This window comes from Anopheles ziemanni, chromosome 2, assembly GCF_943734765.1.
Source record: "Anopheles ziemanni chromosome 2, idAnoZiCoDA_A2_x.2, whole genome shotgun sequence".
Lineage (NCBI taxonomy): Eukaryota > Metazoa > Arthropoda > Insecta > Diptera > Culicidae > Anopheles > Anopheles ziemanni.
The window spans coordinates 304285-375409 of record NC_080705.1 but is presented as its reverse complement, the minus strand read 5'-3'; the positions used below and the strand labels follow the sequence as shown (position 1 = coordinate 375409).

General features: G+C 46.9%; 5 protein-coding genes across 5 annotated transcripts in view; 2 read left to right on the top strand and 3 right to left on the bottom strand.

The window, feature by feature from the left end:
* Positions 1–38121: 38121 nt before the first annotated feature.
* On the bottom strand, positions 38122–39807 carry LOC131282874 (uncharacterized). The gene is made up of 6 exons (XM_058312417.1): positions 39699–39807; positions 39128–39336; positions 38914–39049; positions 38576–38838; positions 38342–38474; positions 38122–38228 (listed from the first exon to the last, which is right to left on the bottom strand). Exons 1-6 carry the CDS (start codon positions 39805–39807, stop codon positions 38122–38124), a joined length of 957 nt encoding a protein of 318 aa, XP_058168400.1.
* A 7981-nt stretch (positions 39808–47788) lies between these two features.
* Positions 47789–51271, top strand: LOC131282871 (uncharacterized). The gene is made up of 7 exons (XM_058312415.1): positions 47789–47813; positions 49831–50156; positions 50237–50372; positions 50437–50702; positions 50777–50912; positions 50988–51090; positions 51193–51271. The coding sequence occupies exons 1-7, from the start codon at positions 47789–47791 to the stop codon at positions 51269–51271; spliced, it is 1071 nt and encodes a 356-aa protein (XP_058168398.1).
* Positions 51272–52657: 1386 nt separating this feature from the next.
* On the top strand, positions 52658–53559 carry LOC131282869 (uncharacterized). The gene is made up of 4 exons (XM_058312413.1): positions 52658–52777; positions 52841–52976; positions 53042–53304; positions 53398–53559. The coding sequence occupies exons 1-4, from the start codon at positions 52658–52660 to the stop codon at positions 53557–53559; spliced, it is 681 nt and encodes a 226-aa protein (XP_058168396.1).
* Positions 53560–54030: 471 nt separating this feature from the next.
* Positions 54031–57002, bottom strand: LOC131282866 (transmembrane protein 87A). Its single transcript, XM_058312410.1, has 9 exons — positions 56901–57002; positions 56687–56747; positions 56524–56621; positions 56299–56469; positions 56024–56224; positions 55680–55963; positions 55389–55607; positions 55057–55328; positions 54031–54986 (listed from the first exon to the last, which is right to left on the bottom strand). The coding sequence occupies exons 1-9, from the start codon at positions 57000–57002 to the stop codon at positions 54766–54768; spliced, it is 1629 nt and encodes a 542-aa protein (XP_058168393.1). The 3' UTR covers positions 54031–54765.
* Positions 57003–60121: 3119 nt separating this feature from the next.
* LOC131282385 (dachshund homolog 2) overlaps positions 60122–71125 on the bottom strand; it is a 15774-nt gene continuing 4770 nt past the window's right edge. Inside the window, exons 2-12 of the mRNA XM_058311833.1 lie at positions 70261–70287; positions 68470–68639; positions 66389–66602; positions 66257–66328; positions 65887–65963; positions 65544–65786; positions 65203–65466; positions 63985–64068; positions 63384–63530; positions 62821–63252; positions 60122–60326 (exon numbers count right to left, since the gene is read on the bottom strand). Of these exons, the coding sequence (XP_058167816.1) occupies positions 60196–60326; positions 62821–63252; positions 63384–63530; positions 63985–64068; positions 65203–65466; positions 65544–65786; positions 65887–65963; positions 66257–66328; positions 66389–66602; positions 68470–68639; positions 70261–70287 (1861 nt within the window). The 3' untranslated portion in view covers positions 60122–60195. The remainder of the gene's footprint in view (positions 60327–62820; positions 63253–63383; positions 63531–63984; positions 64069–65202; positions 65467–65543; positions 65787–65886; positions 65964–66256; positions 66329–66388; positions 66603–68469; positions 68640–70260; positions 70288–71125) is intronic.

Here is a 71125-nt window from a genome sequence, read left to right as displayed (position 1 = left end):
TTCGTCCGAAGGTTGGAAATGAAATAAATGCGGAGAAGCATCGGCATGGCACATAGCATCCATAATGCTTTATCGTGTATCGGATGGTTATGATTTCTTATTGAAATTTACGACCCCGCTCAAATCGCAGCCTCGCTCAACCAACCGATCAAGATGGTGGGTAAAACAAACAATGAAAAACTGCTGCAGTATGTTTGTGGATGGTTTACAAATTTACTCATAAAACGTTACAATGAACAGCAAACATCAAAGGCGAGTTATTCCGGGTTTGCGTCGTGCTCGTTGTTCTAATGCTGTGCAAGCAAGCGCAGCCCTTCGTTGTAATGCTAGCACCATTTTCAAGAGGTCGGGCTTCGAGATCCTTTCGCTGGGTAGGAAAAATAAATAAATAAATCGACAGTCCTACCCAACATTGGTCCGTAACAGAAAAACAACTTCTCTCGGAGGCATCGCCGGGAAAACCGACTCGTCGATTCAAAGCGATGCCAACCCTTGTGTCCCCGTAGATTGCTTCTTGCTTGCGAAAGGAAATTGATATTCCGGCAGAATTCGACAGGAGCCGGCGTAGGCAAAAACACCCTCCGCCCTTTTTGTTTTTCGCTCTTTTTTTTTTCTTTCGTTCGGCGCTCCTGTTTCAATTTGCTGCGTTCGTTTCCATTGGCGAACAATACTTGACAGCACACACAAAAGCACACATACACATGCACATCGACATTGGCAACAGTGTACTCTTTAGTACCCTCGCATTGAGCCATCTCGGTGCCGTTTATCCTTGCTTCTCACGGTGGTCGTTGTCGTCGTCGTCGTCGTCGCCGCCGCCGTCGTCACGCAAATCGAGTCGGAATTCGAGAACCGAGAGGAAAACCATCCGCTGCTTGGGGAATCGATGTCGTACGAATGAGGAAACGGAAATTGGAAGAACGCTCCGCTCGAGGGTTGCGAGAGACGCTGCGTTGAAAGAACGGTGTCCTAGCGTCACCCGCATCCGCGCCGGATTCGAAATGGGGGCCAGATGATTCTGCACTTCCCGCCCGATGCTGCGGTTGTATCAGCGTGTAAAGTAGCAATTTATTTTAATCAGCTTTCACCGAATCGAGAAATTTGTTTTCGCCCTTAATTGAGGGGAAGTTTTGCAAATAAATTTCGCTCCTATCCTGTTCAACTGTGCTCCCCTACGCATTCAACACAATCGATGGAGTTGATTGTGTTGTTTGGGAGCATCATTGCTTCGTAGGGACGCTTAAGAGATATGTACGAGATTGAGTCAAGAGAAGAATTGAACACTTTTCGATCTACTACCAACACCAAAGTTCTTAGCAGTTAGTTCCTTCATATTCAAGCTCCGTCTTTATAATATCGTTCACCCCTTTGTATGACCAATTAAGTTTGATGTCACCGACATACCACCAATTGCAAGCAAGCATGATTTCAAACATTAATTTTCCATTATTTGTTAGTGTGTGTGCGTTTCTGTATATGTGCGAAAGGTCTCGAAAATAAATGATATGCATTTGATTCTCTTCAACGTACACACACATCCTCTGTCCTCATTTCCAACGCTTTTGAAGCGAGAAAAAGGGTTTGCATTTCCTACACTCATTCATTCGCCCATTCACTCGTAAAACCGGATAAGTGTGCATATGTAGTTCGATTTTCAGCAATATCATGGCTCATCAATCACAGATCGTGCATGAAATATTCGATTTAGCGATCTATTGTGCGGCGGACACAAGGAAGACGGTAATGGAACTACATCCATCGCAATTCCATCGGTTCTCATTCCGTGCAGAGCCATGTACATTATGTTGCCGTTTTGCGGAACTCGACCCTTACGGTGGGATTACATTTCATTTACATCCATCTTCAGCCTTTGAAAGCCTCGGGGAAAGGAGCAAGGTGAGGAGGAGAAGGCAGTGCGAAAAGCTTGCCATTCGCGCGTTCCCGTTTTTCCAGCCATACATTCGTGTCGATGCTGCGAGTACCTGTTTTCGATAACTCTTCCACTACGGTTCCACGGGATAGCGGTACATGGAAAAAGAACACGCCATCCAGTTTATGGGAAAACGATTTATTTCATACCAGTTGAAACCCACACAGTGTTTGCTAATGAGTTCTCTTTTCCCCAAATTGGGATCCCGGAAAATTATGTATTTACTTTGAACTTGGAAAAAGTGTTCACCCCAGGTACACTTCCAATAAGCATACTGCCAAAAGCTTTGCGAGAATTTGCAATTCCGATCTCACGTTTCGATTTTGTAAAGTTGTAGCAGTTCAGCAATTACTTATAATTCAGATTGTGCCAAATTCCATTCAAATCGCGCCTAACTTTCTACACCCAAACCCGATTATATTAAGGCGGTTAATGAACGAGTGATTTGAATAATGGTTTGCGTTCGATTGCTAAGCCAACATGATGTATTTTGGTTACTACAGATAAACCTTCCACCCAACGAAACCGCGGCTGATCGTCGCTTGTCGTCAATGGTGGCAATTGTAACGGCATCATTATCAGCTACAGTTCCTACCCGTGGTAAATGTATAAACTCTCCTAAACCTACCTCAATCATCGTACGCTGAAACACACTAAGAAGGAATGAGAACGTTCGTTTCGAAACGCGGAGGGAAAAAGAATTCTTCACCCCGTGACAACCTCGATCCAGTCGGGTTTTCCAGTTTATTCTGTTTTTCCTGCTCTAGTGAGGCGCAAACCGGACCAAACTTACTCGAAGCGAACGAAGCGCACGGAGGTGAAGCGGATTCACACCCCTCAGCAGCACCCTCTTTGCACCTGACCCAGTCGTCATGGCCGATGTTCGCCAGACAGATATGGCGAAAAAACAATCTTCATAAAACAAAGTCACAGGACGCGGTGGTTGCGATGAGGCGATGGCGGTGGCGTCGCCGGCGGGACAACTCGGGGCGACAGGACGGCAAGGAAAATCCATTTTCGTTTGCTATCTTAAGCAAGTGGTTATAAGCCCGACAAGCGAGCGAGTCTCCGGGTAAACTCAGCAGAAAGTGAATTGCAAAATAAATTTGATTGATCCTCTCTCTGCAGTGCTGTGTTGCTGCCGTTGCTGCACTGATTGAAATCGGGATTGGATACCGGGCGGAACATGGCACTGCCGTCGCTGTAGTCGTAATCGCAGCCGACCCAAGCTTCGAGACAAAGCTTCCCGGGCGTCTTCGTAAGAACGCTACCCTTCACAGGCAACTCGTTCGGTTTCGAATTGGTTTTCAAAATTGAATTGATTCTATTCGATACACGACCAGCAGCTCCATCCTCGTATCGTTTGCGACAAACCGCGCACTTGGCGAAACGATCATTAGCTGCCAAGACGCTCTTGTAAAACAACGACCATGGTCGCGCTCCGAGACGCCCCGGGTCTTGATCCCGGGCGACGCCTTTCGTCCCCGTTCGCCAAAGAGGAATTAATTAATTCAAATATTGATAAATTAACGTTTGCCCGACGGTCGGGCGCTTGCAAACCATTGCCATCATTCAGTCCAGAAATCCCTCAGTTTAGTTCGCCGCATACTAATCCTTCTCCGGGCGTAACGCACGTCCTGGCCGACGGCCGACGTTGTGGAAACTGCCGGAGATTATAAACATGGAGGACTCCGGCCAAGGCGCTATGCCGGGAGAGGGCGCGTAGATGGAAAACATTTACCGCCTGATTCGGATGGCACTGGCAATTAATGGTCTTATTTCTTTGATTGACATAATTTCTCATTGAGATGACAAATAAATACCAACGCTTCGTGACGTTGTTTATCCAACATGATGAAAGACAAATATCCTCCACCGAAAACGCACACCACCGCACGCCGAGGCCCGATGCCTATCGTGGCGAGAAAAGTGGCCATTTCTTCACTCCGGCGCAGTTGGATGTGTTGTGCCGAGTCATTTGTCTCGGGCGTATAAATTACTTTCCGTGGCTGGCCAACTCTTCGCTGGTCTGTGCTCGCACCAGAAGCGCCCGTGTGCGCAAAGATTCGCACTGGTGGTAATTAATTAAGCCTCAACTAAAGTTACAAACACAATCCATTCGTGATTGTTTCCATCGGGGCTGACTGAACCGTTTTCCTAAAAAGTCGTCCGACGCTTTCCCGAGACTTGAAAGGTTTAATTGCTGTTTTTAAATAAAATCATCTTAATTTTACATTCGAAACACAGTTTTACTAATATTTTACTTTAAATCCTTCGCTCCTGATACAAACATTGACATTTTCAGCTCCCTAAATCGGCCCAAAATTGACATTTCTGGTCGAAAAATTGATCAAAAATATGATTGTATTTTTTTCTCTGGCCATTTTTTAAATCGTCAAGTATAGTGTTCCATCTTGTTTGCATAGGTTTTCAGAAGGATGTTTTCACTTTTTCACTACCATTCGTTAATTTCATTGATTTTCCTGGAGTGCGTTGGACTGTAATAATACTTGCTTTCTTCTGTTTTCATTTACAGCAACTTTGATTCACGATTAATCAACTATACTCCACTTTATGAAGGCAGAAACAAAAATGGCGTTGTTTGTGTGGAACAATTCGAAAGGGAAGCTGTGTTTGGGAAGGGGATAGAAACCAGGCAGCTTGTAATTTATATATTTGTGATAACAATACTGGAGTTTTTTTTAAAACCCGAACCAACCGTACTCGCAAAGAATCAAAATATTTGGTCACACATAAATTAAATTAAAAAATGTCCATCCATTTTTACGGTCATGTGAACTATTTTTCCAAAACAGAATCGTTCTGGTTTGCATGATTTGGATTCTATCTCACGGGAGCATGTCTGATGTGGTTTCCTTTTGTTTTCCACAGCGATGGCGATCTGTCATCGGGAATGTCATTATTGATGCTTTGCTTTCAACGCGTTTCCACGTGGTTTTCTCTTCCCCCCGCCAGGGGTTTATCATAATACGAAATGCTCGGAAGCGAAATCTGTCCATTTGTTGTACTAGCACTTGTGCCTGTGTCGATGGTCACCGATTCCGCAAACAAAAAGCGCTAATTTTTACAACATTTATCCCGTTGTTACCGTTTGCGATGGGCGGTACAAACGCTTTCCACCGCCGTGGGAAAACAACCCTGCGCGGTAAAAGATGGCTCAGAGCGGGCGGAAGGAAGCGAAAGATAATACTCGCCTCGTCCTCCTCCTTCTCCTCCTCCTCTTCTTACACCCACAACGAGCTTTCGCACCGCAGCAACCCCTTCCAGCATGTCGGTTTGCCGTTCAAATATTAGTTTTGTTCTTCACAGTTCGATGGCTGCATTCGTGCCACGGGCGGACGTGTGTGCATTCTCGGCGTGTGTAAAGTGCACTTCGCCGTCGATGGGAATCGTAGCCAAGAGGAACAGCTGTCGGTTTCAGACCAGTTACATTACTCATCCATTCGCCCCCGCTTTAACCCCGCCGGACCTGCTCCGTCCGTCAGAGCTCAACTCGCTGCACGAGATCTTCTGGAGAAAACCCTCACACAAACCCATCTTCGGACGCCGTTGGGCGGAAATCGTTCAGCTATCGATGACTTCTGATAAATATATTTCATCCGTCGACGTTGTCTTGCATCGCCAGTGCAGCTCAAGACGCTCGTTAATCGAACACGCCTCGTGAAGCGGTGGTTTTCGCTTTGCAGCGCAACTCAACAGTAACCACAACTCGACGATGATGGTGACGACGGCGACAGCGATATAGCATCCGCTGAAGAAGGGCACCAAATTCCTTAGCTCATTCCGAGACATTAATTTACAAACCACATTGTTAATTAACAGAATTTATGCAAATTAGTCCACACCATAAATATTCCATTTTCACTCTTTCAATCCGTTCCGGAGGGCGGCCGGCGTCGGTATGTTGGCGCTAAACAATGACATAATCTGCGCCAGTGCCTTTGCTTCCGCTTCCGCAGAACGCCGGTGTTCCGCTTCCGTTTGCCGGATTCTCCGGTTCGCCTCCGCGGTCGTTCCATCCGTCCCACCCTCTCCGGCGAGGTATTTATTTTCCACATCAGCATCAAAGTTTGCACATAATCATAACTCTCATCGCTTTTCACGACACTTGGCGCATAAACTCATTCCCCCGCACTCCACCCACACACACACACGCGACTTGTGGGACACATAAGGAAACCTTATGCTTCCGCCTTTTCGTCGAGGAAAGCGCGTACGCAGCATGTGGGTCTGTAGAAAGCGAGACGATTGCACACGAAGCGCGTCTCCGGTGGAATTGTGCAGAAGACGGACTTTTTGTCCGAAACTTCTTCGAGTGCAGTATAGAGCGTGAGTGTACGTGGGCAATTTTTTTTTCCATCTCCATTCTCTCGCTTTTCCATTCATCGTTGCTGGCAAAGCCAACACCATCCTGACAGCTTGCGTTGATCGAAACGATCTCCCATTTGCGCACACAAACGAGTGGCTGCTTAAACTTTAACAATGATTTATGCTTGCCTCTTGCTTTGCTGTTTGCCGAAAAACGGGAAAGCATCAACACGGGCTCGCACGGGCGTACATGGCGGAATTGTAAACGGGCCGTGCGCTTCCGGGCCAAAGTTGATCGATGGAACTCATTCGGGCACCTTTTCCCGCAATCCAACCACGTGCGATGCGAACCACTGCTGCTGCCGATGCCTAGATAGAGAAAGTTTTTCTATCACCACCACCCGAAAGCCCGTTTGAATTTTATCCGTCCATTGACTCCTGACACTAACCACATTGTCGAGATTAGGTCTGGCGGTGCATTAAAAGATTAGGCCAACTTTATCCGAACGAGCACGTCCGGTTGGCGCATCGGGAAATGGGGCCTCGTGTCGATTTACATCTAGTCGGTTGCTAACGTTGGCGGACGAAAGGGAAGGCACGCCCTCTAATCTCATTTGGCCGCCGGCAACTCGCAACTGATAAAAATAAAATGTATCAGTTGCAGCCTTAATCCGACGCTGCTGCCCTCACTCGGTTTCGGATTCGGAGTCGGTACCCCGTTTCGCGACCGCCATATTTTATTTCCATTCAAAAGAACACACCGCGAGTGTTGTGATGTTTACCAGTACCGGCGAAAGGAAAACTCGGTCCTGGAGCGGGCGCGCTTTTGCCTTTGCGGCAAGCTGGCAGCATGTGAATAAATTGGCGAAAAGCCTCCGCGATAAGACACACTCGATGCAATCGAATATCCCCCGGGAGGCCCCGATGACGTGGGGATATCGTGTTCCTCCGGTTCGCATGCCGCCCATTATCTTCCGCTCGGAGGGAAATGGAAAATGGGAAATGGCTGTGGCGAAATGGTCCCATAATTGGCTTCAGCGAACGGCTCCGCTGTGGATTTGGAGTCGTTTGATCTCGCGTTTAATGTGGTCTATTTGTTTTTCGCCATGCTTTTACTTTTTTAATAAGTTATATCGAAACACGAAAGGCTCCGGGCTTCGATACTTGTGACATTTTTCGCCATTATCGTTTTTCGCCATCCTTCCCGGGGAGAGCGTACCACACACGGTGGAAAAATCGACCGATCCACCCTCCGGCGGAAGATGAGGACGTTGCACATCGATGTTCGAAGTCCCCATCAACCATCGGGTATTGGACCCTTATAAGAAACCAGTTTCTCCCTTCCGGGCTCTCTCCTGTTGCGCTAGAAATCTAAAAGCAATGTTGCAAAACCTACGGATGAAACATTCGACCGAAACAATAAGGATGCTGTTGCCAAATTACACCGCGTCGTTTTTCCTACCGGGTGATGTTTTTCCGAATGCTAATTGTGAGCAAATAATAAACAATTATAAAGGTAATGGATCCGGAGCCATAATAAGGACGGTTCGTCAGAGTAAAGACGCTCGGTTGCTCCGGCGGCCAGTACGACTTCATGATGGCGATGATGGCAATGTTGATGATGATGGTCCGGTTGCCAGCGGCATCCGCCCGTGCTCTCGTAAAAACGGGAAGCCAGGAGCCACATAAAAATATTTGAGGCATTAGACCGGAATGCAAACATGGCAGAGGCTGCTCGTTACCTTTTCATTGAATTTTGACGTTTTATTACTGCAAGAGGGTTAGTCATTTTATTTTGTGGCCCACCGCTACGTACTCACGCCTCGCGTTGCCTCCGCCCTCGTTGCTCTTTCCCTTTGCGACTCACTTTCTCTCCCCCCCATCCCCAGCAATGAAGTGTGGAACGAGAAAAGGTCGCCCATAAAAGCCGAACGAGGGTTCATTCGGTGCGCATTCTCTTGCAGTGTAATAACGAAATTCAGTTCTAATTTACGACCACACCTAAAAATATTGATAAAAGTGTGGCCACCGAACGCCGAAAGAAACAAATGTACTGCTCCTTCTGCATCATAAACCGCAGCTTGGTGAAAAAGAGCCTGGTACCGGCAAACGTAGAACCAACGCCGTCCGAAACACAACCAAACGTCGGCAGGGATGCATTTACATTCGCGGCCAAGCCTTTCGTCTGTGGCCCTTGGAAGGATTCAGGTTCCATCATCGTCAAGTCGGCGGGTTTTTAGTCCCACTCCAAGGAGCTCGAGTTGTTAGTACCGAAATGAACAAACGTTCGCATCCTTGCCACGACAAAAAGCGGGATCCTATTAACATAGTTTTCTTTTTGCCTTCCCCTGCCACTCCTTTTCGCTGCTGCCAAATTCTACTTTGACAACTTACAATCACGAGTGTACCCCCCCTACCCGCGCCGTTGTTTGATCCGGAATCCTGCCAGAATGCATTCTCCCTCAGCACAGAATATATGGCCACAGCCAGCGATCCAACGAGACAATACATCTGTAAATTGGAGTTAGTGGAGTAGGAAGGCGGGGTGACGAGGCGTAATGAAAGAGTTCCTCGCCTGCACGGTCCCTCGAAGAAGAAAGAAGAGCACCGAAACGAAAGTTAAACAAAACACCGCAAAACCTGGAATACATGTTATTCGCGTTCGTCGGTGTTTTACCTTCATTATGCGAAACTACAATGCTAATTTGTTGTTTTAATGCAGATGTATACAGCGGGCTCCTGGGACTGATGGCGCACCGAACGGATCCTCCAACACGGCTCCCACGTACCAACATTCCGCCTTCTCCGCCTCGCTCTCCCATTCCATGAGTGGCGGAAAAGACGAAAAGGCAGCTCGCTGTGCAAATGAGCCTTGTCCTTTTGGAAGCAGACACCGATAGATTGGCCGGGCCCGGGTGCACTCGCCGGGAATGCATTTTATCACCGCCGCTCCATCACGCCGTGGGAACCGGGCCGGCTGCAATAATAGTGCATAAAAACGTCTTTTCTATTTCACTGCTTCTGTTCGCTTCTGTTTGCCTCCAACGGGCGCAACCGAGTCCTTCGGGGCAAGAAAGTGCATAAGAAACTTACCACAAACAAATCGCCCCGCCACTAACTGCTGCCGCCCTCCCGCCCCTCCAAAAACAACCCTCATCCAAACAACCATCGACCGCTCGAGCTACGCGTCCTGGAATGCCCTCGCAACGGTGAGGAATTGCTGTAAATATGAGACAAATTTACCGACCGCTCACTCTAATCCATCACTAAACGACACCGCCGGTCGCTCCCGAGCACCGAAACCTCCGGCTCCTTAATTTGTCCTACACTTACTCGTACACACGCACACGCACGACCACTCCACCCCTCGCGGCCACCCATTCTCCGTCGCGCAACAGCCTCAGACGTACCATGATAATCAATCATCTCGTTTTACACTCCTTCTGGTCTTTGCGTCAAAGCCTCGTGGGGCGGAACGGGCGGGGGGAAGGGGGAGAGGATGGCATTGTTGCAAAGGATTCTTGACGCTTGGTGCGAACGATCGTGATGTATGAGACAACCCACCCACGACGCAACACATCAAGATTCTCAAGACCCGAGAAAAAGGTTGCCCGAGAATAAAATAAATATAAATCGAATGAAAATAAAGGAAGATAAATCGTTTTTCGCGCGGAAATGTGACTTTTTGCGCATACATCATCGCGGCGGCATTAATCGCGCATCCGTCGCTCTCAAGTTCCGCGTGGTGCGATGGATGCAAGGGCACGGGGAAACCGCCCATAATGAGAGTGATCACGATAAAATTAATCTACCGAGGATATATGATACAGCCGCCGTCTGCCGGGCGTCCTTTGGCGTACGCGCCCCAACATTCCCAGGTCCCATTCTTTACAACGCAACGTTTTGATGTATTAGACAGGATCGGACACCAATGGGGGAGGGGTGTGGGGGGCTGCTGGGGGTGTTGGTGGTAGGCACGCAGGTGGATTGATTACTGCCACATTCAACCAACCATCCAACATAGCATAACACAAACGGCAACATCAACCGTCGGAATACATTTGCACGAGAAAAGCGTCCGCAAACAACCAGACCAAAGGCAAACAAATGTCATACGAGTGCGCACACGTCTCCGCTTGCAAACGGAAATGCATAGACTCTCTGTGCGGGCTAAATAGTGCTCCGGCAAATGGAGGACTATCACCGAAATGACAGCACTCAGCTCCACTATAAGTGCATTATAAAAACACCCAAACATCCCCTCGCTCCGCTGGCAGCCTTTCCCTATTTGCTCCTTATTTAATTATTCCGTGTGCATGTACGTATGAGGCCAACCCCTTTCAAAGTGCCCGGAGATGCAGATCCGGAGATGCAATTTCACGAAAACCTGGCACTTACACCGGGTGCCTCCGTGTCGTATTGATTTCTCAAAGACACCACTGCCCGAGCTTGGAACAGACTCGCACTCCTTCGACAGCCGCACACCTTCGCAAGCGGGTCGTACCCGAAGACATGGTCTGAATGAAATGAATGCATTTATATTACCATATTATACTTTTGAATTGTTTCTTTGTTATCACTTGGCATTATCAAGCGTCTCCGTCTCGAGGCTGACGAGGACGACGATAAATACGGGTAGCTATTACTTGCGAAGAAAATAAACACCCTCGCACAGCTTCAGACCGCCGGAAGAGGGGAAGCCGATGGGAAGCCGAGAGGAAGAGTAGTTATGCAAAGACACTTTCAAATACTGCTTTATTTGCCAAACAGATCCCCATTCTATCGTCTCCATCGAACGGGGTGCTCGCTTCCTTCCGTCCAGCATCCTTCTTTCATCCTTCCTTTTCTTCCTCTCTCCGCTCTCCCTCTCTCTCTCTCTCCTGTTCCTCGATTGCGCGAAACGATGGTGGTTACGCTAGACGCACTGAACGACACGGACTAACAATATGCAATCAGGTTTCGTTTCTTTTTTCCTAGCGTGTGCTTTCTTACAAGCACAAGACATGTGCATTATTGGTAGTTTGGGGCTTATCACTTTCATTGGCTCTGGCAACACAGTTTAGGCAGGAAGCAGTGTTAGTTCTCATGTGGGTAGGAAAAACAACAGGCCCCAGTCATGCCCACCCCCTTTTCCCTCTGCAATAAAGATAAAAGAGTTTAGAAGCAAAGAAGTTTATCGTCGAAACTCACAACTGGGGTAAAGTGGTTTAAAAGACTGGTTGAGATAGAGAAAAGAAAAACTTACATTGAAATTTGCAAGCAGGGCTGGTTTTTGTTTAACTAATGCCGAGGGAAAAAGTATACATTTGAAATTTAAGCTCAACGTCAGGCTCAAATTAATCGATTTTGACACTTTTAACTGCTTTTCAGCACAACCTCTCTAAGCTTCCATTTCCCTTGTCGGACAAACAACTCCACGTTCAGCTAATTCGGGCTTAAACATAAATTCGCACAACGAATCTGCAAAACTTTTCTTCCACGCTCCAAACCGGGACCGTTTGAGATGATTTTCTTCACGTACCCGCAGCAGCTCAAATGCCTCAACTGTTGCATTAGTGGTCGGTTCGCTTGCTGCTGAAGAAAATTTCCCGGAAAATATCATTGCTGCTGGAGGCGGGCAGGGAAAAGTATTACCAGCAACTTTTGATGTAGAAATATGGCAAACTGGTCATTACTTTCGCCCGGTTGCGTCAGAGCTGTTGGATTCCCCGGGAACAACACTGGGACCGCATTTTCCGAGTGGAAAACGAATGAAAAGGAAAACAATTTCACCGGTGTTATAGTCCGGTGGTAAACCATCACTATGGGCTATAAATCATCCCATTCGGCTTCGCCAACACTTTTCAGTCGTCGGAGTTGATTGATTGTTAATGGAGTTCAGTTAACTTTATTCCGACGCACACCGAAACATACACACACATACACATACACACACACACACATTCAGGGCTCGTCCCTTACACTTTTCCCAACAGTTAAACGAGTGCGCATTCGGTCGCAATGTAGATCTGAGGCCCTCAAGCACTCAGTCCTTCCGGTTATAAGTATTCCTCGAAAAAAGAGATGTACCATGAACTTCGACTTGACCCACCGCTTTTGGCGCTCGTTCGAGGGGCCCGCATGCACACTCTTGCTTTTACTGCCACAGTGGAAGTTTTTAATCAATCTAAAGTTCTCGGTTTACCCACTCTCTCTCTTTCTATCTTTCTCTTTCTCTCTCTTTTCCTCTTGTTCCTTTTCATTCTGGCCCGTCCAAGAAATGTGAAAAGTTTTTCAATTGTGGGAATCTTTCACCGATACTCTGCAGGTAGCCTCGGTGAGCCAAGGATACGCACTCTCCGATCGCGAAAAACGATGGCGCAATGTCTTTTCTTTCTACCAAAAACTCCTCCTCCGTGCCTCCCACCGTTCAAATATCGTCGTCACACTGACGGGTGGCTGACGGGGCCCATTGGACCATTCATTGTCCTTGGTGACCTTCACGATCGGACGATTCACTTCCGGTGATCTTGTGCGCTTGTTAATGGGAGATTTCTCTCTTTTCCTTTTTGAAAATAATTAGTTCGAGCCATTGCAGCTCGTTTCTATTCTTCCATCAACGCAAACGTCAAGGTATGGGGGGCCGGGGGGGGGGGAGGAAGATTTGTTTTTTGTTCAATTTTACCATCCCTCCAAAACTAGACGTCTGTCTTACCAATACTCCTCCTACCTCCCCCCCCCCACTCTGGCAAGTTAGAAGAAGTTGAAAGAGAAAAAAGGCAATCTTTACCAACTATTTGGCCGTGGTTGGAGCATACACATAATGTTCCGTTGTTCCGCCGGTTTCTTTTCCAAAGAACACCACATTTATCTGTTCGCTGATAGACACCGCCGAACCCATCGAACCGCAACCCATCTTCTCCTCTCCCGCCCCGGCTTGGCCTCTTGGAAGCATTCGCAAACGCCATACGCAGCAGATACGTGTGTTTTTCCTCCCGCCCTGCATACTTTCTGCATAGCCGCGAAGATTCGACGTGGGTCTTTCAGCGCCCGAGCCCGAAAAACTGCGCGCCTTCGGCAGAAGTTTGTGCAGAAAGCAAGTGAATTCCATTTTCTCTCGTTTTAACGTCAATCAAAAAAGTTTTTCCGCCAACAGATGCGCAGTTCCGTATCGAAAACCTAGCCCCGAAAACCGAATGGAGAACCTACGCTCAATGATGAAAACTTTGTAGAATATTCACAGCTTTTCCCTTTCTTTTCACGTTATCTTTCCACCGCAGCCCCAACCATCCTCCCGGCCCTGGCCCATGCCGTCGTCACAGAGTAGTCGTTGGGTCCTTTACTGTCCATACCCTCCCTCTCGCTGACGTTGCCATCTGTTTGCACCGTCCCCCCTTTTCCGTCCTACTCCTCCGCACATCCCACCCCACGCACACAACGCGTGGACGTGATGTTATAAAAGAAAATGAAAACTTTGGAACAATGTCAGATATTGAATTTTTCATGCGCAGGCAATGGGAAAAGTTACCGGCGCTCACCCGCGGCCCGATGATATGCATGAGAAGAGGTTGTAGTACGTGAACTGATTTCGTTGTTGTAGAACAATCGTTATTTTCCACGCCAAATAATCGTACCTTCTCTCGGTGAACGATCCCATAATGAACCTACATCAAGCGAAGAACCGCAACAGGGGAGGGTGGGTGAATCGAAATCGAACCGAATTCCTCCTCGAGGTGCTCATTTTCCACTGACGGAGGAGGGAAGGTACGGGACGAGGATCAGGCTTGAACACTTGAGGCTTGCTTGCTTTGATCGTAAATAATCCCAAACTGGTGCCGCAGCAGTTTTACATCGCACGTCATAAAAGTGAATGAAGAAAACTTTGCCAAACAGCCGAGCCATCGACCGGCGTAGCATCAGGGTAATTCTTTCGGTTTCGTTCGTACGTGGGATTATTCGCCAGAAAGTGATAACGCAAGTTCTGTGGATGCCAAGCGGTCGATTGCGAATCGAGAGACAGTTTGAGCAATGAATCGAAATGTCAAGGTGAACAAAATGATTGGACGCCTGCTTGCCTTAGCCAAAGGTTAATCACCTCGAGCTGGATGGGGGAGGAACGAAGCTAGCAAACAAACACTAGGACACTCGCTAAAGAATCAAAGCCATTGGAAGACGGTTTGCTAAGACATCGAGTTCTCGCAAGAACAACAAGCGAGACACAATGTGGCTGCGTTTGTTGCTTCCTGGATGAAAAATTAATGCATCTCCGCCGCCATCGTGGCAACGGAATCGATGAAACCGGAACAGGAGCGGAATGAACCTTATCGGCGAACAGAGACCCTTGCAACGAGGACAACAAAGACGACGACATTGAAAAGATATTGAAACCACGAAAGCTAAGCAATATAGATTGCATCTAAACAGTGCACAAGCAACAACCGACGGGGCTGAGAAGGGGATGGAAACGAGGATGAATGAGTGAAAAAATAGAAATAGAGAAAGATAAATTGATTTCTGCCAGCTCACACGGCGACAGGTCACCTGGAGGCGCTGCAAGGAGTATGCAGGATGCATGCAAGGACCCAACGAGAAATAAAATATTTTATTAGAGCGCACAAAACAACCTGGAATGGAAAAAAGAGACAGACAAAAAGAGTGAGAGAGAGACGAAACTCCTGGAGCCTAATAGGGCCTAGGGCTGTCAGGGTGTCAGGTATCTTCGTCGTCGTCGTCGTCGTCATCGTCGCTGCCTTCACCCTCGTCTTCGTCGACTTCCGCACGGGGCGGCACAGGGTGTGCCAGAGTAATTTGTCATATTAACACGTTTCATTGTGTATCGTCTTCCCTGGAACGTGAAAAATAATCCAATTTGGATTGAGGATGGCTTCCCTTCCGGCGAAACTCGTTGAAATTACGCCGACGTATTCGGAAGGTAGCTAAATAAGCGCTCCGCATGCAAATAAGACAGCCCCACACGGCGTGCGGGCTGACAAATTCGGAGCAATAATTTACGGCAAATGAATAAATTACTAGAACAAGCTTTCCCGGGGCCTCCTCGTAACCTGATTTGGGCCACCACGGTGTGCGGCCAAAGAATAGATAATGATGATATTCGCTCACCTATGCACGTCGTCGATTCGCGATGAGTGCGCCTTCGCGCACGGATTTGTGACCATTTTGCGTGAAATCCTTTGAAGCATCCACCCGCGTGTGTAGTGTCCCGTCTTAATTATGCTACTGCCCCCGCTGCCCCGTAGTGTGGGTGTTTTTGTGTGCCTATCTTAAAGTAGATTAAGTATCCTTTCAAGACGTAACAGTCGCATTTATGCGATTACAGCGCCCCGGGAGGGAAGAAGATGAGAACGGGGGCAAATTTTATTTTTATCGCTCACCCCGGCCAGCCAGCCAGCAGGCCACGCCGCTGATCGATAAATTCAATTGCAAGAAATCAAATTTACCTCCTTCGACCAATAAATGGCTCCCTTTACGGGCCATTCTGGGACGATTCCGGTGCGATTTCAAATTCTATTTGATCAAATCAACTTTTATGTCGAACCGGAGCAAACCGGAGTCCGAAAAGCGTCAGCAGAGAACTACTACTACCGTCCGGGTACCGCCGGGTTGTCGCTGTGTACCAGCGCTGTCCATCATGGCCTTTCGGTTCGGACATTAATTCGATTTCAGCGATATCTACGAGCCCGAGCGCGCACCATTGGCGAGTGTGATCCGGGATCGAATCACTCGCTCGCTCCGTTCACCCGCTTTCGCCAATTCTTCCGCTTCCGTCCACCTGCTTCCCCGGGTCCTAGCAGTGCTTCCAGGTGGCCTTCCGTACATACGTACGTACGGACGGACGGACGGACGGACACCAACCGTTTGGAAATTCAAGGCAGCGCTCTGGACCACCAACAAAGTTATCCATTTTCAGAGCAGCTTTCCATTTGCGAGGCTGGGAAACTCGCGCCGGCTGACAAACAGCCATAAAAGTCGCATCGCATTTCTGCGGAGTAAATAATCTATTGAAATATGAAACTATTCCGGCCCGATTGCAGGCCGCAGCAGCATTCAGCCCGGTCCATTTCCGACCGATCCCTGGTGGCTTATTACACAGCGAGTCGCTGCTGCTGCTGCTGCTGCTGCTGCTGTTGCTGCCAATGGTGCTGCATTCGCTTATTCCTATTTATTAAGGTTCCCGGATCCGACCGACCGACCGACAGACCGACCGATCCGGACTATCGTGTTCACATTCACATTCGCTGCAGACATTGTTGCGTTGTTGGCCCCGAGGCCTGTCAAATTTATTTGATCCTTTTTTACTGGCCCTTTACGTCTTAATCTACCGCAGTGTCAAAATTGAGACCGCCTTCGCCATCGGCCAACGATAAGACGCCCGCCAGCGCAGCGAACGGGGATAGAGATGTCGCAGTGGGTTTGCGGAGCGGGAGCCGGCCCGAATGTCTCATTGGAAAACATTGATTGTTATGTATATGTTGCGGTACGGGCCGCTCGGAGGCGAAATGTCGTGTGTAATATTATCAGTCGACACGGAACGCACGCACTTAAGGGCGAGTGGTGAGTTAGCAAACCAATTCCAACGGGCTTTTCCAGAGCAGGCTACCGACGTGCGTGACCTCTACCGCGTGCGTTCCAAAGGTTGGTTGGGCAGAAGAAAACGGTCATCCTTTTTCGCCGAGATAAACCGCGAACGCTAACAATCAGACATGGCGCTAGACATCAATATTGATTATTCCTCAATCATCCTGGTTCCATGCTGCGAGTTCCGGTTTCTGCTCCAGCGTTCCGAACACTGTAATCTGTCAGTTACCATTATTCGTCTTGTTAAAAATCCATTAATCAGCATCAAATTCACTAGCGCTGTCAATCAACGAGCTCGTCGTCGAGTCCCTCTCCGGGGGCGGCTGCGGCGAAGTGTCTTTCGGTGTCCCCCTAATCACGGGCGAAATCCTTCGAGGAATTCGAGGTCCGACCCACAAAGCTTTCCCCGGGCGAGCGTAAGGTGCCGGCAGGCCATTTGCCTTGCAATCAAATGAGAACTTCTCAGTACACCTACACCTCCAATCCCACTCAAGTCCAACCCCCACTCGTGTTGTTGCAACCGAAAACAAAAACTCCCTCATACAACACCGGCAAAAAGGTGAAGCTAATTGAAAGTTTTCTCGTAAGCCGATTCTAGAATACTATAAAATCTCACTTCACGCCCGCCCTTGGAGTTCTCGAACGGAGGCGCAATTAATACATGCCGGGCCAAAAGGTGCAAAAAACTGCTTTTTCGGATTACTGCTCACCTTCTCCTGCCCCTCCTCAAACGGAAGGCCGCTGGTAGGTAACCAGATGTTCAGCTCTTGGGAGTATCTTTCATTCCTTTTTTGGTGGAAAACTTTCACTCAATTCCACACGGCCTCTTCACTGTTCCACCGGATTGACGGTTTTCGGTGCAGAGCGTGTTTTATGGCAAAACTTTCAATCATTCCGTCCGCAAAAAAGGCCCGTCTTAGCTTGGGTGGCACCTAAACTGCACACTTCCCTCCCCGCGCTTCGGTTAATCTAATATATAAAAGTCACCGATGCCTGTATGTCTTATATGTATGTATGTGATCGCATCACGCTAAATCTACCGGGCCGATTTCCACCAAACTTCACGGGCTTTTAAAAAACATGGTTTATTAATTTTGCGTTTTGTAACTATTTGTTCAGCTATTGGCTTGAAAATTATACAACAAATAGTTCCTAAAGTGTACTATACGGCAAAAATAATAACTCAGGTCATCTATTTGAATTGTTTATTTGTAATCTATTTGAATTGATTATTTAAATCGTCAACTTGATCTGCACCATTTCCAGAGCGATGCTTCTACCAATGAATCATTTTCGGATCGTTCGTTAATTTCGTTAATATTTCTACAGTACATAAATGGCTTGAGAGCGAACAGCTCCGCCTATTATCATATCATGTGTTTGGTTTTTTTGTTTTCTTCTAGTAGAGATAAAACTCAGAAATGAGGACTTGAACCAAACAAACCTCGAAAAGGCGCCCCCATGACCCACACGACGGTCCTTCGAGTTCGATGGTTGGTTTTGTCGGGTTCGGATTCCTCCCCTTGCAGTGCTATTAAAAATAAATCTGCTCCAATGTGCCGTGTGTCGTATCGCACTCGCTCCTGTCCACCGAGAGGCATCGTTATCAGTGTGCTGGATAGCTAATCTACCGGCTTCGTTCTAGCCAACGGGAGTGCCTTTCTAGACTGGGAACGGGATTTTTAACAATATAACAACCGCGTCGTGCTTTCCAGCCCGGAATAGATCCTGCTCCGACAAACAGTTCGTCTTGGTTTTCGAAATGAGCACTTTGACACTCGACTCGACCCGCTCGTTCCCGCTGCCCTGTTTCGGTTTCGGTCTCAACAAATCATACAAAAGCGAAAGAAAAACAGGAACCGAAGCGAACCGAACGAAAGAAAGTGAGAATGCGGGCGGCAGGATTTTGCTCCACTTTGGCGCACTTGTTCTTTTTGTTGCACCTTTTCCTAACCATACATCACCTTCAAACACAAGTCGAAACAAACTTTCTCTATTCTTCGGCACCAGTATGTTGCCTGGACAGGCTAGCAGCCCCCAGGTTGCCCTGCCCTACCACCGCCATCCTTCCAAGCCCACCACCACTGCATAAAAGTTTTCCATCAATCTCATCTTGCTAGTTTATTTTCTTGCCTTTTTCCCTGTCGAAAGAAAAGCGGCAATAGAGGAAGCAGCAGCAGTGGCGGTGGAGCTGGGAAAGTTTTTCAATTGCTGGGATTCGTTCGCTACACTCCAGGTGTACGCAAACGGAACCGCACCCTCCTCCCCACAACATACACACACACACACACACACACACACACATTCCTTCCGGTGAGAACTTTATCGTAACTTATACTTATTGCTCTGCGCCTTTGCAATTCAAGTGCCAGTAAAAGTTACACAAAAACGATATCACAACATACTTTTGCTGCTCGTAATGACATTGTTGAAAAATTCATGCCAACTGCCTGTCGGAACAGACATCCACCCCACCCCCTAACTGGTAGCTTAAGTGTGCTTCCTTTTTCTTCGCGCAGCCACTACTTTATGTTTATTGATCGAAACAATATTGACACTCGCAATAACACCCCACGCTTACACCCCACGCCTGCACCAATGCCTTTCCCATCGGCTTTCGACTAAGTTGTGGAGAAAAAAACGAACAAAATCTAATGCGCCAATTGGAGCAGGCCGGAACCTTGGCTGACAAGGATATGTTTCAATTCGGAAAGTTACCGCATTACGTCAAACATTTACGATGATTTTCCATGCCAAAACCTATACAGCTGTAATCTAACTGAAAGCATCCGATCAGGCCGCCCGACTTGTTGATGCTGATGCCAAATTATGCTCTTGAATTGGTCCACACACTCGTGTCAGTCCGGGTTTCATGGAACACGAATCAAACTGGTGGAAAAGGGACGGAATTTCAAAGTGTGGTCAACCATGGTTATTAAAAGATTCGCCACAGACACATTCATTGACATAGAACAATTCTATTCATTAAAGATGGACTCCATCCAGGCGGGATGTCATTCCGCATTGTGGCTTCATGGCAATTGAAGCGATTCGGTCGACACTGTTTACCCGACTAATAAGTCGTATTTACTCATAACGTATTAATATAATCGATTTACAATTATAGTTTAATTGCAATTTATGATTATCTCATTCCGTCCGCAACGAATTAAAGTTCCTCGTCGATGGATGTCGCGCTTCGTCTCGCCCTGCTTCCCTCATTTGCTAGGATGATTGCTAGTTTTTAGCGGTGGCCATCAACCAAACACGACAAAAAAGCGCCAGCGAAACGGGGTGGGATGAAAATGGAGCGCATTATTGGTTCACTCACTCGCGTTTATGCTCTCCTTCCTCGCATTTTGACTTTGACGTGCGGAACCACCCGGTGCCGATCAAAATGGATTTTGATAGATGAATTAATTAACATTAGTAATTTAGATCAGAATTAATAATTTCGCGGATGATACACACGTCGTGAGGGCGCGTGATTCGGTTAATTATTTCACTAATGCATTCGAACCACCCAGCTGCAATGTGGAAGTGTGCGACATTTATGCCCAGGACATCGTTCATGTCAAAATTTCGCCAGAGTTCGGCAAACCGCAAACATTCCGCCCGCTCGTTACCTGGTGCTGTTTCTGATGATGCTGTTACATGACGCCATTACTTCCACGGCCTGTCGATCCCGTGTCAAGGAAGGGGATGCAAAAAAGGACGACAAGGTCGTCCGGGCCGAGGCGTGTTTCCGTCGGATGGATTTTTATTTATGTTCCCGGGACCCGAGAGCCCGGGGTTGCAAATTAGTGCTTCAACCTTCGGTTGTACAACATAGTTACACGCGTCTGGCTACCACGGAAACTCCCGCCGGGAAACGGCGCGGTGGCACTCGAGCGCTTTGCAGTATCATTCTTCACTTTTATTTAGATTAGCGATAATACAGCGAAAGTGTGCACAATAAAGCCTAACGATTATGGCCCGCGGCAGGTAGCGCCGTCACAGCAAAGCTGGCGAAAAACAGAAGCGCGCAATCTCACCGTTAGTGAAAATTTAAAGCCACTTACGAAACCCTCGGAAACCCTAATAAATTCACCCGCAAATAAAGAAATAAATAATCAGCCTTATTCGCACGGGTCCTTTGCCGCCCTGACCGCGTCGTTGCCGGGAAACGTTCCGGGGATATCCCGGTCTTTCGGAACACGCCAGAAGGCCCACGGTACAATCAAACTGACCTGCGAAAAATGTAATCAGTTTTGAATCTGAAGGGTTTCTTCGTCCTTCTTCCACGTACCGCACAATTGATTGCTCCGCTTGCAGTCGCTTTTCTTTGTATCCCCCCGAAACCCCCGCTCTACCTGTCCAGAATTTGTACCATTTCTTTAATTTCAATTCCCACCAGGCTTATGGAGTACTTTTGTCCGATGTGCTAGCAATGTGACCAACGGCAAACGCTAGTGCTGCTATTTTATAGTACTAAAGCCCGGAGTACGTGTTGATGGTATCTAAGAACATGGTACCACATCAAGGAAAAGGCTTTCCCGCATCAAAAAATCACCCCCTACCACCCAACCCCTACACAGAACGCACGTGGTATTCTCTCATAAAACCGATCACGGCTGCAGTCCACTTCAAAACGACCAACTTTAAGATGGTTTAATTCCGTTACTGCGGCGGGCGGCCGGCGGATCCGGCGCAAATATATGGCAACGAAGATAACAAACGAACTTAGATCCATTTGTCTCGGTGCTCGGGGCGTTCCGCAAGCTCAACCCCTCGACCCAGCTGCAGCTGCACTCCTCTGGAGCGCTCGGTGCATTCGTGCATTATAGTTATTATTGGCGAAGGAAGGCGCACACCGGGACAACGCCGTCGGGCCAAGTACGTGCATGCAGCTCTGGATTTGCGGAATGACACAGTGCGAAATGAATATTCATGCGGCCATCTGCGAGAGCCAATACACTTTTCTTATTTTGGTTCCACGTATGTAATGGAAAGTGCACCCGCGCGCACCCCGAGCGGGAAAGAAATGCGGGAAAGAAAAAATAATTCTCCAACCCAGCAGCAAACATGTAGCTGATTCCGATACCTGTCTTGCCATAAGAGTATTTAAATGCAAAAAGGCTACCAGCTTGGGGTTTTGGCTGAGTGGTAGCCATGGTATGGAGAAAGGGTGGACCGCGAGGGGGACAAAAAGAAACCGCGAAAAAGGTATCGCAAATAAAAGCGTATTTTCCACCCCGGTACGTCACGGACAACGGTAGGAATAAATTGAATATAGCCATAACAGCACTACCAAAAGGTACAGATGGAAATGAAAGAACTGAAAAAACAGATAGAGAGAGAAAAAAAGTGGTCCACATGGAATGGCCGCGCCCTCGCAGGAAGCATCCGGCTGTTCGATTATGTCGATTTCAATTGAGCAATGAAAACAGCATAAAAGCACTCCAAGTGCCCCCCGCGATTCGGCAAGGACCGAGGAGAAGGAACTGGGTCTAATCAATACCCTCCAGTAGGTCATGGAACTAGTTTCCTTTAATGACGTTACGTCTGAACGGTCTGATTACATGAATGCATAATGTAATTACCCATCCCCGCACCGAAATGTGGCAGTATCAATTTGCACGCTATCCAAATCGGCTGGCTTCGCGCAAAGGATGAATGCTAAATGGATCGTATTGCGCGCGATTATCGGCATTTCTTGCCACTCTCGCGGTCGGGACACCAACAACGGTCCAACGGTTTACAGCAAAAGTAGCAACAGCAGCAGGTAAACAAAATGTATGCTTCTAAGCATTCTTTCTCCTCATTCGCCACCCTCCTCCCACCCCGAACAAAGTGCGGGACAAAACTTACATGTTTTGCGCTTTTCGATATGCTTTAGCCACGCCGGAACCTTTCCCACCGTGCATAGGATTTTTAAATACGTGATATTCGCTTTGTGGAATGCTGTCGTTCGTTCTCGTGCTGCTTCGGCCAATTGTCCCCAGCTGCTACTGCTGGAATGGGTTAGGAAATTTCAAAAATTCGTATCATCGTCGATTGCATACCGGCTGCCGGGTAATATTAAATATCACGCCGGTGGAAGTTTTGAAATTTTCCATTACTATCACGTGTCACTTGCATCCTGACTCAATGCTCTGCTATCTTACAGCTATTAACCCTTTAATGCGAGCTCTTGCTGCCAATTGCATTCGACTTAATTCTATTTACCTTCCCCCAAATACCTTCCACCTCAATGGTCGAGAACGTTGACGGTTTGTACGCGAAGTTTCACTCAAGAATGCACTCCCTACTCTTTGCCGATTGTTTAAGACAGAAACCCTCCACCCTAGGGATAAACGTTCTCGTACAGGAAGAAGTATCGATTGGCATCGCTTTTGTGATTGCACCGATTTTTAGATGCATTCGTCTCGCATTTTCCTAACCCTCTGCCCCGAACCGTTCTGCTCACATATTCGTATAGATAGCTTATTTGGAAGCTCTTTTTCGATTCGTTACTAAACTCACACACACACACACACATACACACACAAACATCTCCGAAGCAGGCGTTCTGATTGGCGCAACCACTAGGATAAGTGCACTCCAAATAGGATGATAAAGCAATTCCTTCCCGAACAACCCTCCCGATGCCACCGGCAGCAAGCATTCAATTCTCCGGCGCACCATCCGCCTCTTGTTCCGGTTCGCCGTCCTTCCTCCTCCACCTCCTCCACGCCACGCCGCTTCCGAAGATCGCGGACAAATGGAAAATTTGTCGAGCAAAACCAAAACCCAAGTGCTCGGCAAATTTACGTTCAGTCGTATGAAATGGATTACAATAAGTGCTCTAGTGTTTGTTACACTGGCTCACCGGATGCGGATCATGATGGTAAGCTACACCCTGGCTTACGGGCCGCTTGGCGTGCCAAGCTTGGGTGCTTTCGCCCGGAACGAAGAAGCTCGGGTGCATCCTCGGGCTCTCCACGCGCATCGGGGTTTATTTGTCACTTAAAACTTTCTTCCGCCGGCGACTTTCGACTGCGCTGGCTAAATGGGAAACTTTCGCCCGTATCTTCCGCCGACCCCACGCCAATTGTCATGTTAATGTTCTCCCAAGTAATGAACCCCTTCGTCGTATGCAAGCGCTTTCGACTGCGTACGAATCGTTCAGATTCCAATTGAGTCGACCACCAGTCGCCCCAGTTGTTCCACGATTGGTTCAAATTAATACTATTTGCACTTTCTCCGTCTTGTGCCGGAGGGCCCGAACGCTATTAGTCATACGACCAACGCCGCCAAAGGGCGGCACACCATCTTGCGTGCACCGGTGTTCGTGTGTGCCACACGGCAAACCTGCTCTGAGTCATCCTGGAGGTCGATGCACAGTGTTCGAATCGAAAAAATGCAGATAAAGCCTTCACCCTCCAAAGCAAAGCCTTTCCCATTACCAACACCCACTCCCCATTTGATTTCATATTGCGAGGGTTTGTGTTTGCGATTTTTTTAAACGTTCCCTCTTTTTCCAGTGAGTACACAAAAATCTGCAGGCTGATACGCCTGTTATGAATTCTAATTAACATCAACATGAACGGGGGTCCTTGCTGCTAAAACCATAAATTAAAACTTTTAATTTAATTTCATTTTCATTCTTCCCACCACCAAACCAAACCAACGCCAGTTACTGCACCGACGGGCCGAGCATTCCGGAGGGCTACGGTTTCGAGCCACGGTTGCGTTGATTGGTCATAAAGCAGGACAACTGAAATGCACTTAAGGCTCAGTCGAAACTAATTTACAATTTTAAAGTTTTCCTCGGCTACGAACGCTCGCCGGCGTTGCAAACTTCAAAACGCAAAACTACGCAGAATCAAACCCTTCTGCAATAATGTTGAAAGCGGGTGCCAAGTGGAGAAGCAAACGAAAGAAAGCAAGAAAAAACAAAAAGCCGCCATTTTCTGAGTGGAAAGATAATTTTTACAACCTCAAACTTCGGTGTGACTTTTCACGCCACCGCTGGTGCAGGAATGAAAAGAAACGGAAAAGGTTAAGGCCACATTTCCTCCCGTGTCATGCCGCAAAGCAAAAAATTAAGGCAAAACGCCAGTGTGCTGGCAAAAAAGAATGGAAAAAACTTTCCGAATCCAGAGCAGATAAAAAAGCCGAAACGCGGACTTTGAATCAAAAGGAACGCCGGACGTAAGCGTGCACACGCCTCGGAACACGGCGCGAAATGTCTGAAAGTTCCGTTCCGCTTCAGGAGGAGCGCTCGGCGTGAAAAAAGCGGTTCCGGTACACACCGTACGGCAGATTGCGGCCACTTTGAACCAGATAAGAAGCCGGCGAAAGCAACCGCGGCCGCAGCGAAGATATCGTTCCACCCTTTCTCGGCTTGTCAATAATTTATCACGGCTCCGTCGGATCGGGCTTCTTGCGTACTGCTGCTTTTACTTCCGGGGACAGCAATCTGGCGCTGCATACCAAATCGTAGGCATTCGTAAGCAACGAAAGGCGCGCCGAACGTCCTTCATCACGAACGCGCACCCCGCCCCAGCCGAACTCGGTGAAATGGACAATAAATTCCGGCTGATATTTTTATCCCATAATTGATATTGTCCGAAATCTACAGATTTATCCATACACGAATAGCTAAATAATTAATGATGCTAGGGCGACTTTCTTGCCCGCCCTGGTCGAAACAAAAACGAAGAGTTGCCAAGGAAAGCGCGGCCACCTCAGCTTTTCCGCCTCCTTATTAGAGACCTTACCTATATGCCTAATTACACCGTAGCCCTTGGGCTAACGCCCAGCACCGGATTCCCGGGGCCTAATCCAATCCCATTTTTCGTCCTCCGGCCGAGGGGAGCCTACAGAAAATCCTGCCCGAAAAGGGATTAGTGGCAGCGTGGTAACGGCAAGAAAACGTGTAATGAAAATAGAACATTCTGATATAATTCGATAAACTGTAATAGGCTTAACGACAACGACGAATAATAGAAACGCTCACTGCAATTAGGTAATCGTACACGACAATCTTCCACCCTCAGGTCGCGGTACGCCGTGTGTACCATGTTCTATTTGCGTTTCAGCCACCCGCGTGGCCACGTGATGCTCGGCAGGTAAATAAAAACACCAGCATACCAATCCCGCACACATAAACACACCGAGTTGGCCACATTATTAAAAAGTCCCGAGAAAAGCTCGCACCTGGCCGTTGCGTTTGCTGGCGTTTGTCAACGTTATCTGCATAAGCCCCCGTGCTTAGGACAAACAGCGACAAATTGGGCTCGAGGACCCCTAATTCCGTCGCCCGAAAAGCTGCTCAAATAAACCGCCGATGGCGGGGTCGCTCCCAAAATCTTGCCGTCTAATCCTGGCTCATTTGCACACGCTGCAGCTGGTCCTGATCGATGGGCGCGAATGGCGTGGCGCAGCTGGTCCCGATCGCCTCGGAATCGGTCTCCGCAAACGTTGATCTACGCCTGCTTTTTCCACCTGCGGTGTGATAAGAACTCGATCGCGTTTGCACCCTTTCGACCCACTCCCTTTCCGCTGGGTCATCGTTGTGCGCTATTTATGCCTCCATTCCTTGTGAGCGAGATTACGCGATAAAACATTTTGATAGCATTCCTGCAGCCTTAGTCCTGGGCCATTCCCGTCCCGCTAAGAAGGAAAACACGCACTCGACCTCTCGTCTCGTCATTTGGTGCGCGTTTCATAACGTGTCGTGCAAGGATGCAATAAAGTCGAACCGTGTGGACTGCACGTACCACATTGGCAGTTAAGAGACGGCGGAGTGGGGAGGGGGCATGTGTCAAGGACTTGGCATTCCAGATGTGTGAAACTATTTCTCGAGACCGATGCGATGCAAGCGAGCGTAAAAAAAGCGAGCGGTACCCAGCCATCTCGAATCACGGCACTGCAAACGAGGGTCACGTACAGAACATAACACCTAAGATCTTATGCTCCGAAGCGGCTCGTAGGGATCCCTTGGAGTTGGTGGTTACGGGACACTCGCGGCCCAGGACTAGTAACGCCACGAACCGTTTCGCATGCTTTGGGCACGTAATAAATATATAGTACTATAACGAAAGAAAACAAACATATGTTCGTCCGCCATCCGGTTGGTGCGTGGTTTCCCTAGTTGTGCAGGGTTTCCCCCCCTGTCCGGGAAAACGGGCTTTTACCCTGTGGTCCTCACACAGACTCGCACCTCTTGAGGGTACGAACGAAACGAAAGTACGCCACAACAAATGTAAACTCTTTGCTGAGCTTCACGCCTTTTTAATAACTTCTCCTCTGAGCCCCCTTCGGTACCTGACAACCACCGGGACCATCTATTATCCAATGGAAAACCACATTCATGCGTGTGTCTATGTATGTCGACCGGAAGCACGAGGATGCCGGTGGTGGTGGTGTCGCAACGCGCAACGATTTTCGCTACCCGCGCTAAAATTATCGCTCAATTGAACGCTTTGTTGTCCCGGCGTACCCGCGACCAATCGACTCAATAATTTCGCTCGTATTTTGGCTAAATTCCGCCATCGTGGCTTTTCCTCTGGCCGATACTGTACTGTGCCGTTCACCGTTTGCCATTCGCGGGCTGGTTGGCGGAACCTTGCTCAAATTTATGGCTGTGGTGAATATTTGGTGATTGCGACCGGAGACCTAATTTTCCAATGTTGCAATTCCCTGGTAATGCGCGTGTTTCGACGGACGCCGGAAAAAGGCCGGCGACAAATGTTGCCAAATTTGGCCCAATCGAAAACCGATTTACTATTTGTTCTGCACCCGAAACTGGGCTCCGACAATGGCGCAGATCTATCCACGCGCAAATCTTATTATCATTGTGTGTTTGTAATGACCAACGTTGAGTAAAATCCTTATCTGAATGTTTTACCTCCGCAAGTCTACTGAACCTTTTAAGAGGTTGGTAAGCAAAACGTATTGCATTCTTCATGCCTCGTTGCTAGTGGATTTTCTTTCATACACTGCCCCTTCTTTGAAAGCCCATTGGCCTGGCTTGTAAATCAATCAGATCATTACAACTTCATTGCAAGTGATTAGGCCTACCCTCTCGACCACAATCGCCCCACAGTGTTCTGAAGCAAGTGATCAACTTAACGGAAAGTACTCCATTTTCCGACCCGGATCGATGAAATTCCCGCTGCATATTAACGTTTTTCGCGGCTCACCTACACACATTTAGCCCGTCGTCACGGTCGCTACACGCTGTCCTTCCGAGATTTTCCAAACGACCGCATCGAACATTTTCCCATTTGTACCGACGACGACGACGACGGCGACGACGAAGCGGTGCGAAACAAACGGTAAAGCAAACCGCTCGCCTGTTCGCAAGACGGATGAGCCCCGAAAGGCGGAGGAAGACATATAACTTCATCCCTCCCCCTCCCCTCCTCAAACACCAGCTTGCCCCGGCAAATCCGTCCGTACGGGAAATGGCCCCTTTTAGCGCCCATGCGTCGTAACGCGACGGCGGAAATTCCTGCGGTTGTTCCCGTTACGTTGTAATTAAAAAGGCATGAAAAGGATTTCGCTAATCCTGGGGCATTTTATTTCCTTTTTTCATCCTACCTACCGGGGAGTGCGCAAGCAGTACGAATAATTTGCATACTTTTGGGCGATGGAAAAATTCATGGGAAAATACTGCAGAGCGCGAAAGGACCAAAGATAAACAACTCGAAGAACGATAACTGTTGGATGGATGGGGCCGGCTTCGCTGGAAGGATCAAATTGATGAACAATTTCGTTCGATTTTCAGATTCTCAATTCATTGCAAATGCTCCGGGGATCGCTACAACCTGATCCCTTCTGAATGGTTTTGCGAAAATCCTCGAAAATTTATGATGAACTGTATGCGCCAACTTTCATTGGAATATAATTTCGGCAACGCCCAAGCATGGAGCTCGATTTTTTCCCATTTTCCATCACATTAAATTGTTACAATACGCTTTTTAGCCACTCTATTCTCGCTGGCTGCCTAAACTGCCAACAAAACCGTACCGAATTGCGCTTCACTGTTTCACTCGATGTCCAACGTTCCAACGTTTCCCTTGGTTTGGCGAGGCTAAGAGTAATTCGCCTGTTTGTACCTTCCGCAAACCAGCCGACCTTCGCAATTTATCGGCGAGGTGTTGGTTAGGCGAAGTTTGCTCGCAACCAGCCCATTCGCACCTCGCCGTCCCTTAACCGCCAACCAACGCCCCAGCAACGGGGCGGGAAGGATTTGCTTAAATTCACTGGACTTAAAATATTGCGCCGTTTTGCTTTGTGTTGTGTGCACTGTGATGTGTCGAGTTCTGAATATGCGGTCGGATGAGTAAATGGCCCCGGCGCTGGACCGAGAAGTCGAAACCACTAAGTTGCCCTTATTGCATTTGTCCGTCCTTTTCGCCGGCCAAAACCATCGGTCGTTGGGCTGCTCGGTACGGTTCCTCGCCCGGTTACGGTCGCTCACCTCCCGCTCCGTTTTTCCAACGAACCACGCGTTGGAGCTATTTTGAAAACACTTTAACTTTCGCTCCTTGCGAAGTACTTGGCTTACAGCAGATGCCCATGTCCTTGGTTGTTGGCAACAAAGGCGCAGATAGACAAGGCACACGCTCGTGGGTTGACCATCCTGCTCGCCACACTCCACGCTGTTGGCCTACTCGAATGCCGGAGCAGAAAGGAGTGAAAATGTTATCGCCTCTCGGAAAACTCCACAACATAACTGTCCCGATACCGTCGGCCATAAATTTTCATTCTAAAGCGCTTTCTGGCAGCGATTCGGAGACAAATTTCACAGTTGCCACCCTTGAAGTGCCTTCAATATTTTACAGAGCAAACAATGCGCCCGTCGTAACACTTGGAACCCGGAAGTCCGGCCACTCGCAACGGAAGCTGTGTGTGGCTTCTTGTCTTTCCATTCTATTGAATTAGTCACCCGCTTAAGCAACCGATTTAAGCTGCCATCTTAGAAAAGGATGTCCGTTCGAACAATCGGTTTGTTCTCTCCAGAACTCAAAATGGCGGACAGTTACGGGGGCACGTTTTTCTTCGGCTTTCTTATATTCTGATGAAACAGGTAGGGACGAAAAACTCCTACCTCAAATGAAAGAAACCACCGTTAATTCTTTGTACCTTTCACCTTCAACGTACTCCACCCACGCTCCGACAAGGGAAAGTTCTTAGCCTACGCAGGAAAAACGGGCCTCGGAATCCGATGGACCAACTTTTGCTCTTGTAAGCTACAATGGGGCCAACTTGTGACGCTTACGTCGGCGATCGTTGCTAACGAGGGTGCCCTTAAACACTTCAAAACTCCGCTAGATTTCCGTCGAACGTTCTAAAACAAAGACAAAATCGTCTTGTAATCGAGAGTGGGGAAGAATCACACCACCCGTCAGATTTTTCCACCCGAATCGTGGGCGTTCTTTTTACTATAGGCACGGACGGGCACGAAAATGTACTTCAATAAGAAGCTGACGAGGAAAAGTTTTACTGTTTGCATTGGTTGGTCAACTCGGAAGTCCTAACTGCTACAAGCCAAATAATACCCATTTAATTGTCGTCTGTATGAGTCATCAGGGTCTCGCAACGGATTGCTTAAATCACCAAAATTCTTAAGCGTTATTTAGAACCAAAACCCTTTTTTTAAGTTAAAAATAGAAGAAAAGAAGAAGAGCATCGTTACGGAACATCTCTCACCTGTCGCTTGAAGAACGCCAACTGAGGGTAAATTTCGACGAGTAGATTGACAACATGATTACATTCAATTATGAATAATGCACCAATTCGGCGAGCTGTAGAAAGTCGTAGAGCAATTGCGGAACTTCCTCCGCCGAGTTCCTACCTGCCCATTCAGCGTTGGAGAAATTGCGCCGAATAAAATACAAAGCTATAAAAAATGGAAATGAGCAAAGGCTAGTTTAAGTACAATAGAAAAGCCTTAATTTTTGTTCTTTATTCTTGTTTGTAATGTTTGTTCTTGGGTAAAATAGCTCTATAAAAACACAAATAACTGAAGGTGGAGACGCCCGGACCTTACTGCGGCCCGGGAAGATATGAAAATTTATGCTTCAATGTCCCATAAATTCACCATCGTTATCTTTATAGAGCAGCGTATCTTGTCCATTCGGCTGCTCGTTGGCTCGTCGACTTGCTAGGCGCTTTCTTGTCGCTCCGTGGACAGCACACCAGCAGTTGCTAAATAACGAACCAACCGACGAACGAACGAACCAACGAAGACTGCGTTCATTATCATTTGTTTGCATTTATTTATTGCGGAGCATTACACGATTTTCCCCTGCTGAAGGTTTTTCCACCTAACGCCACGATTTACTTATGCTTCCTTTTGCTTTCTCCGCAGTCCATCCTTGAGGAAACATCCAACAAAATATTATTTCTTTGGCAACAAATGTACACCCGTTGACCCCATCGAAAAGAACCTGCCAAGCGTTCTTAGGAGAGGTTCAAATTATTCTCCCCTTTCGATAAACATGGTCAATCAGATCTGCTTAACTATACAGTTATACTAAAATAGCCCAACAGCTCGACTCCTTGATTCTATGATGGTTCGCTTAAAAGTAGCAAATTCTAGTGACCCTCGTCGAATTTCAATCAACACTACTCCCCCAAAGCAAGCTGCAGCCGTTATGTTGGAGCATTTCTATTTAATTAAATTTAATTTCCTTGTGGAAAATTTAATTTCTCCTCGCATATGGCCGAAACGGCTCATTACCAAAACGCCACCCTTTTGGGGCCTATCGCTCACCCATACACATACACTGGAGCGCACTGTCTTCTAGGGAGCTGAAATGATCATGACATCTTTCAAGAATCACCCAATTCCGGCGTGTCGCCCAAATAGTTGGCCATGCCTCGTTTCCTTAGCATCCCTATTGGAGTCCCTTCTCCCACTGCCATTTACCCAAGCAATCTGAAAATTGGGCCTTGGCCTTTTCATCAGTTGTTGGGATTTTCCGACCCGCCACTATCGGCAAACTGATACCGGGAGCAATAGTTTCCATTCCACTGCCAAAGATTTTGCATTTTGAGGGGGCAAAAAGGACGAAATGGTTGAAAATTATGGTTGTAGACTATTTAACCCGTGATGAAGTTGGAGTTCATGGGGTAAACATTTTCGATAGAGTTACAACAGAGCGCATTCTACGAATGATATTTTAGCTCCAAAATGTTACGAAATCGCACGCGTGTGTGACTTGAACAATATTGCATATTTCGTACACTTGAAAACCATAGCAGCGTAGGTGTAATAACGTGCAGCAATTCGCTTCATAGGTTTCGTTTATTTTTGAATCATAAGTTTCACCAAAGTTGTACATTTACGATGCTGATTCTGACATGCTAGCCTCGTTCGTTTGGAAGCTTCCTGCAAGCAATCAATCCCGATTTCATTCTTATCCGACAAGTGCTGGCCATGAATTGCACTCATCCTCTCATAACTCCCCTCGAAATCATGTTTCTCATCAGGCGGTCGGCTTAAGGCGGCTTACGGCATTGCTGTGGACAGTTCTTGACGCTTTCCAAATCGCCCCGTGAGCTCGTGGGAAGTGTTTTTGTCTTTCTTTAAAATATCCAAAGCATATCCGCCTATTGACTTGAGTGACGGTTATTAAAAGGTACCCAAAAGGAAAGCATCAGAAAATAGACGAACGTACGAAAATCCGCATTGACGTAGTCCTTGGCGCGCCAACGGTCCAGCTTTTAGGGGATGAGAGGGTAATGGGGGTACATGAAAATGAAGAAGGACAAGTTGCGAATGAACGCCCCCTGTCAACACCCCAGTGACCGTAGCGAGAAACGGAAAACAAAAAAAAGGAACAAACGTCGGCGGCGTCCTCGTCGACGGCATCGTGACGTGCAGAGCATGGATACGCGGAAACACCTTCTATCCTCTCGGCCACTGTGCGACGATCCTTTACACTCGGTACCTCCTCCTCCTTCTCCTCTTCCTCCTGCAACCGGTCGGGAAAGGATTTTTTGCCCCCCGGTGCCCTTTATTTATCTGACGTGTTCATTTTCCCCCGGGAAAGGCGGCCAGAGTCTTCTCTCGTGCACGCGGCCCGGAAACGATACCGTCGAGAGCAACAGCAAACGTTTCGCACGAGGGAAGGACAAACGTGATAAAAATGCTTTCAACAGATGAATTATATAATAATAAAATATATAAACTTTTTATAACTTTACCTTCTGTAGTTTAGCCGGGCGTTCGTCTTTCGTCGGCGCCTGCTGATGCTGCTGCTGGACAAAGGAGCACAGCTAAACAACCGGAACGGTGTTGTGGGCAGGGGCCGTCGGAGAAGCGGGACGGTGAAGTTAAGACAACGTACTGCGAAGCCAGGCGCTCGACTCGAAATAGCACATCCGGAGTAAAAGCGCAGCGCCATGTAGAGTAATGACTTTAATAACATTGAGGAAACTTATCTGTCGGCGATGAGCACGACGATGAGGACGAGGGCGCGAGAATGACAGATAGGGTGAAACGTGTTGAGGGACGGAAAACGAAAGAATGAACCCGGAACTGCCTGGACACCAACCGTTTCCGTTCCATTGTAATGGCTCCACTTTTTAGCCGAGAATCGTCCAACTTTAACCATTTCACAATGCCATTTCTCGTCGGGCGACTCTCGATTAACTGAGTTGCCCTCTTCTTCCTGCCCTCTCCTCGTTCCCTCTTTCCGCGTAACGGGGCTGCGAAAGTTTGGTCCGCCAATTCCATCCTGCCAACTTGACTTTGTCACCCCAGCGAGGAACGGCTTTTTCCAAGGCATGAGGTTTTCCCCACACCGTCCACAGATTATGGCGGCCTCGTTTTCGCACTTTTCCTTCCAGGAAAAACGTACGATCCCGGTGTTGGGCAAGGAGTTTCAATTTCGCACACCACAAGACGTCCTTCTCCCCTCGAGCCCGGCGGTCCTGCGTGTGCTTTGTGGGAAATCGAGTAAGAAATTCCCGGGTAGTAAATCAAATAACACTTTTCCGATGCTTTGTAATCCATCGATCATCTCACTTTTGTAGCATTTATCCAATTCCAAACCCTCTCCAGCCGGGTGATGGACGATCGAGGCAAGGCCAGGCCGGTTGGTTTAGCAGAGCGAGAGAAACGTAAAATAACTGTATAAGCATCCTGCTAACTACATGAAAAATGACACAACTTTTCCCTACTGCACGACCTACGGGGACGGCAAGTAAACTAACGTCCAAAGACGGCCCCCGGGGGCGACGGTTTGAATGCGAGTTTGTGTGTGTATGTATGTTTGTGAACGAGAACACCAGCGTCATCAAATGCGGCGTAAACATCCGGAAAACCAGACACGTAGCAGGTCGTTTGTACTTTCACTTCTGCGGGTATGATTACAGAAACCATAAATCTTGGATATTGCTATCGGAGGGACACAATGAAGAAACAAGTGTGACACTCATTCGCCGTCTCCCTTGCTCGCGTTTCCGCCTTTCAGCCCCATAATGGGACACGAGAGGACGGACAGACCCGGGGCACTTTGCAGACACGCCTAGCCGTGTCCTCGGGCAGGATATTTATCCCACCTTGGAGTATGACTTTCTGCTGCCACAAAGTCACCACATAAATAAAATGACATTATTTGCTGCCTTTCGCCCATTTGTGTTTCCATTTGCGTTTTTTGTTTGTGTTTTCGGGTTTTCTTCCTTGTCTCACTCTACCGCCTTTTTTCCGCCTGCCAGAACCAAAACCCCGGGTGCCTGGCATGCGTCCGTGCGAACACACGACACCACTCGGACAGCATTCCGACTAGGCATGGGCAAATTGAATCAGAACTGTATGATTCACTCTGATCTTTCTACTGAGCGAACGAGTACCGCACATTCAAATCAACCAAAATGATTCTTCCGCACGCCGATGGTCCCGACTATGCATACATAGGAAAAATCACGACTCGCCAGCTGTGTGACGATGCCCTAGTGGCAAAATCAGCATGCTTTCTCGTTCTGCCTAATTGACAATTGATACCGACAGAACGAGAAAGCATGATCATTTTGCCCCCGGGGTGGTTCCTTACCATCTATAGCCGTACGCCAGCGGTGCGATATTGATTCGTTCTACGGTTGATCATGAATGGATAAGACAATACGTCACCCGCCGGCGGTGTGGTATAGGTTCTACGTACGATCGTTCACCGTGCTCCCCAGCCCTGCTCAACCGCACGCCAGAAGTGCGGTATTGATTCCTCGTGCGGTCACCTACCGTGCCGGCTATAGCCGCACGCCAGCGGTGCGAGATTGATTCGTTCTACGGTTGATCATGAATGGATAAGACAATACGCTACCCGCTGGCGGTGTGGTATTGGTTCTACGCACGACGATCGTTCTCCGTGCTCTCTAGCCCTGCTCAACCGCACGCCAGACGTGCGGTATTGATTCCTCGTGCGGTCACCTACCGTGCAGACTATAGCCGCACGCCAGCGGTGCGATATTGATTCGTTCTACGGTTGATCATGAATGTGTACTCCACCAACCGGCGGTGTGGTATTGGTTTATTCGATTGATCAACGAGCTGGCTAGCCCTGCTCAATCGCACGCCAGAGGTGCGGTTATGATTCTTCGTATGGTTGATCAACTTTCCTACTATGTAAGTGTGGGGCAAATCTTTACACCATTCTTTCTTTCGTTCGTACATAAACGATAGCAAAAAAAAGCGGTTATTGTATCAACCGCTATAATTTTAAATGAATTACTGTTTTAGGTGGGCAACGATATTAATTATGGTTGTTAAAATCACATCCAGAAATATCATGAATAAATATTCTAATATCGAATATTTATGTAAAAAATATTCTGAATGTATAAGATATCTTACAATATATCCCATTTTTCACGGTTTTATAATGACCAGGCCAATATTTGTCGTTTAATCTATAACCCATTCGACGAAAAATCGCTCTTGGGACGTGCGGAAGAATCACCGCACGCGTTCAGTTCATCTCACTGAGCGAACTGCACCGCACCTGATCTTTTTAAAGAATCATCTTTCCCATCTCTAATTCCGACACCCGGTGCGGCTGCGTGTACGTATGTGTCCTGTGGCTCGCCGCCCCTTGCTGGACAGCCTTTCGACTTCCCCTCTCGCCTGCCATTACTTCCAAGAACGTCCCAAATTCTGGCAGCACACGCACATCTCCAGCGGACGGAGACAAACGCCCTCGCCGTTCCGGCCCCCTTCGCAGCGGAAAAGACCCCTAAATGGAATGTCCTGTCGTGGTGTGACGGTGGTAGAACGATGTGAAAGATATTTGACATTTATTTGGCAAATAAAGTAATTGATTGATAATTCCCAGCTGGACCCCAAAGGATTCTGGCCAGCCAACGGTGGACATGTCGGTGTACTATTGTGTGTATACGCTGTAGGTGGTGCGGGTGGTGTTTGTCCGGACGAGTAGGGTGGACGACATGAGGCATGCGGGTGGTGTTTCGAGAATCTTTTGAAGCCGAGCACCATTAGTTCGGCATCAATTACACGCAGCATCAGATTGGACGTTTATTAATTTGCTAACGTTACGCACACTATTAACACACGCCACTAACATTGCGTCGCAGTGGGAAATTAGGTAGAGATGTGTGCGTGTGTGTGTGTGTGGGTGCATGTGGGAGAGGGGGAGAGGTAAGATTCACTTTACAGCTTCGACGAATCGTATCAACCGTCTTTCGTACTTCTCGGGAGAACCTGCAATGATGAACTGTCGTAGTGGAACATTTTAGTGTGCTTTCCCCCATCACCGGGGATTCGGTCGGGGTCGTTGGGAAAATGAAAATGGAAATATTGAAACAAACGCCCCCTTACCTGCCGAGTGCGAGTGCGTGTGCGTGAGTTATTTGGACGAGTCCTTCGGCAAACTGTATGGTGAGACCTCAACCAGGCATCCATCTCCTTCTTGGGTACACCTGTAGCGAATTCTAGGACAGGTTTGATGGAGACACACAAACATTTACAAATCACTACTCTGTTTGGTGCCCACAAGGATTTTTTTTCGGAACGTTCAAAGTGGGTACCCAACATCACGCCGTTGAAACATAAGCATTATCGTCATGGATAAAAGTACTTTTATTCATCAGTCACGGTCATTCACACCGTCGTTCGGATACGCTCCACATGAGGTTAGTAACAATTTTCTAGAAGAGTATTTGAGTACTGTACCGTCGAGTATTAGTAGTTGTAGTAATAGCATAAGTATTATTAATAGAAGTAGTGTGGGATGCTTCTGACAGATCCTATGTTGGTGACAGGGGTTGGAGGTGGGAGGAGGAGGAGGATGTGTTTGTCTTCTAGTCGTGGCTTCGTTCGTTTGATCGAAGCTACACGCATGTATGTGTGTGTGTGTGTGTATGTGTGTATTTGACTGTATCATATTCTCGATTTGTTTTATCTAAAAACCTTGTTACTGATAAAAATTATAATAAGAACATGGCAACGATTTGCGCAACACGTGACCATTGATCCGGTCACGTGGTCTACATGTTTTACAATATGTACAAACTTTATACAAAGAGGGATCGAATCAGGGTTGTTGCGACACACTTATTCACGAATAAAAGGAGCGAAAAGCTTTCTTGATTTTCTTTTTTTGTTCGTTTTTGCATATCCTTTTCTTAACGTGTGTCTTGAGTTCAAATATTCACTGGTGATATGTTTAATGTTTTTGTTTTTGCTTTCTTCGCTTTTTTGTTTCGGGGTTTCTTTGGGAGAACAGTGAAAAAGCACATCGAGATATTGTGTCGTATTGATATGATTCGTTTTTTCTTCACTCGTCTGAATGTTTCCATTTGTTATGAATAGCCATAGAGTAAAACAAGCCGATTACTCATCCACCGTCGGCACAAACAGTCACGTCAAACCCGCACTGCACTTTTCTTCGGGAAACTCTCGGCAACCGTCGCATGAGTCACCGACACCGCGGTTTCGAACCGTGGGGATGACATGATATGCATCATTATTTCGTAACAAAGGTCGACAGACCTAATTTCCCACCACTCTCCACCGACACTCTGCGAAACGGTGTGCTTTTCCGTCCTCCCGTTTTTTCGGTATCGCGTTTCGCGTCAGCTTCGGCTTCCGATGGACACGTGTTTGGCGCTGGCGGAGTTGTTGCGGCAGGCAAAAATGCCGAAGTCTTCAAAGGGTCGCGAGCGGTTCAACCCGCGTTGTGGGACGGAATGTATTATAGAGAACGATAATAAAACGGTTTTAGCTGCTGAAGACAGTGAGACAGAGACAGCGAGCGAGACAGAGAGAGATCTTTACTCCTGTGCTCGCATTAAGTTGCATTTAGGGCAACCACAGCCAGCACGAGCCCGGCCAGCAGCCAGCATGTAAAATTCAGGCCCGATGAATATTTATTCGCCAGTGCATCGCTGCTCGCCGCTGAAACGGGAAATTGTGGAAAGCACGGAAAGCAGGTAGAGGCGGAAACAAAAGGACACTGCCACGGGTGCCCTCGCGGAAGAATGCGCCGCGATGGGCCTGTCTTGGCTTACCTTGAACCCGATCAGCTCGCGTGTCGCTCGAAACGGCCCGCCGGGACTCGAGCATCGGTGCCTTCTGGATCTTCTCGCCCTCGACGCTCTCCTCGTTGCTCTTCCAGTACACGGTCGAGATGGTGGCGAGGCACTGCAAGAAGAGGTGGGAGGAAAGGCGAATTTGCATGTTCCAGACATTTTTCTTTACGCCGCAGCGAAACGCCTTCCCGCGCTTCGGTTTGGTCGTACTACCTTGAGCTTCATATCGCCTCGCTTGAAATGTTTCAGCTTGACACGGAACTCCAGCCCGAGAATGGAGGTCTCCAGCTTGTCCGGCCCGGACACGACCGGCTCGTACTGCTTCACCAGCGCCCCGTCCGCCGCCTCGCCGTTGATGTACCACGTCAAGTGAACCGCGGGCTTCGAGCGGCCAGATGTGCAGTTCACTCGCACGACATCGCCGATCTGGTAGCGTGGCTTCCCGCCCGTTATGTACGGATCTTCCTCCGGTAGAACTACGAGAGAAGGGGTGAGAACCGAGTGAGAACCCTACCCTACCCCACCTGCAGGCCTGCACTGCATCTACTCACCCACAACCAGCATTTCGCCATGGTCCGAGACCGTCTGGAAGGAGGGAGCCTCGGCGGACACTTCGCACCGGTACTTGCCGCTTGAGGAGAGATCGATCGTGTCCAGCACCACTTGGTCGCTGGTCGAGTTGAGCAACTGCGAGAAAAAAACCAAGGGAAAACTTTGGATTCGGGAACCCTGCCCACGCTCTATCTCCTCTCCCTCCCTACTCACGTCGACAAAGATGCCCGGCTGGGGGAAAACGCTTCCCGGCGGGTCGTCCCTTGGCACATATCGATAAAATTCGCGGCCATCCTTGTACCACTTCACGGAGTAGAGCGCTTCGCCTTCCATATTATAGTGACACTCCAATCGCACCGAGTGGCCCTTGATGGTGTGCATGGGCACCCGCACCTCGGTGAGCATGATACCTGAAGCGAACTCTGACGCCGGAACAGGACCGTTTCGGGAAAGAGTGGAAAGAAGGGAAACAAATTTACGAAATTAATTCCTACGCCAGATCGATAAACCATGCTGCGGCACAACGCTAGATGCTCCACCTGGAGCACTCCAATAAAAATAAAACGAATCTAATCCTGCCGATTCAGGCAGACCTTAGTTAGCAAGATGCTTCTCTGATGAATGCTACAGAAGAAGGTTGAGTTCTAGACAAGTCTGGAACTCTGTTTCTACAATGGACCGTACTTCGCCAAGGATATCGTACTTCTCAGATGTACATCGACAGATATTTTGAACCCATAATGAGTGCATGTTAGTCTAGGACGTTTGTGATGTGTTTACGTACCTTTTATCAGGAAGAACTGCAAAATTACTATCCAACACCACATCTCGTACATTGTTTTCGTATTTCCCAACAACCTGCAGCGTACACATACGTGCTCATATCGTTTCATCGGCGATATTCCACATAGCAGAAGCCCACGCTATCATTTTTTAATTGATCTTGCCCCTCACTCGCTGCCCCTTGCGGTGCGTCCTTCACGTTCTCTGGGTGCACTCTTGCACGCTGCACGCTGTCTGCAGGTATCTGCTACCACATAACGATGCACTTTCATTCATCGATTATTGACTATCACTTGCACACTGGCACCGGGCGCTAGTGTATATACACTTAATTTAACGGAAATAATTCATGCAATCACCAATCATCAGCGTCAAAAAGCACCTCACTTCGAATCACCCCGCACGTCGCTTGCTGTCCATCAAGCGAACGAGAGAGAGAGAGAGAGAGAGAGGGAGGACGAGCTTTGTCTATCCTGGCTCATCACGGTACAACTTTGCTCTTGTTTAGTGTTTTCCACGAACCATCATGAACGATCGGGCATCAGCTAGCTATTTTCCTTGTTCAATGAGGATCATTGCGGTGTTTTCCTTTTATACAAACACACACACGTACACCAGCACCACTCAAGCCACCCCACCACACACCATCAAACTCTGTTTGGCCTAAGGAACGGCGGACAAATCCCACAACCGGCCGCACGTGTGTACCTTTTGCCCCAACGCGTGGTAACTAACGACTAACGCGAGGCTCAACCCGAGGTTGCTCCATCGCGTCCACCATTCGTCGTCGTCGTCGTCAAACGCTCGACATTACTGCACGAGTGCATCACGGTTTAAACTACCGAGCCAGCTTCTCCACCATAAGTTATTTTAACGCAGCATTCCATGCTTTGCCTTCTTCATACATGACAATGGTAACTTTGGAGATCTGTGTAATTTGTGTCACAAGTCTTTCGCAGTTCGAAGTGATTATCTGCATAGTTCAATCGAAATTGACTAAAATAAAACATAACGATGAACATTTCCGATCCGGTTTGAAGTGCACTATATTCCCAAGAAGAGCGAGCGAGCAGTCCGTTTTCTCCTGGCACGACTCGCGGGAAAAACGCATGCGCTTAAAGAAAGCATCATCTCGTCGTACGAATACATACTCGGCGACGACCTCTGGTGGTCGGTTTGAACACACAACACTTCCCTGCGGCTCCAGCGGAAAGCCGAACCGTTCCCACTAACAATGCGATCTACCAAAACGTTCTACCAATCAATTAGCCGTCCCGTCCGTTACCTTTCCCATCAACAGCATGTTGTTTTCGCGACGTTTGATGACCGCCCTTGCACCGTGTTCGCTGAAGCCGATCGCCGGCTTGATAGCCTAGGCCCAACATAGCATAACGCATCATAACGCGCCGGGCAAGCGGAGTTCAATGCAATCCTTCATCATCGTAAATTAAACGATCGCATCACATGTCCGCCCGAACAGTAAGCCACTCCTCCCGCTGGCCTCGGGGGTAAATCTGGGGCGACGTCGTGACATTTACGATTCCAATGTTTCCCAACTCATCTCTGCTGTGGTTACCGACGTGCTTAGTCCAGCATGAAAATACGTACACAAACATATCGATAGACTGCCATTGAAGGCGTAAATTAAGACATCCACGCATAGTCGAGAAGGAGGTGTGCCGCGAGGGTGGCGTTTCTTCAAAATTTATTGTTTTCTCATGGATACAGAGAGTGAGGTGCAGTTCGTCATTCCCCTTTCTGAAAAAACACGCCAATCCATCCATTTGATCTATTTATTTTTATTCAACCGTTTGGTTTTTTGTGCTCGCAACCACACTTTTCCCAGATTGCCCTCGGTTTTTTAGGGGTGCCCCAAAGCACCGGACCGTAACATGCACTTGATTGGCTTTAAAAACCAAATTTATGATCCATCTCCGAAATAGTTCATTTTATCGCTTGTTCACGGTATCGTCGCGCTCCGGCGGCTAAAACTAACCTTTACTATCTATCTACATTGCCGCAAACATTATCCACTACTACCACCACCCGAGGGGCTGTAATCAACCCACGTGCTGGGGCCAACTGTCGGTCCTGGCAATCCTCGGGCAGGAAAGCATAAAACCGCAGTGGACTTCCCCGATTCCTCCTTAAACCCCTCCGGCACGCCTGTTTACTGCATCCATACGCGAACCCGTTTTTCGCACACCCACAGAGCGGACCGGGCGACGAGGGCACATAAAAAATGCAAGTGCATCGGAATCGATTTTTCCAGTTCAACGAAGGATTAAATATATTGCCACTACGAACGCGCTTTCTTGCCGAGCGCTGCGTAAAGCCGTGGCGAGCAACGAACCGCACGAAGCACGCAATGGCGATGGAAATGTTGGGAAAATCTACCACCCGAAAAAAAGCAGGAGATAGTCAAAAAATGAAACACCACTGCCTGCGGGAGGGGGAGGAACTGGCGGTGGTCGAAACGAAAAAAGAGGAGAAAATTGCAACCCATATGCACCGGCGGGCGCAAATGATTGCTTCAAAGCGATCAGACGCGAGTGATTTATAATGTGTAACGCGCTCGAAAATGTGCCTTTTGGAGAGAGTTATGGAGGAAGAGAAAGAGAATGGTGGTGTGGTAGCGAGGGGGAGGGGATAGGGAATCATCCTTCCTGCGGCTCGTCGATTTAAGTTGCCACTCGACACTCGAACCTTTGGCTGCCACGGCATGCCACGGATCACTGATTAATCCATTATTTCTCCATTATCGTAAATTGAAATTGAAGTCATCGAAAGCTATGAGAACCTTGTCTCTCGGATGGGACGTAATGCGTTCTGACTGCAGATAAACATGTTATTCCTTCGAATCCATGCACACCTTTTTTCATTTTTCGCGGCATCTACTTCAGGTACCGCATGACCAGCGGCCAAACAGAATTCGTCTGTCAAAGCGCCCTGAGCATGAAATATCCCGTCATCGTGAAGCCAAGTAGTTTAAACAGTCAGCAATGCGGTCTGTATCCTGTCGACCTGCCATCGGCGTAATTCCGCACAAAGGGACTCTGACGCGGAATCAGAAATGTCCGAAAATTTCACGACAAGGCAACTGGAAACGAACGAGCGCATATTTCCGCCCATAGCTCCAGCCCAATTAAACAATTTAGCCAAGACAGAGGGATAAATTGATTCCAATTAGCCATGTGTCTAAACGGGGCCTCTAACCTTCGGTCGGCGCGGTTTTTGGCGGTTTTAAATTTTGAGAGATTTGGATCGCAACGTCTCTCGCGGGTTCCTAATCGCACCGAAGAGATCTGCGAGTGTTAAGTGAAAAATGCATGTCTCCTAAGAAACAAATTTCCGTCCCATTCCGATGTGCGGATATGAACTTCTGGCTATCCAATCGTATGGTGTCTCGAGCTCGGGTGTTACTAGCTTCGCCAACGTGTAACGCAGAGGAAACGATGGCCCAGGAACGGGGAGGATCGTTGGCCCGCTCGGTAATGAAACAATGAAAGACGTGGCACCACCAGCTCGTCACGTAATTCTGATGGAGACAACTCTTTTTCACCTAGTTAGTGCATTGCTGATGTACGTGACCGGAGACAAAAGAAGGACACTCGGGGCTGTGCGCTTTTGTTTCGTCTGAAGTGGTGTCCTTTTGCTTTTGCGGTCACGGGATGTGTACAAGACGAGCGTTTTTTTACCCTAACGTACGTGCGCCCCTCACCCTCCGACCCCGGACTCCCTTTTCCGCATTTGGGTCTGCATCATTTGCTCCTGCAAACGCCGGCGTCTAATGCAATATTGTCCGCTTGTCCGGACGGTCCTTTCGTTTCTCGGGATGGCCGGTTATTGTTTTGGGTTTTCTTTTATTGTGGCGTAGATAACTTAATAAAAACGAGAATTATTAACGCACGTGAATCATCATCGCGAGCCACAGCACTTCTTACCCTTGTCAACGTTTGCTGCTTCCAAATAAATGCACCTCATGCACAACGTGAGTCGGGGTTCTGACCTGACCGGTGACCATTAGCTTCACCGTTTAGGGGGGTTTAAAGGGACATTTGTTTTTGTGCGTGTGGCTTCCCCGAAAACCCATCTACCCAATGTTTGTGTTCTCTCTAATGGCAGCTGTTCTCACTTCACCTTCAAGCGCCAAACAAGGTGAGTAATCGAAAAATGCAACCCTCCTCCGTGCGATAAATGGGCTTCCTCCGAAAGCAGTGGGTGAGTCATATGGTCCACCACCACCAGCAGGATACGCAGGACCCCTCGCTTTGCCAGCGTTGCAGTTGACTTGCACTTTTCACCCCAGGTCGGGAGACCGACTCGGCCTTGATGTGGACACACTGGACTTACTGGACACACATGAAGCCGGTAGTAGGGGTCGGGGATTATGCTTTCCGCAGCAGAGGGAGAAGCAAAAAATTAACCAGACACCTCGAACGTTCCCAAGTTAACCTATATTCGTTCGAAGTGAGGTTTTCGCTTCGAGCCACCACCACCTTTCGAGAGAAGGAAGCCATTAAATTGATAGAATATTTGTTGTTCGAGGGATTCGAGTTCGATTGTGCCGGACAGTCGGGGGTTCGTTGCACGCTAGATAAACTGCCCGTTTCGAAGTCAAAAAGACGGCCAACTGTAGGTATCGCCCGGGGCATCGGCAAATCCCGAACGTTGCAACTGCAACGAACTGCCGAAGAAATTGTTTGGTGTGTTTCTTGTTTCTTTCCCTTTTAATTGCTGTTTCTTCCGTGTTTACGCCAAGCATATTTGTATGTTGAATGCTGTTTACAGCGCACCCACTGCGTCGTTCCGGGTGCCGTAAATCACGCACGCACGCACCCTGCTGTGATTAATGACACCCTGCTCCACAAGCGACCGGCCAAATCCACGAAGCGGGCCAAGAAGCGGGCCAAGTCCACAGACACAACAATCGTCGTCTCCGAGTGCTTCTTGGTATATCGCTCCCGTTTTACCGCAAACCCCTTTTAGCTCACTCCTCCGGGTGCACCCAATCGATACGCGTTCCGGCCCGGGGTCGCAATTGGGAAAGTGTTTCCCAAAAAGTGATACAAAATGGTTAGTTTGAATTTATGAAACCCGATACCCGGGACCCTTACCCGCTCCGTCCGCCCTCAGCGCCCTTGTGACCGGAAAGAGTCAGTCGCAAGCATTGTGAGTGATCGTCAATGTGTCCATGAAAATTTCGGAACTTCGCTGCGTCTGAAACGTGCGTCATGTGGACGGAGCATGGCACCAGAAGGGTCGCTTCTTCCTCCCGAACGCGTTCCGCCATATGTTTTCAATTAGAATCCGCTCCGCGCTACATTGGCGACAAGCGTTCGGTGATAAAAACCTTGAGAGTTTTCGGTAGCCGCAGCAGTTTTGAGCTAGATGAGTGTTTTCTCTTAATTCTTGTTGTTGATCATGTTTCGCGAAAGCATCACGTGTTGAAACATTAATCGCTCAAATCGCCCGGTTTAATCTTCCGGTCCTCGCTCCGATCGGTTGATTGTGAGTTTTCTCCCATTGTACTTTGCCTATGCTCGGTTGATGCGACTTTTGTGTTCAATATTTTATTTCGCCCTTCAATATCTATAACATCATCGCATGTATTTTTCGGTATTTTCGGTGGAAGATGGACCGCGAAAAAACCTATGTTTTACACATCCTTCCAAAGTGCTTGCCATGAAGCGAGAAAAATACAGAGAAAGAGAAAGAGAAAGCGGGGAAAATGAAGAAACCCATTAAACTCGATCATTCACACCATAACACTAATGCATTTCTCTGACGCACTCCCATTTACGCCGACCGATGCAATAAGTATGAGACACTTCATAAAACGTAATGTCTTTGGCCGGCTTCGTCTTTTACAAGGGTTGTTTTTTGGTTTCTTACTGCTTAAGTGCATGTGCTTGAGCTGAAAAACGGAGCACAGCCAAACTATGATCAGCTACGCCAGAAACGGTTTTGTCCAGCTTCCGAGAAAGTAACCTTTACATTCGAAGACAACTTTGATCAATTAGTTGGTTGGCCGCGGGTTAGCTGAACGTTTGCCAACTGACGGTGTCCCACTCAATCATCATTGATTATTGAGCTCTCGAGCTCACTCCTCACCGACGCGACGAACGGGACGCGTGATGCTCGAGACAATTTGTTCCCTCGTGCTTAGTAGGTTTTTTTTCCCGATGTGATGAAACTCAAGATGCATCCACCATACATGGGAATAGCCATGGGAACAAACAAGTGACAAAATGGCTCTTACTCCCACAACTTCCCGAACGCTGCATCGCCACCCAACGCAAAGCCACTTAACGCGTAGCAGATGTCTTTTTTTTTATCTCTCAAGTAAATTTAAAAAACAGCTCACTTACACCCGCGACACAAGAAAAGGGTAAAACATTCGTCGTGCTCTGCAGTGTTCGATTTTAAGAAAGAAAGTGAAACCAGGCACCAGCGCGGACCTGTCAGCGAGCGCTTCAGTGATTAATTGATGTTTGCGCTTTTCGAACCAATTGCCATCCTCCGGCGGAGATGACCGATTCTGCAGCCTCGAGCGCTTATTATTACGCCACAATCGCTAATCAGGTTCGATTGACGGCGCGCCAAGCCGCCTTTCCATGGAATCCGTCCCGCAAATGCGTGGCTGTTGCAGTCGCTCCGGGTTCGTATTCATTGCCACCAAGGCACCAAGGTTGGTCGTCGCTGCTGAGCCTCTCGCAGCCGGTTGGTTCCGAAAAACCCCACTTTAAGGTCCTTAGTAGGAAGCAATTCAAAAACTTTACTTTGTTTTCGAGGTTCTTGGCGCGATTAGTCACAAGTACCGATTCCCCCGCTTTTTACGCTCCACTGCTCGCGGTGGTAGCAGGAAACAGCAGGAATAATGCCAATGAAACGGTTTGCAGATCCTCGAAAACCTAGAAAATATAGCGAACAGAACGCGAACGACCGCAAGGCACGACCAACCCATTCCGCCCGAGGTATTTCATGAGCGCGCGCCTCATCCTCGAGGATGTATTGATTTACCGATCGGTCTCCAAATCGGTCCTGGTTAAGAATCGGCCATAAATAACTTTTTCATAGGCCGGATTGAGGATGGGAAGGGGCGGTGGGGTGCGGGTCGGGCCGGGCTGGGTAATTGAAAATATTCCTGTTTACACGTCGCTTGCCAATTGTTTGCATTAACTTCCTTGACATGGTGAATGTGTGGCCCCGCCTTGCAGACATGCACCTCGCACGCCACCCGCTGCTTATGTTGTTGTTGTTGTTGATATGCCGAAGGGGCGTGGGACCCCCCGCCACCTCGCCGGCACACTCGACGCAAACGACGCAAAACATAACGAATTGCAAATCGGCCGCTTTGAACACGAAGACGTGAATAATTAATTGCAAAAACACTCCACGCTGAGTACACGTCCTTTTAACGGTAATGCCGCACTTTGCATTGTATTTTACGATTGCGAACGTCAGCGTTAGGGCCCTCGAGCAAGTGGTCATAGCCATACTGCATTGGCATCGCTTGATGTTTGAACGGCAATCGACGCAAACGACGATCAGCATTACAACGTGCGTCCACAAAATGTCAATCGAAAACCGGGTTTACAAACAGTTGGACAGTAGCTGATCCGTCAGCTGATGGCATGGTGGTTGGTGGATTTGCGGGAAAAATCGATCAAGGTCCAAATTAATAACACGCCCCCACCAAGCGATGACAAACCATCCGGACGCCGAATTTTGTCCTCCCTGAGGGTCGATGACATCATATGAGTGTTATTTTAAAAATAGATTCTCCCCTCATTCCTACAATTCCCTTGTTCGTCGGCTTGTCGTATGGATTCGCCCTCAAAGCATGGTCACATAATGCGTGCCTAATCGATTATTTGCGCTTCTCATACGCGAGAAGGACCCCTACGTTGGCGGTGGAAGCGTTCAAGAAACAACCACCCGCCGTACAAACGCCATAGTCGGGCGCAATTCCGCTGGTGAAAACGCGCGCCGGGGGATAGTCTGTCGTGGTGGAGGGCAGAGTAGATGAACAGTAAATTATTCCCTTCCAATGCCTTCCGACCACATCTTTCGGCCGTACATGCCACAATGTTTGCGGACGAATCGCAGGAACGTTCGTTATGCTCGAAGCAGTTCTTCGAGTTTTCGGTTCAAATTGTCTTCGCCTGGGTGCCAACACTGGCCACCAGGGGCGTCCCTGCACTGCAAGCACACACGGAGAATCATGTCTTTGGCTTCCTCTCGCGTGCCCGTGTCCTGTCTGTGACGCATGCTCCACCGGAATACATACATCGGCAGCAAGTTCGACGACGGAAAGAACAAATAAATTCGCCCACTGTTGTGATGTTCGAAACAACCCGAATCTTTGGAAGCGGGAAAATTGACACTTCCTTTCATCGCAAAGGGCTGGGAAAATATATACGTCGAGCGAAGGGTCTCTTGTGTGACGCGAGCATGTACAGTTGAGATACTCTTCGGGTCTAAACGGAGCAAGGACACGGAATGATCGAATTTCAATCGAAATCAACACACAAACTAACCGCAAACTATTTAATCCGTCAAAGGAGCAAATTATTGTAAATTGTAGAGCATAACAAACTGAAGACCACAAAGTCAACTGGTTCAAAGTTAACGGAAAAATTTACATTCTACAAAAAAAAAACATACCGCACACGGAAACATTTAAATATATCTAGAAAATGTAAATAGTTTTACTTCCAACTTGACATGTTAAATCATCTCAGTACATCTCAACACGGACTCTGAAATTGTGACTAACAATTTGTTCGAAAACTGAACTGAAATTTTGCAACCATCCAACGAACCCTTGCGTTTACCCTATTGTTCACTTGGGGTGCCTTTCCGCTCCTGTGCAATCCATGCATCCTGTACCCTTCCGCCGGAAGGGCAGGCAGGCTGGCAGGCTTTGCCTCTCGTGCGTACGTGTGTGGGAGTCCGTGCAGTCCAACACGACGGCACAACGAAAGGGCGAGAACGGGAGCGAGAACACGAGAACTATGCTCACTTCCAGCCCGAAGTGCGTCAGTTTTCAATCGGCATCGGAGGCGAGCGTACGTGTTTTCAGACGGTGCGCGGCGATCCAGCAAGTTCTCGCGTGTTGTTGCGGCCTTCCTTCAGGGCCAGGCGTCTTGCGTCATTTCTTGCGAGGTGGCGAACGCAGAATATTGTAACGACTTTTAAAACAACCTGTCTGCATGACCTGGAATTACCTAAAGTGCCGTTCGTTAACAAGCAAAGTTTAAAAAGAAACACCCGAAAAACATGCAGGTATCGTCACCACACCGATACCAGATACAGCATACTTATCCTGTTTAGTGAGATAAGAAGAAAGTGCCAAAGCGTGTATCAAAAATTATGCCTACAAAATATGAAAAGTGAAACGATGAAAATTTGACTAGTGCGTCCCGGTGGTAGATTATCAAGTGCAAGGGATTGTACATAAATCTTATCAACTGCTGAGGGAATGATCCTGCGCCACATCGGCCGGCGTAAGCAATCCTTCTGAGAAGAAAAACAGAAATTCCACTATGGATCATCATCACCTTTCCCAGAGACCACGAGTGGATCTGCGAAGGATAATGTGATAATGGTGCCCAGATATCAGAAAATCCAGTGTGGAAGTGTTTGTGTATATTAGTCACCGAGTGTGTGGGTGTGCAGCGTTTAGTGTCCATCAACCGGTTGGATTCCCTTTCAAATGGTCTGGTGCGCCTCTGCCAGCCGCAGGAAGTATGAAATGTTGATTCTGTTGATTCCGCTGGTACTTTTGTTCACTCAAGGTGAGAGCGATAATCATGTCATTATCTAATTTACTATCCTTCTGAAAAAGAAACCGCGATTTGGGGATAATGTTTTAATTCTTCCCGTATGAAAATTTGCTAACAAACTTCATCCTTGGTTGAAGCATATCATGCAAACACGATTATGATCTTGAGACAAATTATGTCGTATTGAATACAACACATGTGTAGCACATTTTGGTAACGCCCAGTTTTAAAATGAGTCATCACCTATTCAAAATTTTATGGCACAGAAATGGAGCAAATTTTACTGCTCAAACTACGCTGCTGAGTTTTGGTGCGTCGTGACCATGTGCCTTTCGGTATGAGTTCTGGCCACAAGTGATAAGCCTTTGGTGAAGCTGTGGCGATCGGTCTCTTCAAATTTCCCTGTTCTCACACATGCGCGCTACTTCCATCGCATCATCGCTGTTTGTTTTCTTCCAGACCTTTCCCAAGCCGTAAAGATCACGGAGATGAGAGTCCCAAAATACGCCGTAAAAGATCTGTCCGTGCGCCTCGAGTGCCTTTATGATATGGAGGGCGAGGCACTGTACGCCGTCAAGTGGTACAAGGACGGCCACGAATTCTACCGTTTCGTCCCCCGGGACGATCCGCCCACACAAATCTTCCCGCTGCATGGTCTCATCGTGAATGTACGTGTGACGAGAAAAGCATGGCCATCTTACCGGTTTCCCATTGTAATTTTTGGACCGTTTATCCTAACCCCCCACAGGCACACGACTCCACCGACAGCCAAGTGACACTAGAATCCATCAAACGTGCCGCTGGTGGAAAATACCGGTGCGAGGTATCGGCTGAGGCGCCGTCCTTCCAAACGGTAGCCCACGACGCGGATATGATAGTAGCTGGTGAGTGCAAAAAGGGTTGCTCAATTCCTAGACACATAGTGACTACTCCTGTTTCCTGTGTCAGCCCTTCCAGAGGAGGATCCGGTGATATCCGGAGGCAAGCCTCGGTACCAGCTCGGGGAACATGTGCGCGTCAACTGTACATCCGGCAGGGCGAAACCGGCCGCTCAGCTTACGTGGTACATCAACAGTGAACTGGCCGATCATACCTACGTCCGCCAGTATCCGACTATAGTGTCCTTTACCACGGATCACCTGGAGACGTCCATTCTGGGGCTCGAGTTCCGCGTCAAACCTAAACACTTCCGTCATGGCGATATGAAGCTGAAGGTTCGGGCATAATGCATTGATTATTACGAGTTGTTCTGAAAGCATCCGTCTTTTTTCATTGTTTCTATGTTCAGTGTCTCGCCACCATCGAGAACGTGTACTGGAAGAGCAACGAGGAAAGCGTAGAGAGTGACAAACCTCAAAAGGCTCCTATCCTGGAATCCCGCAAATCAGGACTCTCGTCCACAACTCGTGCTGATCGAGTTCACGGTATGTTAAACGATCAATCCTATCTTCGGCTGTCATGAATCTTTTATAAATATCTTTATTTTTTTTTTGTTTTAGCTGAAAACGAAAGCACACCAGTGTTTTCAATCCGTATAAGTCTGTTGTTGATGGTTTTACTCAGCCCTTTGCTCCACATAGCTGCTATCTCGGTCCTGTCTCGGTAACTGTGTTGTACTTAAGGTCCACCAAAACTCAAAGGGCAGCCGGGGCCGACATGAATACTGCACAAATGCACTCGCATTTCGTTTTCATATCACAACAGTCTTTTAAAGAAACCGGGAATACAGGAAGATTCTCATTTGGTCGATTTCAGCCGACCCAATGCAAAGGGTCTTAAATGAAGTTTGAGCAGTTCCTTATAGACCTCTAGCAACAAAAAAAAAAATTGTTACTGTAGTGAATAAAACATAATTACATGTCACACAATAGTACCTACCGCGCAGTCTCGAAGCAAAAAAATCCTGTTTTTCTTTGCCGGATAGCACTTTTTGTACATATGGACATATCTTGTAAACCTCAAAAAGAAGAAAATATCATATAGGTATAAAAATGTACACCCCTTCCCAACTCCTCGAAACCGTGGTTCGAAGCTGCAGAATCATGTTCTTTTTAAGCTACTATATACAGGTTGTAACGTGTGTAAGATTTGTGGACTGATTTAGCGAAGGTTGGCCGAACCAACGCCATAACAAAAGATTACGCAATGCCATTGGATCGCCTACGATCGTAATGCCAAATATATTTATGAGCATAATGGATAAGGAAAGCATGAATCGACACAAGAGAAAACTTAACAGTAGAAACCTCTTTCCTCCGACACACCGAATTTGTGGGCACCGAACTGGTTTTGAAAACCATATCAAACTACTTACGATAACGCGAATGAATCATTTTAATATTCGAAAACAATATCATAAATTCTCCAGAATAATATCCGTGTAATGACTCGACACGCTCGTAGATTTTCTACCGTTGTAAAACGATATAAAATCATTTTCTTACAGAATTTGTTATAAAATGGTACTGAAAAACTAATAAATTTTAATGAATACAATGACTGTCGTTTTTCCATAATAAGCCCCATGTTGCACAATATCACATTATCCGCATTCATTGTTCTCAGTACATGAACTACGAAAAATACCCGGTTTCCATTGTATTTGTGTCTTAATAAGGACCAGCTAACGTGTAACTTGATCATCGGTCATATAGCAGCACGTCCACACGTAACGAAAGAGGAAATGAAGAGGCAAAATGGACGAAACGTCCCATTTGAACAGCGAAGCCATGTGCTTGTAGAAATGTAGGTACAAACCGCTTAACTGTTGTTCAGCCATCCAGTTGAACTGCGTCCAGCTTACTGCCCAGAGCTTTGTTTTTGTTGTCCTCGAAATAAGCATGACTCTAGTGGATTTAGTGGAGAAAAACTATTGTTATCCGAAAGTATTTGCAGCTGCTATTTTAACAAACGACGGGTCAAGTTCGAAAACGGTTACCAGTGGTTAGAAACAAAATGAAATGTGTAAACTTTACTCTGACAGTTTTATTGATTTGTGGAGTGAAAGGTAGTTTGCTTACGTTAAGGAAACAGTTCGATAAAACCATCATAAAACCACAAACCATTAATTTTATCCCCAGAACTATGTTTTACTCTCGTGCTTACCGAACTTCGGATTCCGTGGCAGGTGGTTGTTAACAGCGACGCACTTCTGGAGTGTCAATTCGATATGAATAATACGGAACTTTACGCAGTCAAATGGTACAAGGATGGACACGAATTTTTTCGCTACCTTCCACGGAATAAACCTTCGAAACAAATGTTCCTCCTGCCGGATGTAACAATCGATGTAAGTGATGTAATTCTATGATTTCATTCAGAGTGAGAGTAATTTCCTTCCGTAACAACACAGCTTCAAAGCTCGGAGAAAAATCAGGTTCTTTTGAGAAATGTAACGCTGGCTTCGGCAGGAAAATACAAGTGTGAAGTTTCTGCAGAAGCTCCTGCATTCCTGACTGTTTCCGGTGTTGGAAATATGAAGGTTATCGGTAGGACTGCTTCATTTAAGGTGACTAAGATAAGGAACTGTATTCATTTGTTCACTTCTTGCCAGCACTTCCCGACGCAGGGCCAACCATTACCGGTGCCAAGCCATGGTATCATGTAGGAGACGAGGTTCGGGTGAACTGTTCTTCCGGTCGTTCCAAACCGGCCACAATACTCAGCTGGTATGTAAACGACGAACGGGCAGCGAGCGATATGCTGCAAACATACTATATGACCGTGGACCAACGCCTTCGACTGGAAAGGACTATTCTGAGACTCGAGTTCAGAGTTCAACCGAAGCATTTTAAAAACGGCGAAATGAAACTAAAAGTATGTTGAACCAAGGAAGCCCTAAAAAGGCAACCCCTCAAGCGCGTATAACTTTCTATCTCTCCTTCTATCTTGTTTACTTTACCTTCTAAGTGTTTCGCATTTCTGGGACATTTGGATACACTAGCCAGCGAGAGTAAGGAAAGCATGGACCAGTCGAAGCGTGATGAGCCAACGACGTCCGAGTCTCGGCTTGATCTGTGGCCTCATAACGTTTTCCGAAAGGAGTTGGATACTAAACAGGGTATGGATTAAACCGAACCGATAATTGGTTCAGTAAATTTATTTATTATGAAATTTACTCTCTTCTCCTTGACTGTAGTTTTGAATTGTTCTAAACATCTTCATGACCCGATCAATATTATGATTGTAGCCACGATGACAGTGCTACTACTAGCATAACAATTCGTGCCCGGAACGTGGTGCATTAATACTTCATTCACATTGTAAATAGTATTAATTCCAAGTGTCAAAGTTTCAGCAGAACTTCTTGCGGATTACAATTTACTACATAAAGCTTGTATTGTTAATGAAATATAATATCCATTTGCAATCGTTTTGGAACTGATTATAGAGACGAGGTTGATGTCTTCGCTAAAGAACTGCACACGTGACTAAATTTATGTTTGCTACATCAACACGTAGGAAATTCATATTTTTTTAAACATGTTTTAAATTGAGAACATTTAAACACACTAGTTAAATAAGAGATGTATGTATTGGACTATTTTATTTCATTTCAAATTTCGATCCTATCCCGCGTTCGTCACCGAAGTACGTCGGGCTGTTTACTTTCCGATAAAGGACATATTCTATTGTACCTTAATTTTCCATAATCTACTGGTCCAAAAAGACATCCACGTTACTTATTAACGTTGGTGTAAAAGCAAGAGTCATAAGTTATGAAGCATAATTTCCTAACAAAATCATGAATCTAGTTTTTATAAAGACTGTTCTGTTATCTTTAAAATAGTTTCGCTTCCTCACCACATCAGTTGATAATGTCGCCTTACTTCGGAAAGAAAAACGTGTTCCTTGGTAATTAGAGAATAAACTAAAAGGAAGCAAATCACATGAATAATAAAACCTGTCTTCGTCACCACAACCTCTTGGCTATGGTTCCAGCGAAAGAAAATCTATTCTTTGAACGGTACTTCCGCGTGTTGCTCATATCCATTCACTACAGATGTGTGTAAATGTATCGTTTGACTAGTGCCGTTCGAAATGGTATCACTTTTAATTAACTTCACCTTTTTATAAACGTGGACATGTGCCAGGAACGTGGGCTCCTGACACGCAAAAAGGCCGCAACCTTGATTTCTTATTTTTATTCAGAACGAGAGCAATTTGTTACGAAATCAGTATGAACTACCGACGGAGACGCAGGAATTACCTGGCAAGCTTATTTGACTATTTACTATTTAACGTAGGAATTAAGGTGCAATAATAGCTTGTAGAGTTCTACTGCATTTTGGAGACTTCAAACTTGGTATTGATAATTTCTTCGTCCGAATCCAAAACTGGAAGGGCTGCGTCCGCAATCGCTGCTGGTATGTTATCCTCGACCCATCGCAGGTTCTCCTCGTCGGTGGTGGGGCTCTTGGCGTTCGGTTTGGGTGAGTTGCTTCTGGCACCACGCATTTTTACTCCATATGCATCTGATACAAACTGATCTTCCTCTTCTGTAAGAATTCAAATGGTAAAAGTCGCGCGCGTTTCTATCTACCAACACAAATTGTACAAAGACCTTACCGTCATCTTCATCTTCTGGGTTATCAAGCAGAGGAGTGAACGCGTATCGTTGATTGTTGTTAGTTGGCCGCCATAGAATCATGATCACAAGCAAAAGAGTTGAGAAAAGAACGTGCCAAAATGCATCATCCACCCAGAGTTCCTTCCAGTCAGTCAGACATTCGGCGAAACGGTGTACTTTTATCGAATACAACATGAATACCACTGACGCTAGCACAGCAAATATAAGGGTGTTGGTAAAATGTCGGTACAAGGACAGTTTCACCATGTTTCTATTGAAAGAAAAAGCTTATGACAAATATACTGGAGGTAAGTAGAATAGATTGACTCACCTTCGCAGTCTTAATGTTCGCGTAGTCTGAACAAGGGAAGTAAAAATCCACCAGCAAATTGCAGAATCAAGAACTGCTAGTGGTATACTGGCAACCAGTATTTGATTGCTAGGGTCGTTCTTAGTATGCATGATCCGTAGGAAACTTTCTACGCAGGCCAGAACTAAATAAAGCACACCTGTTCCAACCACTCGATGCAACATAGGACCCAGGCGTGGTCTATAAAAAAACATATGCAATGAATAGCGGTAACGTTAAACATGCATATTCAACCTCTATAGAAATACTTACTTCACGATTCCGAAGCCAAGCGAAACGATGATCACAAGCATGCGTGCCAATGTCCTTTTTCCACAAGATACCCATTCAGCCAACAGCACCATTCCTTTCACTGACACTCCAGTGGAATTAATGCTTTGATATTCGCCGTAAAACATAGCCTTTTCCAACATTCCAAGCAAGATTACACCACCAATCCAAAATTGAATGCGCAATAAATCTCTCCATTGCAGAAAAGAGACGGTCAACCAAACGATTCCGAGCAAAACGTACACCAAACACATGGCTCCATAGAACTGCAAAGAAAGATAAATCGTAAGAATAGGATCCAAACGTACGTCAAGAGCCATACGCACCGGAAGTAGAGGCCAATCAACGGCTGAGAGATAGCCACTAGGCCGCTTAATTTGCAAGTGTACACTTGCCGTGTAATCACCCAAAGCGTCCAGGTCTTCAGTCGCTCGAACCGCTTCCTTATCTGCTGGCTCGATAAGAATTGTAAAAATGTACAGTCCATCTTTGCTAACTGTAAAAACCGGTCGTTGGTCATTGTTTAGCTAAAATGTAGATCACGCGTTTTTGATTATGTATACAATCTGACACATTATTATAGAAAGTCTAGAGTATTTACCGGTCCACTATTTCTCCGGGACGGTGACGTATGTGTCTCCTTCGAACCAGGGAATTCTACTTCAGGGATTACGATATGCTCATCGTTGCTACAGCGATGAACATAATTCTTAGATTTTAGCTGGGTAACATTATTTGTTGATGGAAACCTTTCATCTTGAAGCAGATAAGACTGAACAATTTGTCATTAGACTCACATACCACTAGCAGTAATCGATAAACTTACGTAGCTCACGTATTCCTGCCAACATTTCAGTTCCCGCAAAGTCCAGGAAATGTTCACACGTAATTCTGGCGCGTTACTTTGCGCCGGGTCACAGGTAACTAAAAGCAATTTACCAAATTAAAAAACATACACTAAAATCCCAATTATCGTTTAAGCTTCATACCCTGCAGAAAAATGCTGAATCCCTCGTACAAAGATTTTGGAATAGGAATATACGTGAGGCGCTAAAAATGATAAGCGAAAATTAGTCATTTAGTTTCGTTGCCATGAGCAATCTCGATCTCCTGTTTTCCAATGTACATAGTCCCGTGAGCTGCAAAACCAGCTGGCTGTAAAAAGAACAGTTCCCGACCTGTTTCTTTACATTCGCTACATACCTTTGTTAACACCAAATCCCATTTGCCTTGTTCCGGAAATCCAACTGCAGTATTTACACATAAAAATGTGAAAAATAATCGCAAGTATAGCGGCACTCTCATCTTGTTGTCACGACACATTTGGTAAACAGCAGATTGGTGTTGGCAGAATCGCGATTCGGAAGACCCGAAGATTCACACCCTACACCGATTCCAAAGATTCGAATCTTGACGGATTCTAAAGATTTCATTCGAATGGGACTTTATTTGATTCGATTCTGACTTGATTCAAAACTATTTTAATTTGACTCACATTGAGTCGAATTAGTCACGTAACGAGTTGATCTGGAGACAATGTGATTGATTTCGATTTGCTCAAAACGAACGCTGGGTAGAACGAATTGGACGTAGATTGAGGTCCACGAAGTGACAATGATTCAGACCAGGACCTGATTTTGATTTTTACTGCATTTTAAATAAAACTATCACTCTAATTTTCAATGCATGCGAAGAATATCGTTGCCTTACGTTAATAGATTTTCATGATCAACAGAACTACTTACAGCGGAGAAGCTCACTACCAATGGAAGTGTGTGGCACGTTTTTATTACGGAACAGCGAGTTGTGATTTGATGCGTTTGAATAAATTCAAATGATCCATAATACGACGGGTTGGGATTCGGATTCGCAAATCTGGATCTCAAAATGGATTTGAATCAAAAGAGTCGAATCCCTGAAGGGATTTCATTTTCCCACCACTACATTAAATTGGTATTGGAAAGGTTCTTCAAACATAGGTTCCACCAAACGTATCGCTACGCATAAAAACCTTTGTCACATGTTTAAATTATGTTTAAACTAAATAAAAATTAAAAATAGACTAAAATAGTCAAGTTATGCGACACTTTACACTGCATTTTCACATTCATCCTCTCAAATGAACGATCTTTTTGAAATAATCAACTTTGCTTAAGAAAATATATTTGCGTTTCAAAATACGGAACGGTGACTCAATCCTACATGATGGATCCCTTTCATCTAACAATAAAATTATATAACACTTTATGGATTAGAGAATGATTCATATCTTTTAACTGACTTTTTGAGTATCTGTAGACTAGTAATATTCCCATCAAAAAAGGTGAGGTAATTGAAAAGGTTTCCGAAATATTTTCAAATGCTGTTGAAATACTTCAAAATATTTCACAGAATCCGAAAACATTCAGTTCAAATAATTTCATTGGCCGTTGGATCTTCAAAAAGATCCTCAGGCATTCAGAGCATTTTCCAAAACATTAAGTCAATTTTAAAAATATAAAAGGATATATTTCTTAATAATCAAACATTAACCAACAATCTCTTTTAAATCTGAAACTTAATTCTACATCTGACCTTTTCCAGCGGGACATCAAGCAAGCAACAAAAGTAATCGAACCGAACGATTATTTAATAAACCTAAACCCAAACCAGCGAGTGGAATAAATTACCGAACGAATCTCCTGACAGGTGGAAAATGTTTCCAACTCGTCACTAATAGTTGCTTTTTCTCATTGTACATGCTATGTTTCCTACCGGTTTCCAAAATCATCTTCATGTTCTCTGACGGTGGCACAAAATGATCCTTCTTTCTCGGGTCCCAGTGTCGCCGGACACGACGCCATTTATGCATATATTATTGGCTGACATGTTTTACCTCCGGATGATTTCTCGGTCCGAAAAAATGACCGAAGGCTTAGCGCAGGTTTAGCTGACTTCGAATTCGAACGACAAATAGCGTTCGAATAGCGACAATACAAAGAACTCAAAAAATACCAACGATATCCTACCCAGTGCAACACATATTGGAGATACAATACCTACACACGGTCATGTGTAAACTCAACCGAATGACGTTGCTCCCTATGATAGCGACCATGATAGTTTATCGTAGATGATGATATAGAAAATATCGAATATTTTCGGGATTTCCAAATTACAATTGCAAGATAATATTCGCAATATTTATTTCGGATGTTTCACAATTTGACGCAATGCTAATGAATACAGTTTTATTTTGTGATTTGTAGCACATAGCACATTTCATATTGTGTATTAAAATACAATTATTTAAACCTAATGCATAACAATAAGCTTGCATAATTTAGAAGCAAAATCATTCGTTGCGAATAATCAAACAGTGTTCCACTTAGGGCAACCGATCGTCTAAAACCCATAAATAAAATATAGAAATAAATAATAGCACGACTAAATGTAAGTCCATTTTCATACATACACCTATTCATGTTGTAAATGCAAACTAAAACCACGGATAATATTATCCTTATTACTTCGTTATGTACACTATTAATTTTGGGATATAATCCACACCCTTTGCCGTATCCTTGACGCTTTCGACAACATCTGCATCGAAACATAAAAAGTTACGAAATTTGTTTATAAAATGTTTTCCTGTCTCGAACGATTTTTTTTCTTTGTAATTCAAATTTCACCTACTGTTATCGGTTACCTATCGATGATAGTCGGGCTTCATGCACAGTTTTGCCTACCGCACGCAGTTAATTTTTTTTACAGATCTAAATACTATGCGATGCCAATAGTTATTCATAAGTTCACTACTCCCATTACTATATACCAGAATGTGCCTGTGTGTCAGAAGCTTCTTGCTACAGCAACACCAAGTATCGTTGGCCGTCCTCTACTCCCTACAAATGGGGAAAGTCGTTTATACAAGTCCTTTGAGATGGTTTATATGGTGTGTATGTGTGTATGATGTTGATAAATTTGGGTGACGATTCAACAAAATTGTTCGTCGTATGGCTAAATATTGCGACTGTTCGAAGTAATCGTGCGATCCCGTCGATCGTCCTGGACAGCTGATCAAAATCAAATCGAATCATGTACACCGATGAGATCTGACTGGTTTCAGCAATGCCTCTCACATCTACATTTCTAAATATATCCTCCAAAGTGGCTCTGACTTGCTGCCATCACCTCTTCCTACATTTATTGAACATTCTTAGTGTGTCACACAAGTAAAAGCTTACAAATGACTTCCTATGTAAAAGAATGAATTTTGTTTGACCGATTTTGTTTATTACCATTGTCAATCAATACTGCATTATTAATACTCTTCCATTACATGCTTCAATAATCACTACATTTTCACATCCTTCGTCTAACCCGGTAGAAGTCCATTCCTTCAGCCGTCCCATGCAGACCGATCTCTTTTTTCTCAGTGTAATTGCACATGTGTTACGTGATACCAGTACGATAGTGGTGTTGAAAATGTGGTTGTACAGATTAGCGTTAATTTGAACTAAGTGGCACTAGTGTACAGTACGGAATTTTTGTAGTAATTCGAGCGATCCTGCAGCGGTCCCTTAACGTCACCCTCCACAGCCTGCTGGCGCGCCTTCCGCTCCAGTTCAAGCTCTTGGGCGAGTGATTCTGTAAAATAAATACAACACACAAAGATAAAATGAGATAAAATGACGCCAGGGGAGAAACACACGAATAATGCAAGAAAAGAACCGATCCCGAAGCGAAAATTCAAACAAACCCACAAAAGAAACCTAACAATATTTTGCGCAAAATTAGTTCCTTTTCCCAAAGTTGTGTTCTTTCGCGATCCTTTATGATTTTTTTTTTCCTGTTACACATCTCCCGCGGGCAAACCGCAGTCTCTTTCAGATTTTCCATTTACCCAGCCCGCGTCGTTTTGGCCTAGTTCATTGCCGAGGGCTCTTTCCTAGTATCTTTGATGGAATGTGATACTTTTTTTAAACGCTTCTGCGGCGATTATCGCCTGGAGAATTAAACTGATTTGCCGACAATAGTAGAATGTGTGGGTGTCCCTAGCACAAGGGCAACGCGACTACCCTCCGTGACATTGTGTGGAAAATCCTGTTGTAAATCCGAAATAAGCTGCTCCGGCGTGGCAGGTGATCTCTTCCCTTCCCCCTGCAGAACCGGAAACAAAACCCATATCCCGTGGCAAGTATTAAGAAATTAAAACCGGAAAAACCTCCACCTCGGCCTCCGCGACCCCTGCTCGGAACACGGAACGAATCGCGTCACCAGGCGTCACTCGAGGCAACAGATAGTAGTAATAAAAAATTCGGAAAAATTGCTCTCCAAGCGCACCCAGGGAAAACTCATTCTGAAGCCCACGGATAGAGGCGAAGAAGCGCGAATCAAGAAACACCTTCGGAAGCGGCACCATCCAACGTGGCGACCGTGGCTGGGGCCACAATTTGCTGACTGCACGGTGCCCAAAATAAATGGATCATCTCGTAGTGTAGCGTGAAATTGAATCAACTTTTTTCTGTTTATGATGTCTCACTTGCGATATCATAGCCCGCACTGGGCGCACCATCATCGTACCGGAATGGCGAAGAATCACAAGTGAAAAAAGTTTCCATTTTTCCATTCCCCCCTCGAAGATCTTAGGGACGAGCACTTTTCCTTTTATTCCACCACACTGCTCGTACTTTCTTCTTGCCAGATCCTAAGCCTTAAGGCAGGCGCCGCATGCGATTGTCGGATTTTGCAACTTATCCACGGGAAATAAAAAGGATACGTCGTCGACCATCGTACTCCCGAGCTACCCGTGCTTAGAAATGCATGAATTTACTGCGTACTCAGGCAGCTTTTCACTTCTTGAGCTCGACGCTGCCCTTTTACGCCCTACGTCCCGTTTTCCCCGGCGTACGGAAATTATTTGCCGAAAGCAAACCACTTTTTCCCGTATTTCTTTGCACCTTCGTTCTGCTCCCTTTCCACCACCCCAAGGAGAACCCCAGCTGCCATCACATCCCCTGCTGCTGCCGCCATCGACAACCATAACCATTATCTGAATATAATAACACAACGAAGCGAGGGCATTGCGCGAAAACGCGAGCAAGGAGAAAGGCACACAAAAGCGGGAGAAAAAATGAATAAATTGGATTATGTTTATGAAAAACATTTAATACAAATACTACCCACACAGCGTCACGGCTAGGAGGTAGTTGAAAGAGGAAAAGAAACGAACCGAAAAGACCCGCTCGTCGCGCATTCCTTTTCTACGAAAAGTCACTAAAAACGTAACAACGAAAGAACATTTATGAATGCATGTTCTTCATCAGCATCAATCGGGCCTGGCAACGGTAAGGACCAAACGAAGGAAAAGGGAAACTCACCAAAACGGATAGAACAGACCAATTTGCTTTGTTTTACTTTTAATATATATTTAAATTTTTCATCGACCGAACAATGTTGCGATGTGCCCGAGAGCCCTACGTCCTGCGGGCAATCGGTGGAGGGAAGGTGGGGCGCCCGGAAAACTCCTTGAACTAACTTTCACCCAGACTCGGGTAGGGCAAAAGTGGAAGCACATTTCAGGAACCGAAAACCGATTAGAGGAGCAGGGAAAACTCAAGCCCCAAGCAGGCGACTCCGACTTTCCCGAACGCCAAAGAGTACTTTTCCCGCGCGCGCGTTTTCCGTTCGCGGGAATGGAGGAGAAATAAAATAAATAGATTGATGTAAAATTGCAAAATGATTATGAAAATGGATCTAACTTCGTTACGGCGTTACGATTGACATCATTATTGTCATCATTTGTAGCGAGTCGAACGCGACATTTTCCTTTCCCTCCGAGTTCCCTATTACGTCGCCTGCTTTATGCTTTCGGTGGCCACTTTAAACGTCGTAGCGCGTTTTGTTTACGCTCATCCCCGTGCGGAAGCCACCAACGAGGGTGGGCACAGAATGGGCCATTTGGTTGGGTAGGCAAACGGCAATTGCAAGGTTCACCGGTTTTCAATAGCGCTGATAATGCAATTTGGCAAATTTTATGAATGCACGAACCATTTGCATAACGAATGTAGAGTGTTGAGTGTCGAGTGTCTCCGCGTGGCTCCTGCCACGGGATGGAGGTCATAGCTCAAACGGTACTTACCGGAATAATTCTGCCAGAAGGCTCCGGTGGCCATGATGTCGAGCCCGGGATAGTTCCAGGACTTGCCTTCACTAATTTGCGGCTGCGAAGGTGACACTTCCTGGCTCGGACGTGACGAGGACGACAGGATCGGTGCCGGGCTGCCCTCCTTCGAGTAGCGCTCGGACGAGGAGGCTCTTCGTTCCCGCTCCCCGAGCTCCCCGCGATGCCTTGCCTCTTCGGAGCCGCCACCCCGTGACTCCCGGTTGCGGTCCAACGCCGACGCACCACCGGATGCCTGCGGATGATGGTGCTCTCGCTCACGTTCCTGTCCTTTATCACGTTGCTCTCGTCGTTCCCGGTCGCGCTCCCGCTCCTTGTCCCGCTCCTTCTCCCGCTCAGACTCCCGCTCGCGCTCCTTCTCGCGCTGCTGCTGCTCGCTGGTGATGTTTTCTGTCGTGGGAAACGCCGGGAAAATCGTATCACGTCGCGCATCGTCACAAGAGGCCACAGATAGCAGATCACCAGCGTCCGCCGGTATCTTGTCGCCCGAAAACCACTGCTCCTGCCCTTCCACCACTCACCTGCAATGATTCGCAGTGCTTCGGCCGGTGCTCCGGATGCCTTGATGATGTCCTCTAGCTGCACACGCCGCTTGCGCTCCCCGTCCAGGCGCTCCTGTATCTGCATCCGTAATCGCCGCTCCTTCTTGAACCGTTTCTGGTACAAAGCTGCGCGCGATAAAGAACCGAGAAAAAACACAAACACCGTCCGAAACCGGTGGTACCACGTTACTCAATTTGATTAAGTTTCCAGCCGGAGACGGTTTAAATTATGTGATTTATGATGCTAAATCGTTGACGAATTTCATCAATCATTTCGAACCCCGGGAAGGACTCGCGCTCGCGCCGTGAGCAAAAGGTATAAAAAGGAATCAAAAAAGTTAAACGGCTGAACGGTGCTGCAAAAACCAAACCGTCAGATCACATTTCACACACAAACACACACACGCAGGCGCACGGGGATAAAATGGGTTCGATTTGGACCGGCTTCGTCGAACCAATTTTGAGTAAAGCCCACCGAAATGGTTATAATCTACCGATCAGACTGAAGGGAATTTTGGCAATGGAAATGAAAAACGGCAAAAAAAAACCACAACCATAATGAAAAAGGCACTGCTCTTACCTCGGAGTCGCTTTTCATCGGCCAACTGACGCTCGAAGGAATCCTTCACCTCCCGCTCCCGAATCAAGTCCATCTTCAGTTCGGCTAAATCACCACCACAATAAACGCGCGTAAAGAGAAAAACATATACATTTTGGTCAAATATAATTAAAACCCTCTTCGACGAGTGGGGCTTCGGGGCCTTCTTTCCCATCCCGCGTCAATTCAATCCGATCCAATGCCCTACGACCGGCTCGTCAATATAGTATTTTTCTAAATCAAATTCGAACTAATCGGAATCATATCGATCATCGCGCGAAAATGCCCGGGCGCTCGAAGGACGCTCGATCAACGCCGAAAATGCATCCCAAAGCATAATCGAATACTCTAAGTTCCCTCCTAGGCTCTCCCTCCCTAGCTCTTCCTCTTTCTTTCTCTCTTTCTTTCTTTCTCTCTGTCTCTCTCTCTCTCCCTCTATTTCTTCCGCGTCGCTAAAACGCTGGGAAGGGATGGAAAATGATAGGTTAATTCGCGTAAACATGGCTTTTTACGATAAAACAACTGGCAAAGATCATTATTACCGGATCAAAGAAACTCTCCCCAATCCTTCGGTCCTTTCCTAGCAAGGGTTTCCCCTTGCGGCACTACCATCCACCCAGCTCACCCTAAGATAAAAATTGATGAATTTCCAACCCGAACGGCCACTTATGCGCAGTGGAAAGATGCATCTCCCATCCGTCGGAATGGCCATTCTGGCCGCTCGCAAGGGCGTAGCGAGCGGGGGAACAAAATGGAAAACACATTGGAATTGAAATCAAGTATGTGAAGTGGTCGCGATCCTTCGGTGGAATTCGTTTCCTCTCCCAGGGGCTTTTGACCGGTATGTCTGTGTGCATGTCTCGGGCTGCTCCTTGAAACGAACCCCCGAAAAAAACGAAGGCGCAAAATCGATAACAATTATCTTTAATTATGGGCCCATAAAGTGAAATCGTTTATCTACGTTCGTATTAATGCACAGTCCGAGCGTTCGCAGATCGCATCGCATTGCGTCGTCTCGCCATCCGGCCCTCGAAGGACCCTGGATAACTGGAACGGCCGACAAACACGCCTAAACATTCAGATTGATCTCAATCGGGCTCTGCCCTCAATCGTTTGCCAGGACGGACCCAAGTTGGTTGGATGGATTGATCGATGGATGATTTGTCGCATACTTCGAAGTCAGGTTTGACAAACACGTACCTTTCTCGTAGGATGTCTGGCGCTCCTGCTGCCGGGCATTATCCGCGGCCACCTTCAGCAGACCCTGGATGTTGCGCAGTAGCGTCTCGGTAGAGGAGATGGACGGATCCTGGCCAGTTGCCACGGCTGCGCCCACAGCGACCGACGCTGCCAGGCTGGAGTAGTTGAGTGCCTGCTGCCGGTGCGCCTCGATATCCTGCGGAACCGGAATCGGAACGGTTGCCGGCACCGGCGAATGCATGTCTCGTTCGCAATCGCTGATGTCTGTCGGGAGCAGAACAAGGGGGAGAGTGAAGAGGCCGATGTGAGGATTGATTAGAGTAAGAATGAATGTGAACTACCTTCGTCCTTCTCGATCGGTTCTTCCGTGTCGGATATGTTGGCTTCGCTCATGTTTTCGTCCTCCTCGTGCACGGACGGTTCCGGCGAGTTCGGGTTACTCCGTTCGCTGAGGGCGCGGCTTCCACCTCCGGCCCCGCCGCTTCCACCGCTAGCGCCACCGCCTCCCGAGTGCTCGCCAACTCCGGACTTCGACAGGTTCAGCGCCGGACTCTGGCCATTCGGCGATTCGGCGAGAATGGGACCTAAGAATGATGCGGAGCGCGGAAGGAAGGAGGGACGAAAGCGTAAGCATAAGCTTTAGCATCTTTTCGAGCGCTGCTCCCCATTTCTCGAACGACTTACCGCTGCCCTGCGAACTCAGATCACGCGGTTTGTGGTCAACGTTTGGTGTCCTGTCATCGCCCCGCTCCTCGCGCAGTCTATGCTCACGCGATTCATACGACGACGAGGACGATGACGACGGGAACGAATGGGAGAATCCGGGAAGAGAAAAAAAAGGAGCAAACCAGGGAGAAAACGTATAAATTATATGCAACTTCTCTTCCCGGCCCGGCTGCGATCGATTTGTAACCGAAGACAACTGGCACGAGTGAACATTAACATTGTTTATTTGCAGCCCTTGAGTCCCGGCGCTTTCTGTTCGATGTTTGGGGCATTCCTTTTCTCTATTTGCTTGCCCTCGAACGCACGTGCATTGAAGTGTGCTACTCACCTTTCAAGGTGCTTCACGATGTCCTCGTAGGCAGCTCTGCAATTTTCCCAAAGCCCGGCGGAGTGGTGCGACCTGCGAATGAGCAACTGACTGGGTTCAGGGAGTTTTGTAACCGGGTACGACACAACACACCTTGCGATCGCCTCCATGCCCGGGATGTTCTGGCCCTTGATGATGGAGCCGTCGGGCCGCGGGATGCCGTGCGGGTTGACGCCGGGACTGATCAGCGGATGGCCACCGGCCGCCTGATGCGGGTTCATCTGCATGAAGGGTATGTGGTTCAGGTGCGTCGGTGGCGCATTGTAGCCGTTTGCCAGCAACGGCGATTTGTCCAATCGCGGCAGATCTACGGAGCAAGGAAACACAGGAAGTGCCATGCCATGTTAGTCCACGTTTCGTCTCTCGTCCCCGCCCTGTTTGCCTATACTTTGGTGGGTGAGTATTGTTGTATAACTATTATCCAATCACCTTTAAAATTGAACCCGACAGAACCTGGTCTTTGATCAATCGAAGCTTGGCGCACTGCTGGCTCTGCCCAAAGCCGACGCACATTCTTTCGCATTATGATATTCCGCTCCACCATACAGCTAGCCACTTCTCTTGCCCTCGATTCTTCCCTGCAACCCCCGTTTCTTGCCCTGACCTCAACATCCCGAGCAGCAAGCAGTTCCTTTCATGTATAATCATTTTAAACGTTTCCAGCTGTTATTTATTATTATGTGTTTCTTTTGCCGTTGCATCTGCATTCGCCGCTTTCTTCCGCTCGACTTGCTGGCCGCACCAAGTTCTATATTGTGTCTCGTTCTACGCTTTTTTCGCAATGTTTCTCCTGTTCTCGTGGGGAGCATCGAAGCTTTGGTGTGCCACTAATGTTTTTCTGATGTTTCGCTTGCCCGATCGATTTCACCCAGGTCGATTCGGAACTTCGGATCCGTATGAGTCTCGCCTGGAATGCGTGGTTTGATGCGTTCCTTTCCTCCCCTGCCAACATGGCCCACGGCACAGCACCTTCTCGCCGTTTCGGTCCTCAAAATCTAATATTAACATAAATATTTTGCAACATCGGCAAAAATAATAGCTGATACGATACATCCATACCCACGGCGTGCCCCGTCTCGGACAATTATTTCGGATTCTTTTTCATTAGGACTTTCAATCCATCACAAGATGCAGCAGCTCTGCTCGTAAAATTGCAATACATAGAAACATATTTTGATTATGCAAATTATAAGTATACCACACATGAATAAAATATGCGTACCCACTATATTGGCCGTGCTGGCCGTGTTGGAAGCGTTTAGCATTTAGCTCTCTATCCACTCGATGGAGTGTAAGAACCGACGATCCCTAAGCTTTGAAGGGTCTGCCAGCCGGTAATGTCATGCATGCTGCATTCTATTCCACGATACGACACACAAAATTCATAACGATCTGTTATTACTATCATTATGCGGCCACTCGCCAGACACTGCAGACGGTTCCGAAATTCGTCCATAATACCGTGGGCTAAGATAAACGTTTTCACTATACCGTTTATAAAGTTTCAGTAATAAACCTGAATAAGCTAACCAAGTTTGTGCGAAACTTAATCGGTGTTATCTTTATTTCATTTAGTTTTCATTGCGGTGAACCCCCAAGCAGGGCAAGTTAACAACAATCTGTTTTGTACTGGATGGTAGTATACAACATACAATGTACTCAATACACTGTAAAGTATGACTAAAATGAGAAAACTCATATTTTGCACCAAGTCTATTATGTTTTGGAACCCCCCTATTCATGTCATAGACTGTTTGGACTTTAAGCAAAAAGATTAAGCAAAACAAATCTGTTAGAATTTCTAAATTGATATTTCTAATGCAAACTGTAACTGATTGCAGTTCATAAATCTTGTTCTTGCGCAAGGAAGAACTCACCAAAACATTCTACATCGGTTTGTGCTTCAGATACATTTGAAACGAATAATTAAATATGTTTCCGCACTTTAAATTTGTAAGCATCCTCAAATAACGATGATATAGTTACTTAAGTATTTATAAAATTACCACCCATCTATCGCAATGGGATAAACATCTATGCAAAAGGGCAACAAACAGGGGTGACTTCGGTTGCGAACATATTTATGATCCAAACTTACATCTATACTTCCAGCGATGGACCAACCAAATAACCGAATAGCAACAGTAAAGGATCCCTCCCCTAGGGTGGCTTACCGTTAAGGTGTCCGTTCTCGTACACGAACTCCCCGTTGTCCAGGCGGTGCTTCTTCAGTTGCGCATGGTGCTGCATGTGCGACGTCGGCATCGAGAGTCCTACTGGGCCTCGCTTCGGCGGTCTGCCGGGCCTGGAACTGTGCGATAGCAGAGAGTTACTGGAGTTAAGACTGGGAGATTGTTAGTACGAAATTAGAGACAATTTACGGTAACTTGGTTTTACTTTTTAGCAGAAGAAGCAGGCCGTTCATTTCCTCCTTTACTTGTCGCTCTACACCTACATATCTCTCCCTTTCTCTAACTCTCAGCCCTGTGCTTCAGCGCCCCATCAGTCTGTCAGATTGCGCCTTTAGAACCCGCTATTGTCGAACACATCCTCGAATCTAAGATGATCGCAATCGAGTTGGGTTATTTTCTGTCACGCCCACGACGGAAGCAGCCTTCCACTGCCAACACAAAATAAATCTCGGAACTTTCTCCAAGTGAACGTGCGAAACCTGGCCTAGCATGTGTAGCCACTTCCTAAGCACTCGTCCACCTCCTTCTCAAAAAGCTCTTGCACAATCCAACAACGCCACACAGAGAATGCCTTTACTTCGACTTCTGTAGCTGTTTTTGGGCGCTGGGTTTCTTGAACGTCGTTTCAACTAAGCAAGTTTAAATTAAAAAAGACTAACGTATATCGCCTCCCTTCGCATTTCGTAGCGCACATTCGTGAAACGTGCATTAAGAACTTTTTCTAAAATACCACTACTGACGATTTATGATTTCACGGCGAAAGAAAAGAGATAGAAAAAGATGATCCGACGAGCTGAAGGCGCGCGGCAAGATGAACGAGCGGGAGCCAAGCCAGAGGAGCACGGGAGCAGCAAGTACTTGTAATTGTAGGTTGAAAATTGATTTATGCATTTTATTATCTTTATACTTTTGTTGTACGAATGCCTCGGAGAAGTTGGCGCGCGAGCAAACGCGCCGGTGTAACTTATCGTGTTGCGAACGAAAGCAGTGGTGACTCGTGATTTATATCGAGGTGCAGTACAACAATAATTATATTTTCTACAAATTAATTTTCCAGCATAAATTTTCCATTAGATCCTTTTATCCGCTGCCTTTTCTCCGGCACAATTCATTTTCCCCCACCCTGATTGCGCGCCCGCCTCGGTCGTTATTCAATATTCAGCAAAATCTTCGCGTCCGTCGCTAGAAGCCGCTGCAGACGAATTAAACAAACTTTTCCTTCGATACGATCGAAACGAAGTGAGCAGCTCCCTGTTCTGCGGGCGGAGGCGAACCTCTCCCCTGGTACATCGAAAGGGATGCAATCCAATCCTGGCGAGAGTGAGTGTAGAGTTGGGTTGCGATTCCTTCGGCTCGAATGGATGATTCTTGAACCACGCCACACTCGCGGACACTTCGCGGTTCGACCGTGAGTGCGCATCCAATTGGACGCAAATCGCGGCTCGTGGAAGCACGGCAAAGGCCCAAAGGGCTCTGCCCTACGCCGTACGGCATTTTTGGTGCATCCGACGACGAGTCGACGGCTGAGTGCATCATGCTGGCGCATAAGTGACATACCTCCGAACGCTACCTACTCACGAAAGGGGGTGAAAAACCTTCACTTCAGTACGCTTCCGCTTTACCTAGCACTTTGCTAGGACAACTGCTCATTCCTGGAGAGTTTTCGGTTTGGTTTTCTTGTTTGTTTTTTTTTCTTTTTCGCTTGCCTCGCTTTGCTTTGCTTTGCTTTGCTCATTACAATTTACAATACAAACGCACATTTGGAAGGCATACCTCTCAGGTGGCTTTATGGACAAGCATCTGAAATTAAACAAAAAGAAAAATCATCCATTCATTGAGTGAACTTTTAACAGGCAGACTAGCTATGATTTTACAATGTGTTTTTTTGCACTAAGGTAGAAACAATCATAAAAAAAACAATCAGATGTATACACACAATCAAACAAAACAACACAATCACATTTATCATTCGTCGGCTCTCAACATTCCAACTATACAAATACAACGAATGCGTATCACGAATGAACATCACGAAGGTACAATGAAAGTCTTAAATTGTAGCATTGCCGGTAACAATGGCTCGACACGCTATGCACGCACGCACGCACGCACACCATGTCGCTGTCGATTATTAGAATCATAAATGCATATCAATCGTCGTCGCCAAAGCACACGGTCGCAATGTTTTCCGGACTCCGATCCTGCTCCCGACGTGTGTGTGTGTCCACTCACGCGTGCCCTCCTCGTGCCCTTTCCCACCCAACAGGCCAGACCAATCCATGATTGCATGAGGTGTAAAACCGCAAAGCTTGTGGCGTTTGTGGTTTCATAGCAACGAACGGTCGATTATCAAAAGCCAACTAAGACGCTGGCTGCGTCTTATCGGGGCAGATCCGATTCCGCACAAGTGGATCCCACCCGTTCTTCCCTCTTCGGTCTTTGCGTTTTACACGCCGATTTCGGTTTGGCCGTCGGATCGCTTTCCCTCGCCCGTTTGGGCGCCCTTCTCGCTTTCGCTCGCTTTTTCATCATCAACACTCGACTCGAGTGAAGTGTTGCTTCCCTGTTGGGGCCGTCGTCTCGGGAGGTAGGGTGGGAGAACAACAAACAGGTTATGGGCGAACTGTTGTTCGACATC

Coding starts and splice junctions, on each gene's coding strand:
- LOC131282874 (XM_058312417.1), bottom strand. CDS start 39,807: ATGAAACGATATGAGCACGTATGTGTACGCTGCAGGTTGTTGGGAAAT. Junction 38,839..38,913: donor TGGCGAAATGCTGGTTGTGG/GTGAGTAGATGC, acceptor CTTCTCTCGTAG/TTCTACCGGAGGAAGATCCG. Junction 38,229..38,341: donor GCGAGCTGATCGGGTTCAAG/GTAAGCCAAGAC, acceptor TTCCCGTTTCAG/CGGCGAGCAGCGATGCACTG.
- LOC131282871 (XM_058312415.1), top strand. CDS start 47,789: ATGTTTGCGGACGAATCGCAGGAAC. Junction 47,814..49,830: donor TGCGGACGAATCGCAGGAAC/GTTCGTTATGCT, acceptor TTTCGGTATGAG/TTCTGGCCACAAGTGATAAG. Junction 50,373..50,436: donor CGCGGATATGATAGTAGCTG/GTGAGTGCAAAA, acceptor TTCCTGTGTCAG/CCCTTCCAGAGGAGGATCCG.
- LOC131282869 (XM_058312413.1), top strand. CDS start 52,658: ATGAATAATACGGAACTTTACGCAGTCAAATGGTACAAGGATGGACAC. Junction 52,977..53,041: donor TGGAAATATGAAGGTTATCG/GTAGGACTGCTT, acceptor ACTTCTTGCCAG/CACTTCCCGACGCAGGGCCA. Junction 53,305..53,397: donor ACGGCGAAATGAAACTAAAA/GTATGTTGAACC, acceptor TTACCTTCTAAG/TGTTTCGCATTTCTGGGACA.
- LOC131282866 (XM_058312410.1), bottom strand. CDS start 57,002: ATGAGAGTGCCGCTATACTTGCGATTATTTTTCACATTTTTATGTGTA. Junction 55,964..56,023: donor TTGATTGGCCTCTACTTCCG/GTGCGTATGGCT, acceptor CTTTCTTTGCAG/TTCTATGGAGCCATGTGTTT. Junction 54,987..55,056: donor CCCAGAAGATGAAGATGACG/GTAAGGTCTTTG, acceptor GAATTCTTACAG/AAGAGGAAGATCAGTTTGTA.